The sequence below is a fragment of the Talpa europaea genome (genome assembly GCF_964194135.1).
Source record: "Talpa europaea genome assembly, chromosome: 10".
Classification (NCBI taxonomy): Eukaryota; Metazoa; Chordata; class Mammalia; order Eulipotyphla; family Talpidae; genus Talpa; species Talpa europaea.
The window spans coordinates 20,333,688-20,405,776 of record NC_140077.1 but is presented as its reverse complement, the minus strand read 5'-3'; the positions used below and the strand labels follow the sequence as shown (position 1 = coordinate 20,405,776).

General features: G+C 41.0%; 2 protein-coding genes across 4 annotated transcripts in view; both read left to right on the top strand.

Moving 5' to 3' along the window:
* Positions 1-20,398: 20,398 nt before the first annotated feature.
* On the top strand, positions 20,399-56,549 carry SLF2 (SMC5-SMC6 complex localization factor 2; the record flags this gene model as incomplete). 2 transcript variants are annotated; one of them, XM_084245780.1, is made up of 20 exons in its annotated part: positions 20,399-20,538; positions 23,099-23,142; positions 23,575-24,308; positions 25,959-26,016; positions 31,086-32,071; positions 33,044-33,114; positions 35,842-35,964; positions 36,904-37,071; positions 37,974-38,076; positions 41,478-41,553; positions 42,871-43,012; positions 45,149-45,251; positions 46,143-46,319; positions 47,420-47,517; positions 48,034-48,121; positions 49,662-49,793; positions 50,191-50,268; positions 51,746-51,832; positions 54,149-54,217; positions 56,514-56,549. In XM_084245780.1, the coding sequence occupies 20 exons, from the start codon at positions 20,399-20,401 to the stop codon at positions 56,547-56,549; spliced, it is 3,513 nt and encodes a 1,170-aa protein (XP_084101906.1). The 2 variants fall into 2 exon arrangements, with proteins under 2 accessions (XP_084101906.1, XP_084101905.1); XM_084245779.1 differs by having other exon boundaries at positions 31,083-32,071.
* Positions 56,550-67,650: 11,101 nt separating this feature from the next.
* The window catches only part of SEMA4G (semaphorin 4G), a gene marked incomplete at both ends in the record, with an annotated part of 8,066 nt that continues 3,627 nt past the window's right edge, over positions 67,651-72,089 (top strand). For both annotated transcript variants that reach the window (XM_084245199.1, XM_084245198.1), the window contains 10 exons: positions 67,651-67,774; positions 67,868-68,016; positions 68,287-68,349; positions 70,073-70,171; positions 70,270-70,363; positions 70,513-70,626; positions 70,799-70,968; positions 71,049-71,218; positions 71,502-71,646; positions 71,756-71,978. In XM_084245199.1, the coding sequence (XP_084101325.1) occupies positions 67,651-67,774; positions 67,868-68,016; positions 68,287-68,349; positions 70,073-70,171; positions 70,270-70,363; positions 70,513-70,626; positions 70,799-70,968; positions 71,049-71,218; positions 71,502-71,646; positions 71,756-71,978 (1,351 nt within the window). The remainder of the gene's footprint in view (positions 67,775-67,867; positions 68,017-68,286; positions 68,350-70,072; positions 70,172-70,269; positions 70,364-70,512; positions 70,627-70,798; positions 70,969-71,048; positions 71,219-71,501; positions 71,647-71,755; positions 71,979-72,089) is intronic.

The window sequence follows — 72,089 nt, the reverse complement described above, 5'->3', positions numbered from 1 at the left end:
CACCAGCTGTTTCCTGCAAATCCAGCTGAGACAGCTGCTGGCCCACCATGCTAAATTTCCAGGGGCCCTGGAACCCCTTGGCTCTCTTGGCCCAAATGTGGGCAAATCTCAGGCATCCAGACAAGGCTGAGATTGTTCAAAAAGCTCTTCACTAGGAAACTGGGGGGGGGAGCCAAAAAAGTAAATTACAAAAACAGAGAAACAGCTTATAGAGCACAGATTCCTTCTCCCAGAATGATTCAAGTCTAGTCCCAAGAAAGGTTGTTGCAAGAATAAGTGAATAAGGAAGGGGGGAAGGGAGGGAGGATGAAAAGCTGCAGCTTGTTGGACTCTCAGGCTGCCTTGCTCCTCACACTCCCTCAGTTCATTATGGCTGGAACTCAGATCAATCACACTTCAGCCAGAGACAGAGGCTAACACCATCGACAGACCTGGCTGGGCACTCAGTCGTTTTCAGAACCTGTCACCCAGGCCCCTTTCCTGTTCTGGCTTCCAGATCTGGGCTGTGCTGCATGTCTGCTCTGCCCTGTGGAAAGGGCTCCAGACCAGGCCCTGGACAAAAAGGACACTTCTCTGTCACCTTCTTCTCCCTTCCAGAGAGCCCAATGACTGCCACCTTGTCCCCAAGGCAGCTTCTACCTTTCCCCAAAGTTAAGATCTTGCTCTGGCAGGTGTTGAGCCTCTTGGGTTGCTGGCTGACTAGCAAGAAGGTGATGAAGCCGCTGTCCTGGGAGGCTTTCTCCTCGGGGCTCTGAGTGCTGGCAATTTCCTCAGTGGCCCTGTCCTTCCCCATTCAGATGCCCACCCAGTCTGAGTGAACTTCCTACATTCTATCACTGTAGTGCAGTTTAAAAACATGAAGATTTACCCACTGTAATAAGAGTTGGAAGCTGTTTCTCAGAGCACCTCCATAATTGGAGAGGCAAGTGCTGTACAAAGCCTCTGATTTCCATCTCTTGACATGGGCTCAGCAGAATTCTACTTCCACATGTCATTTCTTACAGGAAATTTCCAACTGGTTCACTCTTCAGCACCTCAGTATCCATCTCACCGCCTCCCATCTTAAATTGTCATATCATCATTCCCAGGTAGCTGGGAATCTATTCATCCAACCAAGGATTTTGGTACAAACCTATTAGTGGGATGACCTCAGTTATTTCACCTGAGCTGTTTTCTGTCTGTGAAATGGGGATGAGTGTTTTAGCGCCCTCACATGGCTGATGTGAGGAATTAGTACAATTACATGTAGCATATCGCCTGGGTAGAGTAAGGATGTTAAAATAGATTAAATATAGATATGTAGATACACTTGCTTTCCTATGATGGCTTCCATGATGCCATCATTTCCAGAAAGGTCTGCCTCCTCAGGGAGATGCTGATGCCTGCAGGAGTACCTAGTTCTCTCATTCTAAATTAATAAATTCACATTTTGGTTTTAGGCATCTGTCTTTGAGCCCAATTAATATGCTTCTATTACCAAGACAAGGATCTGGTTTTGGCTGCATATAAAATGAGTTTCCTGAATCCATAAGGCTGAGGGCCCGACCTGGGACCAGAAAATTCTCCAAGTTAATAGCTATTCCCTGACAAACCTCCCAGGAGACTGCTTGCCACCCTCAGGACAACTGGTCACCTTTCTATCTAACACCCCTGGGTTTGCTGCCTCTTTTCCCATTTGGAATTGTTTTACACTGAGCACAGAGGTTCACAGATAGTAGGGGTTCAGGACCGGCTTATTTTGTCAGCATGTGGGTGGGTGGAGTGGACGGTTGAGTGGGTCACCGGGAATGTGTGCCTCTTCTTGGGCGGGGAAGAAGCAGTGGTGGCCTAGCAACAGGGGAATCTGCCTAGCAACAGGGGCAGGAGGCGGGGCCTGATGGAATCCTGTAGAATGGCTGACAGAAAGGCAGACTGGGAAGGAAACCTTTCTGGGTCTTGTCAAGCTGGGGTCTCGAGCCAAGAAGAGAAAGCAGGCCCAAGGGGATCAGGAAAGAAGCGTGGGAGGCGGGGTGGAGTAGAGTCAGCGTATTTGGAAACTACAGACCCAAACTGGAAAAAGATTTGTGCCTTTCCCAACGTGCACTGGAGCAAAGAGGCACTCTCCCCACCCCACCCCACCCCAACTGTCACATGCCCCCAAGTGGACAAACTTGCAGAGCAGGCCACCTTTTTGACACTCCAGCTTGCAAGGGTACAACAGAAAAGCTCTTCCACGGGCTGTCAAATCTGGGATTTGTTCATTTTAGAAGACCACAGCCCCCACCCACAGAAAGGATCAGGACCTGCAGTCATTTAAAATCAATCCAGAGGCAGATTAAGCAACTTCCCAACCCAGTCTGTCTAGGGCAGCCAGGAAGGGCTCAGGCTGGTCTGGCTTGGGTCCCTTCTCTCTCCTCGGCTTTCTACCCATCACGAGATAAGAACGTGGACCTCCCCTCCTGTGAACTTTCAAGACCCTCCCCTGAAGAGAAGAAAATTTGTCATCAGCCTTTGACCTGATTAATAATTAAAACTGCTGAGTCTGAGCTGCCCCTAACAGCGAGGTGCTCCAAACCCCCAGCAAACTTTAACAAATAACTGGCCCGCTGAGGGGAGAGAGGAAGCTTTTTTCACTAGACAAACTGACAATTAGCTGCTATTCAAATCCCCCTCTAGTCTTAGCATCTTGGTTCTCCTTTGAAAGTGGCTCGGCATGGGGTAGAATTTTTGGCCTTGAGTTTAGAACTACTGTGCATAAAATCAAAGCAAGGAAGCCAGCAGTTGAGAGAATAGAGGCTATTTGGGGATTAGTGATTTCGGAGTTAGATTTCTAATAACTTGGTGAGTGGTGGGTTAGGAATGTCCTCCAGGAGCATCAGGCAGTCAACACCGTGGGACATGTCCTCACATTGAACTGGAAAGCAGTGAGTCACCACCCTGGAGGGCGGAAATACAAAATGGCATGAAATAACTGCAACTCAGCAGCGCTGCATGGTAATCTGCCTTTTGTAACCGCTGCAGGCTGCATCCAGTGCTTATGATCTTGGGGTTACATGTGAGACCCCAAGTTTGGCTCAAAGTTTTCTCCCTAAAGAGCCACAAATACAAGACCCCCCCCCCATTAAAGAACCATTTTGGAACAAAGGGAGGAGAGTGGGTAAGATGGAAGAAGGGAGAAGGAGGGGGCAGGCATTCAAACTGCTCATTTTCCCCTAGGAAGCATAAGGCCCAGCCACTACGGTGGGTGAGCAAAGCAAATTGGTAATGGGTGATCCAGATTGCATCGCAGAGTCTTGCCTGCTTTCCAGGCACTTACTGAACTTTATAACTCTTTTGGGGGTAAGGCACAAAAACCCAGGATTTCTTATTGACCAGTAGGGGAGTGGGAGCTAAAACTAACTGGCCCAGGTCTTCTGCTTTTCCACAATACTATTCTTGTATTCCAACAAGAGACTTTTTTTTTAATATATTTTTTACAGGGGGATGGGAGCTGGAAAGGCATGATGTGAACAACAGCTGCAGGCACTTTCAAGATTGCAATAAGCCAGCCTAGATAGCACTAGAAAACTCATATTTTCGGTGATGGAGAAGACAGAAGACAGAGGTAGGAAAATGGTTGCTTATTCTAGGCACCCTGAAGGGGAGTTCTGTAAGGATAAATTTCCGTTTGATTCTTTTTGCTTTAATTGGTGTGTAACTTACAAAAAATAAAGTGGATGGTTCATAATGTATAGTTTGGTGAATGCATAGATTCGGCACTAAGAAAATCAAAAGTAAAGCTTGACCACCACTCCAAAAGTTTCTCTGTGTCCCCTCATACTCAATATGCATCTCCCCCAAGTAGCAATATTCTATTCTATCTTTATGTAAGTTTACCAATTTTTGAACTTCATACAAAGGAGATCATAGAGTATGTACTCTTTTGTATCCACCTTCTTCTGCTTAACATATTATCTGTGAGAATTATCTGTATTTTATAGGTATCAGTAGTTCATTCTTTTTCACTGCTGTGTGGTATTCCACTATGTAAATATACCACAGTTTAGCTCTCATTCTACTGTAGGGACATTTGTGTTACTTCTGGTTTTTGTCTATTTTGCATAAAGTTACTTTAATGTTCTTATACATAACTTTTGGTGGATATTAGTAGTTCCTCCTGTTGGGTATGTACCCAAGAGTAGAACTGTTGGAACATTTATTTGTAAAAAAATTAACTGTAGTCAAAGACAGTAGAGACCATGTCTGTCTTCTTTACTACTATATCTCCAGAGATTGTCACAAAGAATATTGATAAACATGTCAGTTTTTCCAAAACTGAAGTACATATTTGATGCAATTCTAATTAGACAATAAGAAAGTTTTGATTTGGGAAGGAAACTGAGCAAAAAAAAATGGAGAAAAAAAGAAATGCTTTCAAATGGCAAATACAAATGTGTAACAGAAAAATAGAGAGTGAGATTTGTCTTACCAGATATCAGAATGTACTATAAACCCACTGTAATTAAATCAATTTGGTATTAGCATGGGAATAGATACATTTATCAGTGGAATAAAACAGAATACCCAGAAATAGACCAAGTGTATATATGAGAATTTACTATTTGACATAGTTGATATTTCAATTCCATGAATAAGGATGGATTATTTAATAAATGGTGTCGAGACAACTTCCATCTGGAAGAAAAAAAAAAACTGGACTCCTATTTTATACCACACACAAATATAAATTTCATATACACTAAAGTCAAATGTAAAAGATAATAACAACCTTGAAAATTTAGGAGGCTGCAGAATCAATACAAGGGCACGGAGGCAGAGTTTTGTGAAACAAAACTGGAATTCAGAAGCTATAAAAGAAAATACACATATATTTTACCATAACAATTTCAAAAATCCCTTCTATGGCCATAGATAAAATAAAGTCAATAGGCAAACAATAGATGGGGGGAACATTCATAATGTATAGGACAGATGGATAATTAAAATTGACAATAAACAAAAACACTTTATAAATGGACAAGAGGGAGGCAAATGACCCAATGAAAAGTAGGCAGAAACTTAGAAGGCACCTCACAAAGGGCATACTTAAATGGCCAACATGCACAGAGGGGAAAAGCTTTAAATTATTAGTATTCAAAGAGATGCAAATTAAAGTACAACCAGCCTGTTCTGCTCCCCACTCTGTCTCTGGTGAATCCTCTCACCCCCTGCACCTCTGGCCTATACCCCAGTTCTTGTATGCATAAATAAATAAATCTTATTTTTAAAGGGTTCCTTTATGCACTGTGTATGTATGTATAGAAGCAAATTTATTCTTAGTTCAAAAAAAGAAGAAAGATATACTGAGCCTCTGTACACACCCAGTTCTTTGCCAGACTCTTAGGAATAGAGAAACGTGTGAGATATGGTTTCATTCTAATTTCCAGCTGGAAATAGAAAGGAAACAGTCACAGGGCAATTTATTATCTCCCATTAGGTGTGAAATAAATACCATCATTGAAGGAGAGGTAAAATGAGGGCAGGGGGAAGAATACCCCACAAGGGAAGGCTTTTTTTTTAAACCCTCTTCTCCCAAGCTTGCTGCCAGACCTAGTGTCCTTCACTTTCTCTTGGTGGGACCTAGGGACTCCCCTGCTTTTGTCTCCTTAGATAAGTGCCTTTGCCAACTTCCTCAGCTCCCCCTTCCTCGCTGCCCCCAAGACAAACATTTTATTTTTAAGTTTTTACTCCTTTACTGTTTAGTCACCATGGAGACAGACATGGGACAATAAAGAACACAACTGGGGAGTGCACACAGTAAGGAATCATATAGGTGCTTCAAGATTTGGTTCCCCGGCTTGGCTCTTGAGACACTTCTAGTAAGGTCACTGCAAACCCTCACTGAGTGCCAGTCTGCCCTTCCTTCTCTCCCAGTGTCTGTCTCTCCCCTCTGGCAGAGACCTAGAAGCAAGACCTATTGTGACTTGCCATCAGCGTCACCAGCCATTAGCTACCTCGAAGGGGGCTGCGCTCCCAGGCCTCTCTTTGACTGGCTTTTGGTGTCTAACACAACAAAAAGGAGGCCAGACAGGTAATCTGTGTGTCTCCAAGTCTGGGATTAGCTAAAGCCCCAGTAAATCCCAGCTCCAGACCCTGATGAATTCTCTACCCAGAGAAGCCTCTCAGCCAGCCAAAGTCCCTCCTCACCCCGCAACCCCTAGCTCTGCAATCTCCTCACTATACTTGAACTGATCACGTCCACATTTTACCCTCACCCTGCTTGCCAGAGTATTTACATGAAGTTCTGAATCATGTGAGGAAATGGCCAGAAGACCTGTTTACAAAGGAAAAAGAGGTAGGTTTTACTAGAGGGTCTGCTGTCATACTAACCTCAGGGGCTCAGGCCACACTGCGAGAGCTAAAGCCAGAGTTTGGAATCTTAATAGTCAGATGAATGCCTACCAGGCCTAGCTGGACAAGGGGATGGGCAGAGGACAGAGGTGTCAGCAGAAGAACACGAAGAAATCCTAGGAAACTGCGGTGAATCAAGTATGAGGCTGGGTTTGAGGGGGGACATTTTGCCACCAGATTTGACCACAATATGTCAGTAGCAGAAAATGGAGCATAAGATCTCACACAGCACCTCACTGATACTCCAACAAGATCTAATGGTCCACAAACTATTGATACAATACCTTGATTTTGGTTTTTTAAAAAGATTTATTTATGCATATAAGAACTGGGGTACAGATTAGAAGTGCGGGGGGATGAGAGGATTCACCAGAGACAGAGTGGAGAGCAGCATAGGCAGATCTACTGAAATACACTGCTGAGCGGAGCAGGGGGCGAGTCAGGAGAGGTCTGTGCCATGTGGGTAGCTCCCTGGACGGGAATCGAACTAGTGCTGCAGTGGCTGCGGATATCTTCATAGGTTGCGCCCCAACCCCTTGCGCCACCAGGGAGGTCCTGATTTTGATTTTAATCTTTATTGTTTTCCTGATTAAAAAGGTAACAGCCATATAACAGGTAGAAACTAAAATTCTCTTCTTCAGAGATAACCACTTTTAAGTTGAGGTATATTTCTCCAGATTGCTTTCCGTGGATATATGAACTTTTAACATACATGCATGTTTATGTGAAGTTTTACAAAATTTGCATGATAAACTCATAGGTAGACTTAGAACTTCAACAACCTCAAGTTGGAGATCATAGTCTTGATTTTCCTTTAATGATCATTTCAGTACTTTTAAAATATATATCCAAAACTTTTTGATTGTTTTCTTAGGGATCTGACTTACAAAATGGGAAATCTCACACTACATACAATATCTGTTGTCTTGCAACGTGGTTTTCTCTTTCCCTATAAGATATGTCTTGTACATCTGTCAAGATCAGTATCTAAGGCTATTGTGGTTGGCAGAAGTGGGCTCCCCTCCAGAGAAAAATAGGATCCTTCAAATGCTGGTGCCTGTAGCCAAGTCAGGACATTGGAGAGATTTCGTGGCTTAATACATTTGCGTTATAGCCACTGACAAGGAATTTTCCTCCAGACTCAGAATTGAGTTCATAAGTGACTGAACTGCCTTTAAATCTTTGTGGAAAAAGAGATAAGATATGAATAAATAACTAAATTCACTCATTTATTCACAGCTAGTTCAACTCAGGAGCAGCACATGTTCTCACCGGATAAAGGTAAAAATGAGAAAATTCCTTAGCACATAAAGTTTTTCCTTTATGTTGTCACTGTTAGAGAATTTAGAATTGAACTATGTCATATATTATTATCTCACTATTACTTAAATATGGTATTTTGTTACTGACTTCTAATTCTGTTACATTCGGACAGAGAATTTGATTTGTATGCTAGCAGTTCTTCGGCATCTTGAATCCTCTTGTGACTTAGAATATAGTCATTATAAATATTCCATGTGTGTAGAAAAAGGAGGTATATTAAGATTGCAATTTTGTTCACTCTACTGGGGGGAGGAAGAAATCAAATCGTTGGAGTCCATATTTCTATTTGAAATTATCACTGAGGGGACAAGTGTCCAAATTTTCTAAATCCTGATATTTGCTGCTGAAACTCTCAAATGCTTTTACAAAAAAAGAATTGTTAAAAATATAACTGGTTTTGGGCTTTTAAGCAAAGATTATAAAGTTAAAAGAAATAATTCCCTGATACCGCCCCTAAGTCCCAATCCTGGGACTCGGGGGTGGGGGAGGGTACCATTAACAGTTCTTTGTATCTCCTTTCAGTCACCGTCTATGTCCATGGAGTATGTAATCCCATATACTCTGCCTAACCTTTAAAAGAAACAGCATATTGAAGTGGCACTTTACTGTGTGCCTACTATTAGGCACTTGGCTTTTTTTTCATATTTTTAAAATAGTCTTAAGGCTCTTTGTTCTTTCTTCACTTTACATATCTCTGTACCTTTTCATAGCAGCACATTTATAGCCTCTCCATTCTTTTTAAGTGGCTGGCTGGTATTCCACAGCCATGCTGTTCCATCAGTTATTCATCAGTCCCCTATGGATGAAGACTTAGCTTGGTTTGAATTTTCTGTCCCAAACAATACCGCTGTGAGCAACCTTCCTTCACACATGAGGTTGCTGCTCAGCCTCGGTTCTTTTTCAGGACCAACTGCTCGTTGAGTATCTCCCCCTAAAGCTCTCCTTGTTAAAGTATTTCAAGCTGCTTCCTCTCCTTGGAGGCTGCCACACCAGCCACCTACTTAAGCCTGGCTAAGAAGCTGCATGTAGTTCCCTAAGCTCCCCCTTCTGCTAGTGCTGCTCTTGAAGACCAGCAAACAGGCCTTTTTGGTTTAAGTGTTCTGTGCCATCACTCCACAAAGCAAGCAGGGACTAACAATAACAAACATAGGGTGGCACAAAGCTTAGGTAATTTTTCCTTTAGTAGTCCCCGGCTCTGTTTTCTGTCTACCTAAATAAATAGTAAATGGAATGCCTAATTTTCAAAGTTCACCGCCCCCATATCTGAACCCCTAAGAAGGAAAAGTCAAAACTGATTCTTTTTGTCATCGTGGTCCCTTTCCCCCAGTCCAAAAGTGTCTTCATATTTCAGAGATTGCTTTATGCCTCTGAGAGCCCTTAGACTGGGCTCCCGACCCAACGGGTCTGTGACCTGTCAGCTCTGGTCACCCAGGAACATTTGTTTCAACCAGAGTTTTTAATTATTATTCAACACTTGTAGGTAGGCTGCAATGTTCTGTATAATAAACAGCCCGAAAATATCAGAACTTTGAGTCCTAAAGTCAGCAAATCCTGGGTGAGTCACACATAACATCCTGGTACCTGTAACATAAAGCCAGCAGAATGCATAATTTCCCGAGCCCTGCAGAGATTGGGTGGTGGAGGCCTCACGAAAAGGGGGCAGATTTCATGAGAGAATTCAATCTCCAAGCCAGCTTTAGGGATGCGTGCCTCATGGGTCGGTACATCTGTGGACACCTGTTGTTTTGCCATTTGTTCTGCTGAATTGGAGACACCCAGAATCCCCCAGGCTGATCCCTCCACTTTCACACCTGTCCACATCTGAATTTTTCATTTGTGATCTAAACCAGCAGCACTCTCAGGGTCGCTAGAAAATCAGGCATGACTTTCTAGGCTGTGCTCTAGAAAATAAAAACAAACCCTATTTTCCTGCTCCCAACTACCCAGGAAAGTTTTTTCTGCTCTGGTCATAGAACACAAAGTGAGAATTTTATCTTTGGAAGAGCTTAGTAAGAAAGCAGTGTACTGAAGACCATCTGAAGCCCCAACATGGCAAACTATGGATTTTGGGGATATCTTGGAACTGATGATTTGGGTTTACCACATGTTGAGACCTCAGAGTGAAGCCTGCTTTAAGAGTGAAGAGGGGAAAGGCGGATTTGTGAGTGGCATGGAGAGGACTGGGGTGGAGGTAGCTTAGAGAGACTGAGTGTTTTTGTTTTTTTTTTTAATGCAAAGATGTTCTCAGATTCATTTAATGGAATGTGTGTTTCTGATGCCTCCGGTTAATCCTGGTGTGGTAGCTAAGTGGAGGAACTGGGGAAAGAAGGGAGCACACTGGGTATTACTGGTAACATTTCAGTTGGGGATGTTCAAGTATCTTCCTGGCTAGAACTGCGCCTATACCAAGTACATCCTGTTGCACTAGGTAGCTCCCTTTGAGGAATGGGCCTGTGTCAGGAAGTCAGAGGAAGTCAGGACTGGGCAGGAGACAGACTGGGGAAATTGACCCAGCTGTAGGAGTTAGCCCCCATGGAGGATGTAACACCCCCAAGGACATTCTATCCTGATTCTGAAAATAATAGCAAGACATCAAGAGCAGATGGACAAGACATATGGGCAGGTATGCCAAGTTCCCACCATGAACAAATAATATTAATAATGGATTAATAAATAGATCATCAGTGTTAATCTTTATTGAATACCTACTACTATATACTGGACACTATTATAATCACTCCATGTCTTAACTGATTTAATACAAGCCTGTGAGGCAGGCATTATTATTATTGTTATTATTATTATTATCATCATCATCATCATCACCTCTACTTTACAAATCAGGAATCTGAGGTACAGGGAAGCAAAGCAACTATCCCAAAGAAAAATAGAGCCGGGATTCAGGCAGACTTGCTTCAGAGCTCACACCCCTACCACTCTGCTGCTGCCTCTTGAAATGAACAGACAGAGCCCTGTCTCAGTGATGTTGTCAATGTAGAGAGAATACATATATACAATAGGTCATTACACTGCAGTGCCATAAATACCATAGTGGAGATATAATGTATATAAGGGTTGAACATGGGGCATCCAGGTCTCTTTAGGGAGTGTTTACTGGGAGCTGCCAATGGGTTGCATGGAAGCCCAAGCCCCATCACACGAGTGAGCCTATGAGCTCAAAGAAAGGCCAGTACCAATATTCTGAATAGCTGGATGTGAAATGCACAGGGAGGAGCACAGGATGGCCTTGCTGGGGTAGAGAGTGATAGGATCATGGCGTTCCCAGGATGACCTGCCAAAGAGTTTAGTTGTAGGTTGAGGGCTTTAAAATGTGTCTGGGGATTTTGTTGTTGTTGATGATGATGATGATGATGGTGTTTATGTTTCATTTTGTTTCCTGTCCATAATGAGTTCAGGAGTGACATGCTCAGATTTGCTTATTAGAAAGATAGTTCAGGCTGCAGTGTTGAAGATGGATTGAAGAAGTGCAAAGTGAAGGCAGAGACACCAATTTGGAAGCTTTGCAAAGGCTTGCAAGGGATGATAAGGACTTGTGTTAGAGTGCAGCAGGAGGGACAGAAAAGATTGTTCAAAGAATTTCTTTGAATTCTATGAACCAATTAGATAAATAAGTGAAATATAGAAATAGGCAATGAACAAAAGAAGAATCAAAATGCCCTCCCCCAAAATGTATGAAGAGCTATTCAACCTAACAAGTTTGGGATGCAAAAATAAATAAGAAACCATTTTCACCCTACAGATTAGCAAAGGTTAAAAAGGATGTTGATATCAAATAACGGAGCAGACATGAGGAAAACAGTGCTGTCATACATTGCTGGTGCAACTGTAAATTAATTCAGCCATTTATGGAAAGCAATTTGGCAGCAAACAATAAACTTGATGATGCAAATGCCCTGTGACCCAACAATTTCCCTTCTGATTATATGACCATTGAAATTCTTACACATGGGCACAAAGAAACATGTAGAGATGTCCATGACAGCAGTGATTGTACCGGGTAAAAAATAAGTGGCAGATGAACTGCTTATATAAATAAAATGTACATGTGTACATGTCTTTTAAAAACATATATAAAATAGTCTATTCTTTATGATTAAATATATATGCATGTAAAAAATGATGACTCTGAGGCATGGAAAACCACAATAGTGGGAAGAGGGGAATTAAACTTGGGATTTGGGTTAAAAAGATTTAACTATGCCTATAATGTTTTATTATAAAAACAAAAAGATGAGAAAAGAGCAGAAGTAACTGAATAAAATGTTAACAACTGTGAGTTCATAGTGGAGAAGATGTGTTCATAATATTATTCTTTCAATTTGTCTATATCTTTTACACTTCTAAAAATAATCAAATATTTGGGGATGCATGTATTCTTGGGGAGAAGAAAAGACATAATGATATTTGGGGTTTAAAAATCAATAGGACTTGGTAACTGATAACAGGTAGGAATTGTGGGTGGTGGAAGGGAGAGGTTAGACTTCCAGGTTCCTAACTTGGTAAGGAGAGAATATGTTACCTTTCACTGAGATGAGAAACACAGGCAGAAAGAGCATAAAATTTGGAGGTTAGGAAGGGAAAGCACTGAGTTATATATATATATATATTTGCCATTATCAACAAGTAATATTTATTTATTTATTTATTTATTTTTTAAATAATAAATTTTATTTTTATTTTCCCCATACAATTGCAGCCCCCCCATTCTGACCCCAATCCCCCCTCCCACCCCTGCCCCCCTAAAAGTGTCTCTGGTTCATAGTTTTTTGTTGATTTTGATTTTCACTTTCTTATAGTTATTCATTTTCCTGGTCCCTTATTTAAGTTTTCTAGATTCCTGCTATGGACCGAGTTTGAAAACCCAGCAACAAATGTTTGTGCGACCAAATCCCTCACTGGGCGGCAGAACATAATGGCTGCCACATTGCCCATGAAGAGCAGGCAGGAGCAGGGGTGTGGGTGGTGAGGGCCTATGGAAGGGAGAAAAGGGGAAATGAGCAGAAGCATAACTTTTTATCTAAAACCATTGCTTCTTTTATTTTACTATAGATTAATAGATGACAGACAGATAGATAGATAGCTATGTGTTTGTTTGAAAAAGTAACCTCTGTACCTGGGGAAAATATAAATTTTGCAAACAGGGGAAACCTCTCTCCAGAAGCAAGCACTGTATTGAGCTTCTTTACCTATAATCAAGTTGGACAATTAAAAGGACCAATGGCTGACATTGATTAAAAATATAAAATGAACCTGTCCTTTGATCCAACAAGCACCCCTTCACACACAATGGATCTTTGAGATAAACTTCTATCTTCACAAAGACTGGTGTTGTCATGTTATCAGTAGCCTAAGACTAAAAGGAAACTAATTCACCCAGCAATCATGGACAAGTTAAGTAAATTCATGCAGCAGAATACCAGGCTGCAGGCAGGAAGCCACTTCGAAAGCACAGCATCTTTCCAGAGAAAGTTTTGGCATATTCACCCAAATAACCCCTTTAATTTATGCAAACAGTATGTACTGCAGTAACTTCATTTTTTCTGCAACTTAGTTTTTTAACTTCATGTATCTTAGAGATAATACCATACCAGTTTATGTTGTTTACAAATGTCAAGAGTTCAGCCGGTCTACATCGTAATATTGCTGCTTGGCATCCTTTTTGTGTGTCCAAGCAAACTTCAGGGGCCTTGAAGGGGCTAGACCCTCCCTAGAGTACATGCCCTAGATAGCAGTGTGCAGAAACACAAGGAAATGTCAGTTCCTGATAAGACTCCCCCAACAGCCCTCATGATGAACCCTCTCCCACCTTTCAGGGCGTTCCCTGGCTCACCCTTCAATAAGACTGCCTCAGAGTTTATGAAAACCCATGGTCTTTTTTATTTGAATTGAGCAATCTGATATTATCCTGGGAAACCCAAAGTATTCCACTCACAGACCTTAATAAAGCATGTGCCAAGGATTCTGACACTAACTCTCTACCTGCACTCTGCCTCGACCTCTCTGTATACCCCTGCCAGGTGTGCCATGTACTTTCTCCAGGACCCATGTATTATAAACGTCTCTATTTCAATTTCCCTGGTTGATCCTGGGCCCACCATCTGATACCCCAGGGCTCTACTTGGCAAATGTTAATTTAACCAAATCAAAACAAGTAACAACAGTTAAACTTTGTGATTCTTATTATATGCAAGGTACTGTTTTAAGTGCTTTACTTGAAATAAAGTACTTTACTTTAAATAAAGTTATTTAAAACTCACAAGAAGTTATGAGGCCAGTACATCATTCCTTTTTACAGATGGTTAGATAACTTGCCCAAGGTCACAGATCTGCTAAGGCAGAGCTGGGATTTGAGCCCAGGGAGTACAACGGTGAACCTGAAGATTTAATCACAACACAGCAAGGTCTGTACATCTAATTCAGGCTTCCTAACTTCAGCCTAGTATCCTACTGGATGAACACACCATAATTTAACTAGTCCCCTGTTGGCACCATTAGTTAACTCCTTTTCCATCTTTTGCAACTGACAGTGCTGCAATAAATATTTTTATTTTTAAATTATTTTACAATCTTGACTGTCTTTTTAAAAAAAAGATGTTTTAGGGCCTCCCCGGTGGCGCAGCGGTTGAGCGCTGGGTTGCGAAACTACGCACGGCCTCTGCGGCGCCGGTTCGATCCCCGGCTGCTCCCCGGCCACCGGAGGAGGGTCCCACATGGCGCGCAGACCTCTCCTGCCGCCCGCTGCTCCCCTCAGCAGTGTACTTCGGTCCTTCTGCCTGCTCTGCTCCCCGCTCTGGCTCTGGTGAATTCCCTCACCCTCCCGCGCTTCTGACTGTACCCAGTGCATGTATAAACAAAAACAAACAAACCAGCAAACAAATAAATAAAGCATGCCTCTATTAAAAAAAAAAAAGATGTTTTATTTATGCATACAAGAGCTGGGGTGTAGGCCAGAGGTGTAGGGGGAGGGGTGAGAGGATTCACCATAGATAGAGTAGGGAGCAGAACAGGCAGACCTACTGAGATATACTGCTGAAGGGAGCAGTGGGTGAGACAGGAGAGGTAGGCTGCACTATGTGGGTCAACTTCCTGGCTGGGATTGGATCAAACTCCTGCTGCAGTGGCTGCTGATAGCTTCACAGTTCTGAGACTTAACCCCTTGCACCACCAGGGAGGCCCTGCAATAAATACTTTCATACACGCTATGCTAGCGCATTAGAAGAGAAGTGTTGGATCAAAAGACATGTGTATTTCAGATAGCAGGCCTTTTAAATGCTTACAGGTATTGATCATAAGTAAAGTAGGACAATTGCTCAAGGGAAAAAAAAAACCCTGAGTGGGACTCCTGCCTGTTCCTGTAACACTCCTCTGGGCACCATACGCACTTACTGTTACCCCCTCTTTTAACTCCAAGAGACATTTGCTTTAAGTGAGCAGGTCTGGTAGTACCAAAGGCACAAATAAAGGTTTGGGCACATAGCAAACCTCGAGGGCAACTCAAAGAGGAGGCTCTGGGCCTTTACTGCAGGTCTGTGACACGTCACCTCCCCTCCCGGTGTCTGACAGAGAGGAGAAAACACTGGGCCTGTGTTCACAGTGGAAATTGTGGCCTGGAGGGGCTGCCCCCACAGTCTCCCCTCTCTACCCACTAAGACAAAGTTCTAGGGTCATTAATCATCATGTGTGTATAAGAACCATTTCCTAATTTGTAGGAATGTGGTGAAAATTACATGATCGGGAAGCATCAAGTGCTTAGAACAGTACCTGACACATCGGAAAGCCCCATCGTGTTTGCCATCATCGCTGTCGGTGTTCAGAAAAATTTCTCTGATCCCAAGACTCTAAAAGTTAGGAAAATGGACCTTATTCCCAATAATAAAATGTGTGAGACCACTCTTTATACCTCTTGAAGTCAGAAGTCTAGAACGGTGTGTAAAATCTCTTGACTTTTATATGTTGCTCCATATCGTTAAAAAAAAAAGAAAGAAACGAGTTTTCAGGTGGTCACATTATCATGTCTAGCATAGAGAGTCCAGTATTTTGCTAATGTGAAGTTTAAAACTTAAGGCTAGTGCTGTTAGGGACTGACACCAAAGGAACAGGTCAGAGTCCAGTAAGTAAGACTGTGTGGGTCCTGTGTGTTGAATTCTGGGAAGAGCAGGACAAAGGTGTGTGATCAAATGTATTATCCCCAACAGACTCTCTCCAGTTCTATGGTGGAGGGGTCTTAGGTGAGGGGCAGGTAGGACAAAGGATAGATCTTTCTGCCCCTTTTGCATCATTCTTCCTTCTTTCCCTCTTCTCAGTTTCAGCCCCTAGATTACAGGACCTGACATGGCCACCTTAGCCTCTCCTCCCCAGCCAGAAGCTATTATATCAAGGGAAGGGTAAAAGCAAGTGTCTTCAGAGAGACAGTCAGCTCTTTCTACACATCTCCCCTACCCCTGGAGAGTATGACCTTAAAAAGTTATGAGGAGGGCCTCCCCGGTGGCGCAGCGGTTGAGCGCTGGGTTGCGAAGCTGCCTGCAACCTCTGCAGTGCCGGTTTGATCCCCGGCCATCAGCGAGAGTCCCACATGGCGCACAGACCTCTCCTGCTGCACCCGCTGCACCCCTCAGCAGTATATTTTGTCACTCTGTCTGGTCAGCTCCCTGCTCTGGCTCTGGTGAATTCTCTCTCTCACCCTCCTGCACTTTTGACTGTACCCAGTGCTTGTATAAATAAATAAATAAATAAATAAATAAATAAATAAATAAATAAATAAATAAATAAATAAATCTTTAAAAAAAAAAAAAAACAAGTTATGAGGAGAGCCCTGGTAAGTCTCCTCTCCAGCAGGAATGACCAAAGGAAGCCCATTCCTTTCCCTGCCCAGTAATGACTTGCCGCGCACAGGAGGGGCCACAGAAACATTTTATACATCATGGCCATGTAAAATATACATACAACTGAAGAAGTCCGTGTTCGGCAAAACAACACACACCCATACACAATACCCTCCACTCCATTTTTTTTCAGTGTGGTCTGTGACTCATGCTGACATCAATTTCAAAACCCTCTCATAGATTGTAAATGAGTGTTGAGCATCCTGGAACCAAGTTCCAGAATGGAGTCCCTAAAACCCATTATTTCCCCAAGAGTTTCTATATTTCAGATGTATGAGTAATAATCTATGTCTACCACCACTAAGTAAGACAACTCTAGAAGAAATTTGGGTTTCTATAAGTATTTTTAACTAGTTATTTATTATTTACTAATTCTTCATTAGTGTGTTTTGCAGTTAAAAAGTGGTAACTTTCCAAATGAAACTGATTTTCCTCTTAAGGAAATGACTTAAGGCTTTCTTCTAAAATAATTGTATTTGTTTAAAACTGATTAAAATATTAAGTAAAGGATAGTATAGGAAATATTCTAATATATCAAAAATCCTAATCATGTATGGTGCAACATAATGAAATAATGAGAAATTTTCCTTAACATCAGATCTGTTTTTACAGAGTTTTACTAATCACTCTCAGGAAGTTTAGATTACATACATTACATTATAATAGACTTTTCCCCAGCGGTCACTTAAAACCAAGCCACTGTTTTTTCCAAGCACTTGGGCAGTTTTGAGTTTGCAGCATTTGCAAAGTGATTTGTGCAGCTCTCGAGACACTAGAGCTCGCTTTCCCTTCTTTAGATCGTAATGTGGTCATTCTCTGTCAGGTTTTCAAGTTAATTATTTCCTATTTCTCCAAGTCTGTTCTTTATTCCCCTTCCCAGGCCACTTTCTACCTTTCCTGCCACACACTTTGTTGGCCCCTGGTAGACAGCTCTGCATCCAGCCCCTCTTTGTTCCCACCCAGCCTCAGCACACCCTCCAGCTGGGACCTTGGAGTTTATTCCGGAGGGTAGTAATCTCATAGCAAAAGTATGTCATTACTGTAGAATCAGAAGTTACAGTTCGACTTCCCTGCTTATCAGTAACATTCTTTATAACTTTTTGTTCTTTTATTCCCTGCCCCCTAAGGTACATTGTGAGCCAGTCTTCCCAATTGTGTTCTCTCTGCTTGGGAGCTCTGGCATCAGCTATACTTTCACTCCTCTCAAGATTCCCACCTTAGGCTTGACTCTCCCAGCAAACTTGATCTTTTATTCATGTAACATTGTTTCTGCTGCTGGGCTACTGCTTCCCATCAAGGTCAGAGTCCCCTCTCTTCCTGTCTTTCTCAACTCAGAGTCCTGAACTGAGCTGAGCTGCAACCCATAAAAGTTTTCTGCACAAAAAAACACTGCATTCTTGCTTCCTTGTCACCACTCATCCCCATGCCCAGAAAGCTTCTCAACCTAGCCTTCTATGGCCATCTGGCCTTAATTTCTCCAAATTATTTTCCTAATGTTCCCTGAAGTTTTGTCTTAGTTCTCTAATTCAGTCCTGTTGAATTTATTCATCACCTTCTCCCTCCAACCCTACCCTAGTTTTTCTCTCCCTGTTTATCTCCTCACATGAAAACACGTGAGCTCTTTAACATATTTCACCTAATGTTTAACTTCCCTGCATCTATTTCTGGCCCATTACAAATTAACATGTTAAAAATCTTTACATTAATTGTGCACGTGTGTGGTATTTATACACACATTCAATGTCAGAGAAGAGGTGTACGTGCAAAACAGACCATCCAACACCATTTAGGAGGAGGGAGGGTTTTAGAGGCTCCCGGTAGTTCTAGTTAGTATGTTGAGCATATTTCACCCTGCAACCCAAATCTGTATCATTTTCAAATGCAGCTTAAACAAAGAAGAGCCTTGATGCTTATTGGGGATTTAGATAACTACTTCTCTCTTAAGAAGAGATTTTTTAAATTGTGTTTTCATTATGACTCCATCTCCATTTATTGATCAAGGGATTTCTTGCCTCACTTAACTCCATAATCTGTTGCTCAGATTAAGAAAATGTGAAAACTATTGTTTGGTAGCATGAGTACAGACTTTAAAGTGATACTTTGGGGCTGGATGATTCAAATACTATAATCCATGAAAAGCAACTAATTGATCATGCAGAACATGTTTTTTATGCATTACTCTTTTTTATGGACTGAGCATGCAATGAAACGAATCAGATTAAATGCTTTGCAGATATGCTATTATAGAAGCAGGAACTTACTAGTCTAGAAACATCCAACAGAAAGCACTAATACAAGAGGTAAGAAGCAATGCATGTATGTATTATAGGTCTTTTATAAACAGAGAACTGTTCACTGCTGACTGTCTACCCGCCACTTTTGCCAGCTTGTTGATCACTTTATTCCTCATTAATTCTTCCTTCTTTGGGTTAAGGGGAAGGGAAAAGAGGTGACCTTCAGGCCAGCCTGGCATACTCAGCTATAGAAGCAGTTTAAACCTCCATACAATAAATGTTAAAGGTCTAAATTCTTTTTTGTTATTTAAAATTTAATTCTATTCAATTCATTGAACACATCTACCAAAGCTTGGCCACCCACAAACCTGGTATTTCGGTTAATAGTTCTAACAGTAGCGAACCTGTCTCTGGAATATCTTGTAGGAACTATGAATGTACTAAAGAACAGAGGGATTTATCCAGTACTTACTACATGAGAGACTCTGAACTGTGTTATTTACATTGTTTCTCTCTTTTATGGTTTGCAATTATCCAGAAAAGTGGCATACCCATTTTACAGATGTAGAAACTGAGGCGCAGATAGACTCTGACCAGTACCTCAGCTTGTAAGGAAAATCCTAGCTAACAGCTTCCAAAGCACAACCCCTTCGAAGGGAAAATTGGAGATTGCTTGTGATTTTTCACTAATTTATGCTGTCCACATTTGACAGGGGTAATTGAAAGCTCACCCTATGTTCCTTTCAAAAACCTCCAAGGAAGCTGGCTGCAGACACTTCATGGATAACTCATTTCAGCAGTTAAGAAACAAAATGCTTTTGTGGAATTAAAAGCCTTTATTTCAGTGGGTTTCCCCCGACCCGTCTTATAGAGAGAAAAATAATCCGCCGCAGCCCTAAAGAGCCCTCACAGAGGGGACAAGTCTTCAGACTGGGTCGTGCAGACTACCAAGGGAAGAGTGACAGCATTAGGGCACTTTGGCGATGCAGGGAACAGCTGGGGGTTTCTGAGGCACAGTTGTGTGACACAGGAAGCCCAAATGTTGGCCATTCTCACTGAAAGCAGCTGCCGGGCTCCGCTTTGCTTCTGCAAAGCTCGCCCTCGCCCTCGACCTGCCGGGTGTAGCCAGCTGCCGCAGGGCCTGCGGCTGCCCGCTCCTTCCCGCCCCCGCGCGCCCGCCAAGGCCGAGCCGCCCAGACACGGCAGCGAACAGCTCCCCCCACCCCGCGCGCACGTGACGGGGGCGGGGGGAGGGACAGTTCCCCTCGCCCCTCCCCCGCGAAGCCCCGCCTTCTCCTGAGAAGGCGGCTATTGCGCCACTACCGGAATGACCGCCACTCCGGCCAATCAGGACGCGAGTCTTCGAGCGCGCCCCGCCCCCTGTTGGTCCTCAGGTTCCTTCCCGCTCGCAGAGGAGTCACTTCCGAAGAGAGAGAACCGCCATGAAGATAGAAGGGGGTGCCGCCCACCTCTGCTCCGACAGCCGCCCCGAGTCCCAGCAGCAAGACGGCAACCACGCACCCATCTTCTCCAACCACAGCTCATGCCGCCGTCGCCAGCGGCGCCGACATGACAAGGCGCTGCATGCCCGCTAGGCCAGGTTTCCCCTCATCCCCAGCCCCGGGGTCGTCGCCCCCGCGCTGCCATCTGAGACCCGGTAGTACCGTCCCTGCTGCAGCGGGAAAGAGAACAGAGAGTCCTGGGGACAGGTACCGTGCAGAGGGCGTAAGAAGGGGCCGGGTCGCGGGGGCAAGGGTATGAGGGAGGACTGCGGACGGCCGCTCTTCCAGTTCCCGCCATCCTCCGCGAGCTCGGGCCTCGGCGTTCCGGGGCCTGGCAAACCCCCGCCCCGCCTCCGCGCGGGGGTTTCTGGGAGTTCGAGTTTCCTTTTCTGTAGTTGGGACGCCGCTCTCGGTCTAGTGATCCTGGATGGCTGCGGAGAAGCCGCCTTAGGTAGAACGTGATTTTTGTCATTTACGCTAGCTGAAGCTGGGCCCCGGCTGCTTAATGCATATTTAGGCCGTTTTCTGTACGTTGTCAGTTCTGTTGATCCTAGTGGTTTAATAGTATAGACCTTTCTGTATGGTGGGGGACATTATGTAAGCTGTGATAAGGACAACCCTTCCACGAATTACTTTCTAGTCCAGTATACATGACAATTCATTCTTAAAAGAACATGCGTATTTGAAATATATGTTTTCTTCTTCCGTAACTACGCCTCTCCAAGAGGCCAATTTTTTTTTTTTTTGTAAAAATTTTGTGGGAGCTGTGTAATGAGATGGGGAGTTTGATCAAATGACATCCTCTGACAATAAAACATGTTTACATTCTCTAAGCACTTGGTACTGTCTTTTATTTTAAGTGTAAAAGCTTGTAACCTAAGTTTAACAGTAAATTTGTTTTCTAATACTGTGATACAAGTCCACAATCCCTTATCTTAATTCTGAAAGCCAGAAAACTATGAAAACCAAAAGTTTGAATAAGTTTGGCACCACATCTTACTTAGCAGCCAAACCTGACTACGACTAACGGGTCCATATCTCATTAAATGAGAGTATAAGTTTGCTGTGTGTTTATGGGGTGTGGTGGCAGAACCCCAAAGGGGGCTTTGCATACTACCTGAAGTTACCTCCCTTCTAAAATCTAGTGAATTCAGAATTCTAAAATACAGTTGGTCCCAAAAGTTTCAGATAAGGGCTTGTGAGCTTATTTATAATTTACTAGTTATAAATAAGTAATGGATACCTCTGTGCATGTGAACTTAAGGAACAGTTCCATTTGAAAGTTACTTTCGTGGTTATTTTACGTATTTCTGGTATAATTTTACCCAAAACCATTTTTTTCTATGTTATTTGAGATATCCTGGATTTAACATTTCATGGAAGACTTAAAATGTTATGTGGTGTTACTGTAAAAACAATGTTCTTTTGTTTTAAGTTAATTAGCTGCTTCCCTATCCTTTCCCATCTCTCTTTCCTCAGCCAGTAACTGCAGATGTCCTTCTTATCTTGGCAGAACCACTAGCATTTCTTTCTTTAGTCTCTTGTGGAGCTAATAGTTATTTTATTAAAACAAATGCTCTTTAGCCTGTCACTTATATTCATATCATAGCCACTTAACTTCTCTGCCAACATCTCAGACAAACATTGTGGACTCTAAGTAAATCACTAAAGATGGGTTTCACTCATAGGTGACCAGGGAAGTGTTCACAATGTAGAAATTAAAACTTAAGAGGAATTGATGTTCAAGGTTTATCTAAGCATTCCAGCCTCATAGTGTCTAAATGTTTCAGATAATTTGTCATCTACAACTTACTCTTTCAGTAATATGAATACATTCTAGTAAAATTTGCCATATGCCATACTGTATGCTCTACATATAATATCCCTCTTTATGTAGCTGTCAGATAACTAAATACATGAACAAATCAGAATACAAATTCTGGTAATGTCCTATTTCACTTTGAGTTCATTTTTGGGTACTGAAATCTTTAAAGAGTACAATTTGGGTTTTTTTGTTGTTAATTATCTTTTCTCTGTTTTGTGTTTTTCTCAGGCAATGTGTTATCTTTGTAAATACCTTAAGAATTCTTGGGTGAAAAGACTAAAAAACTAGCTGTGAAGACTCATTCCAGTTTCTGCTGGTAGTTAGATTAATATCTTAGAGTAGTGTATGAAGTGGGTAATGTAAACGTAGTACTTCTGCCTCTTACCGAGGATACTCCTTTTCAACTCTCTCCCCAGACTATCTAAATCACTCATACATTTTACCTTTCCACCATCTACTTTTGTTATGAGTCTGCTCATCTTTTACTCAATTATTATCTCCATTATTCATTCAGCAAATATTTAGTAAGCTTAATAATTTGCACCTATCACAGGAGATCAAAATCTCCAGTGATAACAGGATGAGATCCTCATCTTCGAAATCTTTCATTCTACCATGTAGCACTGAGCTTTTCAGTCCTAAGAAACAGTCTACCAATTTCCTGAATTCACATTTCCATTTTACCATTTTAGTACTATAGCTAATATAAATCTCACTTTTTATTGTGCTTTTATAAATCTCCTACAGGAAGTAGTGCATTGTTTTCAATTTTTTATAATCAACTTAGCACAGTATTATTGCCATTGTAAGAACTGGGTTGATTAAACCAGATAGTGAAATCCAACTTATAGTCTATCAATCTAGTATTATCCACTTAATTGAACTATTGAAGTTTTAATATTTGCTTATGTGATTCCATATTAGTTATGCTTTTATTTTCAGGAAGCAGTCAGTTATAGATTTCTTCAAACCAGCTTCAAAACAAGGTATGTACACTTAATGTATTTCTTGTGGACTCTCGGGATAGGGAGGGAGCTTAATTGAACGTTTAAATCTTGGAATTTTTATTAAACATAGAGTTCAAAATTGAAAACATGAAAATGCAGAACTTACAAAGATAAGTTTGGACATCGTGAGGAAACTTTTCTGTTAAGCTTTCTTACGTTTAAAATACTCCAGTGAATGTTCATGATGCATATGAATTTGATTCTCAGATACAGTATTTTATTTCATGAAGAGCTTTATAAAGTAAGGCTCTTAATAAACCATGTCATAATTTCTCTCCCCAATAAAATGTATATCATCATCTAAGTACCCATTTGAGAATTTTTGTGATAGCATAGTATTTTAAATAATATAGAGTAACAATTTGCGTTATTTTTAATAACATGCAACTTGTGTTTTAATTGACTATTTAGATAGACATATGTTGGATTCGCCACAAAAATCAAACATCAAATATGGAGGAAGTGGATTGTCCATCTCTGGAACAGAGCAATTTGAAAGGAAACTATCTTCACCAAAAAAATCTAAACCCAAAAGGGTGCCGTCAGAAAAGAGCCCTATTTTAGAGGCTTTCATGAAAGGTGTGAAAGAACACCATAAAGATCATGGTGTACATGAGTCATGTCGGCCTTGCGTGTCACTAGCCACCAAATACCCAAAGGCAGGTACAAAAGTCTATGTTCCTTCATATTGCTTGCCAAAGGAAATGAAGGCATTAAAGAAGAAACATCGCTCTCCAGAGAGAAGGAAGTCACTGTTTATTCATGAAAATAGCAAGGAGAAGAATGATAGAGATCGCGGCAAGACCAATGCAGACTCCAAAAAGCAGGCCACAGTGACAGAACCTGACATCTTCAAGAACAGCTCCAGAAGTCTAAGCAGTAGGAGCAGCCTATCCAGGCACCACCCAGGAGAAAGCCCACTGGGAGCTAAGTTTCGGTCGTCATTAGCTTCTTACTGCAGAGAAAGAGAACTAAAGAAGCTGAGAAAGGAACAAATGGAACAAAGAGTCAACTCAGAAAATTCTTTCTCAGAAGCAAGCAATCTTTCCCTAAAGTCCTCTAGTATAGAAAGAAAATGTAAACCAGGGCAGGAACAGAGTAAACAGAATGACATCATACCTGGAAAAAGTAATCTTTCAAACCTGGTATGTACAATAATTACTGAATTAGTTTTTTTTTTTTTTTTTTAATAGAGGCATGCTTTATTTATTTATTTATTTGTTCGTTCGTTTTTTGTTTATACATGCACTGGGTACAGTCAGAAGCGCGGGAGGGCGAGAGAATTCACCAGAGCCAGAGCAGGGAGCAGAGCAGGCAGAAGGACCAAAGTACACTGCTGAGGGGAGCAGCGGGCGGCAGGAGGCGGCAGGAGAGGTCTGCGCGCCATGTGGGACCCTCCTCTGGTGGCCTGGGAGCAGCCGGGGATCGAACCGGCGCTGCAGAGGCTGCAGGCAGCTTCGCAACCCAGCGCTCAACCGCTGCGCCACCGGGGAGGCCCATTGCTACTTCTTTATCATACCTATACCCCACATCTAAAAATATATAATCTTTATTAACATCATGTTCATAGCTTATCAGGGGAATACTGATACATAGTTTTGTAGAAGCTAGTTTCATTAACTTTTCTCCAACTGTTCATCAGAAGGTATAAGACAGCATTTCTTGCCCTTAATTTTTTCACATCGTAACAAATATCTCTATTAGTAAAGTAAGCGTTCTTTTTTTAGGCAAGTAAAAATTTTTAAATTAGGCTGTGCAGATGGGAGATATTTGAAATATGGAAAATCTAAAACATCAGGAAATTATTTTAAAACAGTAGTTCTCAAAATGTGTTTCCTGGACCAGCAATATATCAGCATCACAAAGGAACTGGTTAGAAATGCAAGTTCTTGGTCCTCAACCCAGTTCCACTGAACCAGAAACTGGAAGTAGAGCCCAACCCCCTGCAGCTATCATGACTTCCAGATAATTCTGATGCACTTTTTTTATTTCTGATACACTTTCGAGATGCAATTTTGAGAATCACTGCTTTAGAGTATATACAAATCTTAGATAATTGGGTGTAGGTCTTAGAAAACTTAGAAGATAATGACGACTTATAAAATACATCTTAACTTGATCATATCTTAGAGTAGACCAAACTTAGGTAACATGAAAGCTGTCCTCCCCTAGATTGTCAAGTATATCTGTTTAAAGAGCTTCTTTATATACAGAACAAGTAAAGATCAGGTATCAAAAAAGTGCTGTATTGATAAGATGCTATGAACTTTTTAAACCAGCTCAACCAAAAATAAACCGAACTGACCTTCTGGAAGTGAATGGAGATTGTTGCAGTGAATATTGCTAGAAAATACATTTGTGAACTCTAGGGCTCATTTGCAAGGGATTTGGTGCCTTTGTCAGTAAAATTTACAAATGATCAATTTGGTCCATTTTTAATATGATTTCAGTGTTTGATGGTGCATCAGTACTTAAATGGAAATACCAAAAGAGTAATAAACTGTGTTCGTTTAGTTAGCAAATACTAGGCTTTCTTTTTTTCAACATAATAGTACAGTGTTTCTAATAGTTAATCTTGATTATTACCAATCTAAATTTGCATTATGAAAACTTGTATTTTCACAATCTTATACAAATACACTTCATTCTGATAAAACTTAAGATAAAAGTTTAAATTTACTTTCAAAATTAGGTGCTTTTCAAAATTCATTCTAGACATTTGTATTTAAATGTTATGAAGAAAAGTTCATATTCTTCACTCTCCCAACTTTTTTTTCCCTTCATTTTGCTAATAGGAAAACGGACATCTCTCAAGAAAAAGGGCCTCTTCTGATTCATGGGAACCTGTTTCAGGTAGAATCAAAATTGAATCTATGAATTTTTAAATAAAGTTGCATCTTAATGGCACAGGTTTTTAGAGCAAATTTTTTTAAATATACATTTTTCTTCCTAGAGATGAAATAAATGTCTCAGATTACTCAGCAGTTTGGTAAAATTATATTCAAAAGTAATATATCTTAAATTTAGTGTATTGTAACCTATGGTTTGTCTTGATTCTTCTCTGCCTTCTTTAGTAGTCTCTTAACATGTATCTTATATTGGTGTTTAGTGTTTTACTTCTGAATCCTTGGCTACATTAAGAAGCATAATCTTACGTTCTTGAAATTGTGAACTATCTGTGTACTTGGTATTATAGAGGCATTGTATAAGGTTGAAACTGTTATATAATCCAAAACAGTATTTCCTAAATATTTCACACTACAAAGATCCCTTTTAATATCAAATTTCAAGGATACCTACATGATACTAATTTTATACTTACAGAATCTTTTAGTTGAGAAAGTGCATAATAACAAACAGCTACTGCTAATACAATACTCTTAAAGTATCTTTATCTTTTTTTTTTTTAACTAGAAAATACAACAGTGTATTGCGGACACTTAGAACAAAAGGGCCCCAGAAATAACAGTGGTTAATAGTCTGATGTATTAGTTTTTGTTTACTATAAATACAAACTGAAAACCAGACCTTTCAAATTTTCACACTCAGTAAGATAAACCGAACATGATAATAGCCAACATTTGCTGAGTACCATGTCATATTGTGTGTTTTTAAATCATTTGATTCTCACCTTCTAGAAAGTAGTTACTTTTAGAAATGAAAAAAGGTACAGAGAGTTCACACTCATCCTTCTTAAAGTTTCATGTAAAACTTCTATATACACATATTTATATTTTATATACATTTTTTTTTAAGATTTATACACACAAGAGCTGGGGTGCAGGCCAGAGGTGGTGGGGGGGCGATGGTGAGAAGATTCACCAGAGACAGAGTGGGGAGCAGAATAGGTAGAGCCACTGAAATACATTGCTGAGGGGAGCAATGGGTCAGACAGGAGAGGCCGCTCCATGTGGGTTAGCTCCCTGGCTTGGGATGGAACTTGGGATTGAATTCGTGCTGCTGTGGCTGCAGATAGCTTCACTGTGCTAAGACTTAACCCCTTACCCCACCAGGGAGGCCCATATGTATATATTTTAGAAATACATTGCATTAAAACAAGTCCTCTTAAGAATTTATCTTCAGTTAAGGCTGAAACCAAATTTCACCGTCATAGAAGGGACTTTTAAGATACAGGAATAAATTTGAAGTTTCATGTTTTTTTTTTTTTTATTTAGTATCTTTTATTTTAGTGATCAAATTTTAGTGAATTTTGACATTATGATATAAGAATGGCCATGAGATTATGCCTGCACTATGTCACACATTTGTAATAATAAACAAGTGATCACTGTACACGGAGGTGAAGGGAAGAACAAAATATTTTTAGGCTAGTTCTGCCATTATAAGTTGCCACCAAACTATTTGGCTTTTTTTTTCCTTCTGATAATGACTGAGGAAAATTCTCTTCAGTTCCTTAGTTTGCAGATTTCATCAGGGTACCTGAAATAGTTTCATTTATATAATCCCACATATTGAAATTTTGCAATACTACTTGAAAAAGATGCTTTCTGTATATGTTCAGAGGCAGATTTAAGATGGCTGCCTTCATTTCGACCTTTGTTTCTAATATTTTTGCAATTATTTCATAATCAATAATTAATGCTATTATACACTAGCAAACATTTATATTTCAATTGACTTTCAAAAGAATATAAAGAACATAACGAGACTTTTCTTTCTAGGTAATATTAAGTATGCTTGTTTATCTGAGAATACGTATTAATCAAAATGTTATATATTATTCATATTCCTGCTATTACACTTACCAATTGTGATGGTGGTATACATATTCATTACCATGTACAGAGATATCAGAAATGTTGTTAGAGTATGCATTTGGCTCTTTGGACTTTCAGAGGCCTGTCCTTTGACTCTTTTGACTCTTTAATATGTCGCTAGTTTATTCTGTAATTTTATTAATAACCAGACTCATATCAAATAACATTGGATTTTTCCCTGTTTTATTTTTACAAACTCAATCCCTGTCTTATCTGAGTATATAAGTTAAGAGATACTTGAAATAAAAGAAATATTAGTCTGCAAGTTGTGAAAGGAGTGCACAAAGAATCACGACAATTTTTTAGGTAATTTACTGCCCTAGAGAGCTTGCAAAAAGATGAGCCTACTTGTAATAGCAATTCAGTACCTTCTCATTCTAGATGGTAAAAGCTGATTTAGAGAGCTCATTTTCCCTAAACTTTTCCACAATTTTTCTCTCCTCCTCGATAAATCTTCCATTTCTGAATAAAGCAGGGATTTCTCTTCATTAGTAGCTATATATAAATTGACTTCTCTAGGATAAAGTGGGCAGAACGCAAACTAGCAGCTCTGATTGTCTTCTTTGTTAGCCCAAACTTAAGGTTATCAGTATAAAAGTTTACCACAAGTCTTCTTAATTATTTGATTTCTTGAACAATTATAAAGGAGCTTTTTTATAAGACATTAAATCCCAGAAAACTGAGTGGGCATGGAATGATTTCTTCAGGCAATAGACTGTAGAAGAATGGAGACAGGAGTTTTTTAAATTAATTCAGTTTTCATTTTTATATGTTGAGTTTTCCAGATTCTGTATTGATCAGGTTGTCCAAATAATTACTTAACTCTTGAGTTTGGTTTTTGTTGTTTTTAAAGTTTGTTTTTTTCTTTAAGATTTATTTTTATTTATTTATACAAGCACTGGGTACAGTCAGAAGGGAGGGTGAGAGAATTCACCAGAGTCAGAGCGGGGAGCAGAGCAGGCAGAAGGACCGAAGTACACTGCTGAGGGGAGCAGCAGGCGGCAGGAGAGGTCTGCGCGCCATGTGGGACCCTCCTCCTGCGGCTGGGGAGCAGCCGGGAATTGAACCGGCGCTGCAGAGGCTGTGGGCAGCTTCGGCAACCCAGCTCTCAACTGCTGTGCCACCGGGGAGGCCCTGTTGTTTTTAATGTAATCAAACTGTTGAGGAGTTCAGAACCTCTGTCCATGTGTAGAAATAAACTTGATTTTGAAAATACTGATTTTATATATAAGGATTGAATTTTTAATGACTAACGAATTTTGAGAGTGAGTTAATGAAATACCACATTTTTAAAATATTTTAAAATATTTTACTGTATTTTTAAATACAGTAAGTTTTTTTGGTTTTTTTTTTTAAGATTTATTTATTTATACAAGCGCTGGGGTACAGGCTAGAGGCACGGGAGGGTGAAAGAATCCACCAGACAGAGCAGGGAGCAGAATAGGCAGAAGGACCTAAATACACTGCTGAGGGGAGCAGCAGGCGAGGCAGGAGAGGTCTGCTGTGCCGTGGGTATCTCCCTGGCTGGCCGGGAATCGAACTGGCGCCTCAGAGACTGCGGACAGCCTCACAGTGCTGAGCTCAACCCGCTGCACCACCAGGGAGGCCCACAGTAAGTTTTTTAAAACTGATTAGCTTAGATATGTGTTGTTATTAAAGTACTTCTGAATAGAGCTCCTAACATACAGCTTGTTTTATTTTCTTATGACTGCCATGACAAAGTACCAAAACTTGGTGCCTTTTAAGAACAGAAATTTTAGGGGCCTCCCTGGTGATACAGGGGTTAAAGTCAGTGCTATCAAGCTATCACCAGCCACTGCAGCATGAGTTTGATCCCCAGCCAGGGAGCTAACCCACATGACGAGGCAGACCTCTCTTGTCTTGCCCACTGCTCCCCTCAGCAGTGTATTTCAGTATATCTGCCTGTTCTGCCCCCTACTCTGTCTCTGATGAATCCTCTCACCCATCCCACTCCCTGCAACACTAGCCTACACCCCAGTTCTTGTATACATAAATAAAAAAAAAAACTTTAATAAATTTTAAAGAAAAGGGCCTCCGTGGTGGCGCAGGTGTTTGAGCACCGCACTGTAAAGCTGTCCGCAGCCTCTGCAGCACAGGTTCAATCCCTGCTGGCCGGTGAGAATCCCAAACGGCGAAGCAGACCTCTCCTGCCTTGCCTGCTGCTCCCCTCAGCAAGCAGTGTATTTCATCAGTCTGCCTGTTCTGTTCCCCCGTCTGTCTCTGGTGAATCCTCTCACCCTCCCACGCATCTGGCCTGTATACTGGTTCTTGTATAAATAAATAAATCTTTTTTAAAAAAAAAAATTTTTAAAGAACAGATATTTAATGTGTCAACAGTTCTGGAAGCTAGAAATCCCAAATTAATAGGGCCTTCTGTGACAGCTCTAGGGGAGAATCCTTCCTTGCCTCTTCTAGCTTCTGGTGTTTGCCTAAAATCCTAGGCATTCTTTGACCAGTCATATCGTTTCTTCTTCTTGTGTGTCTTCACATCATCCTTAAGTGCATGTCTGTCTCCATGTCTAGCTTTTCCTTTTTACATAAGGACGCCAGTCATATTACATTGGGGTCTACTCTAGTGACATCATTATAACTTACCCCCATAAAGACACTATTTCTAATTAAGATCACATTCTGAGTTTCTGGAAGTTAAGACTTAACACAGCTAAAAGACTAGAGAGAGAAATGGGATGTAATAATTAAATACTAGGAAGGAAGACAGGTAGATTTTTTTAATTGAGAAGTTAACATTTCTGGAACCAGACCTCCTTGATCCAAAAAAAAGAGTGCATATACACTTTGAAGGAAAGTGCCTTGGGAATCTTTTGTTTAATAACAAATATATAGTTTTTTATATTTTAGAGAGGGATACCTTTAATTATACTTAGTAAGCTTTTTAAAGTTTTGGAATGAAATGAGCATTTGTCATTAGCATTAAATTTCTTAAACATCAGTATTTATCACTTATTAAGTAAATGATGGCATTAACTATTGTTCCACATGTGGTGAACAATCTCAGCCTGAACTTCTAGAATTTAAACATTTTTGTCAGTGTTCTAGACACTGAATAAACTTTATTAAGAATATATGCCCTTCACTAATCTGGCAAAAATTAAATTTTAGCAGGCTCTAAGCAGAATAAATTCCCTGACAAAAGAAAAAGGAACTCTGTGGACTCAGATCTGAAAAGCACAAGAGAATCTATAATGCCAAAAGCAAGAGAGTCCTTCCTTGAAAAGCGTCCTGATGGGCCACATCAGAAAGAGAAATTTATAAAACATATTGCACTGAAGACCCCTGGTGATGTATTGCGCTTGGAAGACATATCCAAGGAACCAAGTGAAGAAGCTGATCGCTCCTCTGCGGGGTTGGCACCTTCAAGTTCTGGCCACCATTCTTCCAGGAATAGTGACCAAACCCGTGTGGAAAGTACCAAAGAGACTAAGATGCAGAAACCCCACATATCTTTACCTCAGGAAAAATCTGCAGTTAAAAAAGCTAGCAGCCTACAGAAAAATAAAATTGCTAGCTCTGTGGCAGCAAAGGAGACAAAACTTCTACCTTTACTTTCCCATGTACCAAGTGCTGGTTCCTCTCGGGTACCGTTAAATGCTAAAAGTTGCACTCTTCCAGTTCCTAAAAAAGATAAAGAACGTTCCTCATCTAAAGAATATTCTGGGTATTCTTCAGAGTCCTCCAAACACAAGGAGCACAAAGCAAAGACTAATAAGGCTGATTCTGACGTGTCTTCAGGGAAAATTTCTGGGGGATCTTTGCATTCAGAATATGGCACTCCTACAAAGTCTCCCCCAGCTGCTTTGGAAGCTGTGCCATGTATACCAAGTCCAACAGCACCTTCAGATAAAGCCCCTTCAGATAAAGAGAGTTCAGGAAATTCCAATGCAGGTAGCAATGCACTGAAAAGAAAACTAAGGGGTGATTTTGATAGTGATGAAGAAAGTTTAGGTTACAACCTAGACAGTGATGAGGAAGAGGAAACATTAAAATCACTGGATGAAATAATGGCTTTGAACTTCAATCATACTCCTGCAACTACAGGAAAGCCTCCTGCTCTTTCCAGAGGGCTTAGATCTCAGTCATCAGATTATAGAGTAAGTAGTTCTGTGACATTTATCTTTACTTGAAGAGGGAAAGTTGAATTGATTAGTGAAAAAGAGATAGATTGCTAGAACTTATTTTAAAATCTAGTATTTATTATGACACATTAATTGAACTAAAACTGATGTAGTAGTTCTTTCATTAATGGGTTTCCCATATCTTTAGCTTTATTCTGTAAATCAGTGGTCTCCAAGCTTTTTTGATCACACACATTTTTGTAAAAAATTTTGAGCATGTACCCCAATTTATATGTATACTTACAGGTTATATACATGTACCACCATACTACTGTGTACTTTCTAAAGCATATGCAAAAATAGAATTTAAAGAAGGAAGACAAAAGTATTTTCCTATAAAAGTTATGTAGAAGTTACTATAGACTAAGTTCTACTGGAGTTTCTATGGAAGTTCCATATAAATAGAAGTTCTATTATTTTCTTCCTGCACCCCAATGGATCACCTTGCACACCCCCTGCTTTGGAGACCACTGCTGTAAATGAAGGTAGAGTGTAGAAATGTTGTTAATTGTGGTGTGCAATTTTATTTATAAAGTACTTCATTCTATCTTGGGAATAAGCTGAATTAAATTCTCATGTGTCTGTAAAATTTGGTGGGGAAGGTGTTAATGTTCCATGGTAACACCTAAAAATCAGTGGTTTGATTCTACTAAAATAGAATTTAAAAATAAAGACAGGATACCCATGGAGCCTTTGGGTGTTTCTAGTCAGTTCCTAAGGCTAACAGGGTTTTATAAGTAGTCCCTTTCCTAATAGATGGTAAAATCAAATTGCCTGCAGTACAAAAAACTAGACTTAAAGCATGACGGTGAAAATTCTTTTAAGAAAGGTATCCTGCCCCTGGTTATTGAAATAGAAAATCTTTAGTATTCTGAAATATTTAAAAACATCCCAATTCTTATACTAAGATGTGTTATAAGGTATTTCTAAATTTTCTTTTTGTTTTAGGAAACTGTTCATAGTGGAACTTACACAAATTCTTTAGAACGTCTAGTGAAGGAGATGGAAGACACACAAAGGTTAGTAGCACCATGACCTTGCTGGATTTTATGTACTGCTTATTAGTGTGACTTTTAATTTGCTTAAGAAATCATGAGAAATTAGCATGCATTTTGTGCTATACCATTACAGCAGTTTTGCTGCTGGCTATTAGAAGGAAGGTGTTCTTGTTCAGTGGCTGAACAGAAGACCAAGGATTTTGTGGTATACTCCATTAACTAATAATAATTCCTTTCTGCTTACATAGTTTCAAACTGATAGCTGAAATTCTTGATGAAAAACATGAGTAGAATTTTTTTGGGGGGGGTAATCTTTTTGTTTTGATAATATATATAAAACATAAAATTTACCATTTTAATCATTTGAAGTATAGTTCACTGGCATTAAGTACATTCATATTGTGCAGCCATCGCCACCATCTATCTCTAGAACTTTTTCATCTTCCCTAATTGAAATTCTGTGTTCATTAAACAATAACTCTCCACTCTCTTCTTCCCCTCAGCCTCATTCTATCTTCTGTGTCTATCAGATTCACTATTCTAGATACCTAATATAAATGGGAATGTAAAATATTTGTCCATTTATGACTGACTGGCTTGTTTTCCTCATATCTTCAAGGCTTATCCATGTGGTAGCATGTGTCAGAATTTCCTGTTTAACACTAAATAATACTCTTTTGTACATATATGCCACTGTTTGATTATCCACTCATCCACTGATGGACATTTCAGTTACTTTAATTTTTTGGGCTCTTGTAAATATTGCTGTTTGAACAGGGTTGTGCAAATATCTCTTCACGTCCGACTTGCAGTTCTTTTGGATATAAAACCAGAAGTGGGATTGCTAGATCATGTGGTATTTCTATATATAATGTTTTTAGGAACTACATATTGTTTTCTACAGCAGCTGAACCATTTTATATTCCTGCCAGCAGTACACATGGGTTCTGGTTTCTCCACGTCCTTACCAATACCTGATATTTTCTGACTTTTTGATACTAGCCATCCTGATGCGTATGAAATGGTATCTCATAATGAGTTTGCATTGTGTTTCCCGAATGACTAATGATGTTGAACATCTTCTCATGCCTCTATTGGCCATTTATATGGCTTCTATGAAGAATGTCTATTCAGATTCTTTGTCAATTTTTTTAATCTGGTGGAGTTTTTATGCAAACAGAAGAACAGTCAAGTTTTGAAACCAGTATTAGAAGAGATGGTATTTCTACATCAAGTTAATTCTTTTGAGGAGGAAATTTGGAATTACCATTTAAACCCCCCACATACACACTCAGAAATAAAAATGTTTAAGGATCATAATGACCTAATGAAATTTATGTGACAAGCTACAGACTGCTTTTGCTATGGAGAGAAGAAAAATATATTCTTTATTAGTTCAAGGAGCATCCTTGAAACTAGAGAGCTTCACTAAAACTAAGCTGGCCTAAAGTTGGTATATATGTATATGTATCACAAACTTGATACACTGTATAGCTAACCATAGGAATTGCAGAGAGTTAGTATGCCAAGTGTTCCCCCTTTCAGAATTTCATTAGAGAATTTGTCTCATAAAATTCTTTATAAAAATTTCATGAGTTCATGTGATCTGTGATGTGAAATCTAAAGTCACTTAAATTGGGCCTCTCCGGTGGCGCAGAGGTTGAACGCTGGGTTGCGAAGCTGCCCGCGGCCTCTGCGGCACCGGTTCGATCCCCGGCTGCTCCCCGGCCACCGGAGGAGGGTCCCACATGGCGCGCAGACCTCTCCTGCCGCCCACTGCTCCCCCTCAGCAGTGTACTTCGGTCTTTCTGCCTGCTCTGCTCCCCGCTCTGGCTCTGGTGAATTCTCTCGCCCTCCCGCGCTTCTGACTGTACCCAGTGCATGTATAAACAAAACAAACAAACCAGCAAACAAATAAGTAAAGCATGCCTCTATAAAAAAAATAAAATAAAATAAAGTCACTTAAATTGAATGCTGCATACATCAAAGGCAGAGATGATACTTCGATCTGATGATTGACATTTTACTGTGGTGATAGAGTAATACATTTAGTGGTGGTTTACTGTTTATTGTACTCATCTATTGTGCAACTGCACCTAAAAATAAAACCTTGATTTTAAAAACTTAATCTTGGCAAGAAGCATTAGCAAGAACTATGTCTAGACTCTGACTTTGAATACCAGCTTCTTGCTTTGTGAACTTGAGCTAGTTAGTTTTTCGTAATGTCTGTTTCTTCATGTATAAAATGGTCATAATAAATTAGCACATGGATTGTGAGGGTTAAAAGTTAATATATGAAGTCCTAGTATTTTGCCTATCACATAAGTGGTCAGTGTTAGGTTGGTGATGATGAGTTTTGCTGCTAGAGAACCTAGTTAACATCAGGTTGTTCTGCTGAAATCAAGTGAGCATTAAAGATTAGAAGATATAATCAAATTCATGATGTTTATTATTTGCCATTTCCTCCCTTTCTCTAAATGATTTGGACATCATTATTAAAATCCTAGTTAATAAGTATTTAAGTCCCTTATACAATGGGACACTGTAAATCTCCTGTGTTGTAGTAAAAATGTATTTACATCATATGATGATTTTGAAGACATGAGTTGATCAATAGTGTGACAAATTTTGTCATAAAACAAGGTACTTAAGAGTTTTTCTTGGTGTTGATTTTAGATACAAATTAAAGATTTTTTTTTTGGTGGGGAGCAATTATGCCATTCATTGCAGCATTCTTTCAATTCTCAGGTTGGATGAACTGCAGAAGCAACTACAGGAGGACATAAGGCAGGGTCGAGGCATTAAATCCCCAATCAGAATTGGAGATCAAGACAGTACAGATGATGAAGATGGCCTTTTAGAAGAACATAGGTACAGTATTTTTTACAGTGTATAGATACCAGAATATGGTTTGTTTGTGGTTTTTTTTTTTAATTTTTTTAAGATTTATTTATTTATACAAGAACCGGGGCACAGGCCACATGCACGGGAGGGTGAGAGGAGTCACCAGAGACAGAGCGGGGAACAGAACAGGCAGACTGACGAAATACACTGCTGAGGGGAGCAGCAGGCGCAACAGGAGAGGTCTGCCGTGCCATGTGAGACCCTCGCCGGCCAGCCAGAAATCAAACCAGCACTGCAGAGGCTGTGGACAGCTTCACAGCACTGCACTCAACCACCTGTGCCACCAGGGGAGGCCAAGGTTTTTATTTTTATAAAATAAATGAGCCATTGATGGTTATTTACGTAGTGAATAGGTATATAGTGAATACAGAGATATTGCAGATTCAGTTCCAGACTATTGCAATAAAGTGAGTCCCATGAATTTTTTGGTTTCTCAGTGAATATAAAAGTTATATTTATACTGTGCCTTTGTCTATTAAGTGTGCAAAAGCATTATGTTTTAAAAAAGCAATATATATACCTTAATAGTGATATAGAGACATAAAGTGAGTACACACTCTTGGAAAACAGTGCCAGTAGACTGCTTGTTGTAGGGTTGCCACAAGTCTTCAGTTTGTTTTAGGAAAAATGGCTCAAAGTGAGGTATACCTATTATCTGTGATGGGTTTCTATGGGAGATTTGAAAGGGGTGTTACAGCCAAGTTACGTCTATTCTCTTATTCTTCCTTTCACACAGACATACTTACTGACTTTGACCTTTACTGGCAAAATGTGAGACATGTAGAAGTTCATGCTAGTCTTCTGAAATGGACATTCTTTAAAAAAGTTTTCCTTGCACCCAACCTTTAATATAAGAGTGTATGTAGTATAACTCTTTGATATTCAATAACTTCTTTTTTTTTTAAGGGAATTTCTGAAGAAATTTTCAGTTACAATTGATGCTATTCCTGATCATCATCCAGGTGAAGAAATATTTAATTTCCTCAATTCTGGAAAAATTTTCACTCAGTATTCCTTGGACTTAAGAGATTCTGGCTTTATTGGACAAAGTGCTGTAGAAAAGCTTATTCTTAAGTAAGTAGAGAAATAGATTTTTTCCTCTTCCTTTATGAAAATTAAAAACTGTCTAATTGAGGTTAATTTCTAGTATGATGTAACCATTTTCCTAATCCTATTTGTTACAATTGTTCTTTGAGTTTTCTTAATTATAGGAAGCAAAATAAGATAGTTGTTTAATGCCTTTATTGATTGGTTAGGATTAAGATCAGTATCTATTAACAGCAACTATCAAAATAACTGGGGCTTAAACAGGAAGTATATTTTTTTGCTCATGTGAAAGGAGTTCACAGGTAGGAAGTCCAGGGCTGGTATTTCACCACATAATCTTTCTTCACATCCTTAGTACCTTACCTCCCTCAAATACTACTAGACCTCTAGCCTTTACATTTGAATTCCCAGAAATTCCACACATTTCTATTTTCAGTTGATTGGGTAGAACTTAGTCAATATGGCCATACCTAACTATAAGAAAGGCTACAAAGTGATTTTTTATTTTAGGGAACCAGTGTGACAAGCTAAAATAAGCATTCCATTATCAAGAGGAAAGGCAAGAATAGATGTAGGGATGGACAACTATTTCTCTCAGTAATGATCTCAGGTTCAGAGATACCACATTAATTCCAGTGCTGAGTTATATGGAAGTACATCCCCCAGCTGGCCAAAGACGCCATTGGATCCCTAACACTGCCAGCTAAGATTTGTTCACCAGATAAGTTTGGAGCCATATCAACAGATTAGATCAACATTGGGCCTTCATAAATTTATTTTATGAGTAACCCATTTACATTGGGATAGTGTTGACTGCCATGGGCTGAGAGTGGTTTGCTTGCTCATTTCCCTGATTATATTAGATGTGGTATGCTGGTGGAAGTTTCTTCCATGAAGGTAGCAGTCATTATGGTTTTTTATATTTCCAGATCAGGAAAAACAGATCAGATTTTCTTGACAACGCAAGGCTTCCTCACCTCTGCTTATCACTATGTCCAGTGTCCTGTGCCTGTGTTAAAATGGCTATTTCGGGTAAGAAATGTTTGGTAGTATAGTAGCCTCCTACTGTATTTCTCAGTCAAAAATAAGCTTTTGAAATATAATCTTACTTTCACATTAGTAGAGAAAAAATTGATCTAGCACATCAGTGTTTTCACTGGGTTAGAATGAAGCAAAAAGAGTCAGTGTCAAGGGATTATAAAGGAGGGCCTCCCTGGTGGCGCAAGGGGTTAAGCACAGCACTATGAAGCATTCCACAGCCTCTGCAGCACGAGTTCAATCCCTAACTAGCCAGGGAGAAATCCACATGGTGAAGCAGACCTCTCCTGTCTCGCCCGCTGCTCCCCTCAGCAGTGTATTTCACTCAGTCTGCCTGTTCTGTTCCCCAGTCTGTCTCTGGTGAATCCTCTCACCCCCCACATCTCTGGCCTTTACCCCAGCTCTTGTATGCATAAATAAAATAAATCTTTAAAAAGAGAGATTATAAAGAAAATGCTAATACAGATAGTTTGCAGGATAGTCAGTTATGTTTGTTGTACCTCAATATTTCATCACACTGGTAAATTATTATTATAGTTTTAGATCTTATGCTTACATTCCTGAGGGGTTTTTTTGTTGTTGTTTTTTAATCTTTCCCCCCGTTTTAATGGTGGTGCCTGCATACATTTTTAGGATTTGACTTGTATGTTAATATTTCCCACTCATATTAAATTTAAGATTTAAATTTTGAGGGATGGAAATCCAACTGAATGTTTTCCTCACCTGTTCATCTTAAACTCACTTAAATACCTCAATTTTTATATTATTTAAATAGTAACTTTATAGTATCAGTGATATCAGAGGTAAGGTGAAAAGTGGGAAAAAATGGAGTTTTTTTTTTCCTGGGTTTTAAGGTAGCATTTCAAGGAGTCTGACATTTGGCAAGACCTAGATATTCCAGTACAGCATGGCATTCATTTTTTCATATAGTTGGTATTTTGGGGTGCTTAACTGTGCTAGGCACTGGAGAAAACTATGAAGCACACATTTTATTGTGTGCACATTTATAGATATGTCAGATGATAAATGTATGAAAAAAAGTAGGCTGAGGTAGAAATAGAGAATATCAGGATAGGAAGAAAGTTTGCGTGTGTGTTGTAGTAGTAGTAGTAGTAGTAGTAGTAGTAGTAGTAGTAGTAGTAGTAGTAGTAGTAGTAGGCCTTTCTTAGTCTGCGAGGGTCTGAGTAAAAACCCAAAGAAAGTGATGGAGTAAACTCGCTCTCACTATGTGGGAGAAGAACACTATAAACAGAAAGAATAGTAGGTGGTGCAGAGAAGCATTTACTTCCAGTGATTACGAGCTTACTACTTATATTCCAGTGTTGTGTTTTGTTTTGTTTTTTTTTAAACAGTCCTGGTTAAATAAAACTTTTCTTCCCTGTAGTTTTTATGTAGTGGTACTAATTATCTTTCTGTAGCTCCCCAGAATAAGCTGCTTCTAATAGTCCTTCAGTTATTTTAAAATAACTGTTACGACCCTCACTCTCTCTATACTTAAATATTCTCCAGTCACTAAATTTTCAGTCCCTTTACTGATCATTTTTCTGAATGAACTTTAACTTGTCAGTATCATTCCTAAAGTGTTTCCTCCATCTCCCTAACAAGTAAACATGTGCTCCAGATAAATTATTTGTCTCTTACCAATAGCTTCCAGTGACACTCTTAGCCATCTACCCCACCTATATATGTTTTTATACATATATACATATTTCTATTTGTTTGAAGTCAAAATTTCATTTATTGTCACAACAGAGCTTCATTAGTCTATAATTATGGGATATATATTTTCTTAAACTTGCAAAACTTTGCATGTATCCGTGTTAATATTCATTTTGATAATTGGTAAAGGCCCATTGTTGTAGCCTTTAAAATCTTAATGATGTTATTATACACGCATGTCTTTTTTTTTTAAAAAAAAAGATTTATTTATTTGTGCATACAAGAACTGGGGTACAGGCCAGAGGTGCAGGGGAGGAAGGTGAGAGGATTCACCAGAGACAGAGTGGGGAACAGAACTGGCAGACTGACTGAAGTACACCGCTGAGGGGAGCAGCAGGTGAGACAGGAGAGGTCTGCTGTGCCATGTGGCTAGCTCCCTGGCTGGCCAGGGAACGAACTCTTGCTGCAGAGGCTGCAGATAGCTTCACAGTGCTGTGCTTAACCCCTTGGGACCCCAGGAAGGCAATAGGTTGATTTTTAAATTACATGGGCCACATACCTGGTTGAAACCGGGGTTTGGGCTAGTTCCACTTAAATTTTTAAATTTAAATTTTGATTATGATTTAATAATCATAATCCATGTTTCCAAAACAAAAGAGAAGATAAAAGTAGAAATACAATATGCTTTGAATGGATCTTTTTTTTCTGTAAAAATTAAAAAATAAAATTAATAGTTCACTTCATCCAAGTTTCAAGATTAAAAATACAGAACACTTCACGAATTTGTGTGTCTTCCTTGCGCAGGGGCCATGCTAATCTTCTCTGTATCGTTCCAATTTTAGTATATGTGCTGCCGAAGTAAGCACAAGAAATGGCTTTTAATTAGCTTTATTGTGGTGATGATTTTGCAATATATACAAATATCAAATCATTGTTATACACCTAAAACTTATAGTTTTGTTTCCCCAAAAATTGTCTTGTAAAATTACATACCTCTGCATATGAAATTTTTTTTTAAGATTTATTTTTTATTTATACAATAGCTGGGGTATAGGCCAGAGACGTGGGAGGGTAAGAGGATTCACCAAAGACAGAGTGGGGAGCAGATCAGGCAGACAGACTGAAAGCACTATGGAGCAGCAGGCGCGACAGGAGAGGTCTGCCATGCTATGTGGGAATCGCCTCTGCAGAGGCTGCGGAGAGCTTCATAGAATGTGCTGCCCTCAGCCCGCTGTGCCACTGGGGAGGCCCCTGCATATGAATTCTTATATGTAAAAAGATTGACTTGATTAAAGTATAAGGACAATATTTTTCATCAAATTACTTTTTAACTTTTGCCAGATTATACTCATACTGAGCATATTACCTTTTTCCCAGTACTCTTACGAAGACTAGGTATTAACATTCCTGGATCTCTATCAGTCTTAAAATTAATGATAGCTTGTCATTTTTCTTTGTATTTCTCTGATTATTAGTGATATTGAGCATCTTTTAAAAAGTATATCAGCGTATAGCATATTTTTGTATTTACAAATTTTTTTGCCAGTTTGTGGTTTGGTTTTTTTCCTGTTATAGGATCAGCATAGTAGCATTTTTTCTTTATGGTTTGGAGTTCATGGCATGATATAAACTAGCAAGGCATTTTTTTCATAATTTCAACGGTTGTATTTATCTAATCTTAAAAGTTATATCAAAAGGGCCTTGACTTGATCCTGTCATTCATCTACTTTTAACAGATGATGTCGGTTCATACAGATTGCATTGTGTCTGTGCAGATTTTAAGTACTTTGATGGAAATAACAATTAGAAATGGTGAGTATATAAATTTACTGTGATTTGCAGTGTATATTATTTACTGCTTTGTACATGATCTTTCATACTGCTAAAAATTAGGGTATTTGGAAATATAAGATCAAAAATTATTTTTAATAATCTAAAGTCTTTAATAATTAAATGAAAATCCAACCAAAAATGTTTCTGCATTGTTCTAGTTGTGTTGAGGATGGGGGTGTAAGATTTTGCCACATGATAGCCCTTACTTAATATTTACCAACTCATGATTTACTTTGCTGGGTAAAATGGAAAAGTTGCAAGTTTATTTAGCTAATTAATTTTAACTTACTGGTGAGCAGCAATGTTGTATTGATTATGCACTGAGGAGATTGAATTCATCCATGCAAAAGTGTGACAGTTGTTTTCTCCCCTTGGAGATATCTTGTGATGCTACAAGCATGGGGGCTGTGTAAGGGGGGGGGGTTGTTCTCCTTTTGGCAGTGGTATAGGTATAGAGGGTTAAGTGCAAACTGCAGCAGCTAGAGTTATGACAAAATAGGCATTTAGAGAGTTTCTTCCTATCTTTGACCAAGTATTAGCTGAAAGTAGTTGTAACCAAGGGAGATACTATACTGCCAGAAAATTCTCAAGGAAAGGCACCGCGAGCAGCAGTTACAGCTGTTGGGTGAGGCTCTAAAGGAAAGGACAGAGAGATTTTAACCAGTTAATGTGAAAGTTGAAGATAAAGTTCTCCCAGATAAAGTTCTCTTCTTTGAAGGCTCTAAAGGAGTTCTAGAAAATAAGGATTTTTCCTATTTAAAGATGGTGAAATCCTTGGAAAGTATGTAGACTCAAATAAGCCACTATTAAAATGGCATCATGCAAAGCTGCCCATTCTGCTGCAGTTCTAAAGTTTCTCATGTAAATAATTCCATGACTCATTGATAAACTAATGATTTGCAAACTAATGAAGGGGATTGGGGTAAGCATTGTGATTTACCTGATTAACTTGTTTGGGGATTAGGAATGAAGATGGTAAAATCCATTTTAGCAGCATTTGGTATTTTACCAGTATCTGGTTATTTCCAGTCTTTTCAAAATGTGTTCCCCCTGAGTTACACTTACACCCTTTTATCCATCACTCTCAACTATTTTGTTCATAAAAGTCATTTTTCTCCACCTTCATTTGAAAGACCTCTAATTCTTAAATGATCATTCTAAATAACTATATTAACTGTCACTACTAGTTGTCATTTCTGTGAAGTCATTGTAATCATGTTTCACACAGACTATCACTTTGCAACTGTGAGTTTGCAACTGAGAATTTGGAATAAAATACTTTCTTCTGTTAACTAGATACCTTCAGTGATTCACCAGTTTGGCCCTGGATTCCATCATTGTCTGATATAGCAGCTGTGTTTTTCAATATGGGAATTGATTTCGGATCTTTATTTCCTCTGGAGAATCTTCAGCCAGACTTTAATGAAGATAATCTAGTGTAAGTTGTTTTTTGTTTTCATAATTAACTCTATAAGCATTCTTTACAATGATTTACATATAATAGTTATATTCATTTGATAAATTCCATATCCATTCTTGATTTTGTTAATCTCATTAGAAATGAATCTTGAGTTAAATACATTCTTTTTTGTTATCATTAAATATATTGTTAACATGTCTCAATCTAAAAGCCATCATTTTGTTTAACAGGGAATTAACAGTAACATTCCTATAATTTTTTTAATAAGGTAACAGTGGTTTGCATCATTGTTTGTGTCTTAGAAGTATAGGATTTCCCCCTTCAGGTGTTACCATACCACACCCACCACCAAAACATATAGTGCACCACATAGTCCACTGTGCTGCCACCCCTCCTCCATAAAAGTTTTAATGACTTTCATTGTTTTTACTATTATAATAGCAATATTATCTAACAATAATTTTATAGCAAAGCATTTTACTTAACAGAGAAAAAATAAGAGGTAAAAATTGGAAATGAGTTGGTTGAGAGGTTCACTATTCGCAATAAAAGTGATTTAATGTATGCATACAAGCTTAAGAGTCAACCGAAAAGCTATAACAAACAAGAGAATTTGGTATAGATGCTGGGGTATAAAATTAATAATGAGAAATTATGAAGCTTCAGATATATGAACTGTAGCTAAACAAGTCACTAGAAAAAAAGACTTCATTTACAACATTAAAGAAATAGTAAACAATGGTATATTAATAATAACCATCACAACTACTAACACTTAAATAGTGCTTTCTGTGTGCCAGGCACAATTCTGAGGGCTGAATGAATATCTCAAACTTCATTTAATAGCCACTATACCTATTAGTTTATTCATTCCCATTGTACAGGTGAATCAGGCATGGAAAAGTTAAGTAACTTACTGAAGTAGTATAGCTAGAGAGGGACATAGGACTATCAATCAGCTATTTCAAAAATAAGAAAGTTCTTCACATCATTATGAAAATATCTCCATGATATATCAAGTGAAAAAAGAAGGGCACACGACAGGGTATAGAATATGGTACCATTTGTATTAAAGGTAGGGAGGGAGACATACAGCAGTCCCCCCTTATCTGTGGTTCTGTCTACAGTTTTAGGTACCCACTGGCATCTTGAAACATTGCCTGCAGATGAGGGAAGACTGCTGTGTATTGATAATTATTTGTGTATACATGAAATGCTATGAAAGGAAGGACTAAAACTTGTAGTAATTGTGGGAAGTGGAAAGGAAGGTTAAAAGGTCAAACTGGGAAAACAGTTCTTCACAGTATTCTGTGCCTTAATACCTTTTAATTTTTTATAATCATATGAATGTGTTATTTGTTGAGAAATTAAACAAGAAAACATTTTTTAAAAGATTTATTTATTTATTTATTTATTTGTACAAGAACCCGGGTACAGGCCAGATGTGCGGGAGGGTGAGAGGATTCACCAGAGACAGAGCAGGGAACAGAACATGCAGACTGACGAAATGTACTGCTAAGGGGAGCAGCGGGTGCAACAGGAGAGGTCTGCCACACCATGTGGTACCCTCACCGGCCGGCAGGGATTGAACCGGTGCTGCAGAGGCTGCTAACAGCTCCACAGCACTGCACTCAACTGCCTGCACCACCAGGGGAGGCCTGAAAATATTATTTTTTTTAAAGGCCACGTGCATGTGTCTTATCCATGAACCTTCCCTGATTAGCCCAACCAAAATTGAAAGGTCTAGAATTGTTCTGTTAAATTGCTATGGCAGTTTCTTTAGGCCACTCACAAGGCTTGTACTCAGAGCCACCTTCTGCATTGCTCTCTAACACCAAGAGCAGCAAGGATAGTGCCTTATAAAAGGTAACTTTTTAAGGGAGAACTAGTGCATAGAGATAAAGATCACATTAGTATTTGACAGGTAGGAGGTGCTGGATTGACTTGAATCTGGTATGAGAGAACTTTTGGGGGCTTGGATGGTGGTTACCCTAATTACATTTATCAAAATTTAAAATGGGTACATTGCTTTTATTGTATGTTCTATGTAAATTATACCTCAGTAGGACTTAACTTTTAAAAGCACAGTATTTCTTAATTATTTCTTAATTACAATGTCCCTAGTTTCACATTGCTTTATTTATTTTCCTATAGTTCAGAAATACAGATGGCATTGGGGGGGAAAGGAAGTGAAGATTCATCTTATAAGCCAATTTTTTCAACTCTTCCTGAAACCAATATTTTAAATGTGGTTAAGGTAGGAAAAAAACTTTGTCTTTTTTTTTTTTAAAAAAAAAAGATTTATTTTTACTTATTTATGCATACAAGAACTGGGATGTAGGCCCGAGGTGCAGGGGGTGAGGAGATTCACCAGAGACAGAGTAGGGAGCAGAACAGGTAGATCTACTGAAATACATTGCTTAGGGGAGCAGTGGGCAAGATAGACGTCTACTGCTCCATGTGGGTTAGCATCCTGGCCGGGAATCGAACTTGTGCTGCAGTGGCTGCCAACAGCTTGATAGCACTGAGACTTTAACTCCTGTGCCACCAGGGAGGCTCCAAAACTTTGTCTTTAACACCAAGCTGGAATCAATTCGTTTTGTTGTTAATAGTTTAAAAGCAAAAACGTTAATGGCTTACCAGTGATCTCTAGTCTGAAATTTTATAGCAATTTTTGCATTATGGATTTTTTTACTGTTTTTATTTTTGTTTTAATATTAGGAGTGAGGGGGAACTTACATGAAATCAGATTTATGTAATCAAAATAGTTCTAGGAATACCTTTACTAAGAAGCCTTTTGAAACCAATAAATTTTTAGAATTAGAATGTATGAAGAAAAAAGTCTTATATTATAATTTAGTGATTATGAATAATTGTTCAAGGAAAACTTTAAAAGTATTTTTAGTGGCTGAATCACATCAATGATACTAAACTCTTAACTCTTAAAATTGAAATTAATTGAGACCAAAATATTTATCATATCATCTAGTTCAGCTATTAACTTGAGTATTTCTTGTCTTTTTTCTGGATAGCTGTTTTATTTTCTATATAGTTCTCTTTTGCCTTTTTATCCAAAACTTTTTATAATTTAAACTCTTCAAGTAAAATATCATTTCTTATATTGTTTGTCTCTGTATTTGTATCATAGTTTCTAGGCTTGTGTACATCTATTCATCCAGAAGGTTACCAGGATCGTGAAATAATGTTACTAATTTTAATGTTGTTTAAAATGAGTTTGGAGAAGCAACTGAAACAGATTCCTCTGGTGGATTTTCAGAGCCTCCTTATAAACCTGATGAAAAATATCAGAGATTGGAACACAAAGGTAACAGTGCTTAAAACTTTAAATTTGGCTTTTTTTTAAATAGCATCACCATTTAACTTTCACACTGCATGCAGTATTCAGTTAAGAGCCTTAGCAGATGAAAAAAACTGAGGAGTGGACTATCTTTGCTTGAATTGTATTCAAATATTTAATTTGCTAAAACTGCAGCTCCTCATTCAACAAAAAATGTGCTTATTGGGGACCTTCTGTGGACCTTCTATATAGGTACTAGAAATACAGCTGTAAAAACGACAATGCCCTGGTCTTCATGGCACATTTTCCTAGTCAGCAGGTTAGATAATAAGTAGACATAGATTATAATAGCCTGTCAAGCTGTAATGAGTACTACAAACTAAAATAAAATGGGACATGGATTTAGGGAGTAGCAAGACAGGGATGCTGTGCTTTTTTCAGATGAGGGAGTCTGAAGAGGAAGTGATCTTTGAGCAGGCTGCTGGCTAATGAAATAATAGAGGGACTAATACATATAGAGAGAGTAGTACATACAACAGGAATTTCAGTTAAACTTATACAACCATTTTTTTTGTTAAGTTATAAAATTAGATTTTTCAATTTTTTTTGGTGGAAATTTTCAAACATGTACACAAGTACATGAGAAAAAAATATAATGAACCTCTCCGTATCTATCACCCAGCTCAACATTAACAAAACAATCAATTTTGTTTAGTACCCTCATCCCATACTTGCTTCTACTCAGGTATTATCTTAAAGCAGTTCTTTTAGACTTTAAGTACTACATTAATTGAGGATCCCTAAAATGCAAGCGATCTCAGATCAGGAACACATATTGTGGAACTCTTATGTATACACTTTTAGAAACTGATAGAATATTTACATCATTTTTTTTTTTTTCAAAATGGACTGTTTAAGTACAGAAGCCAAGTGAAATTCTGATGATTATATCTGTTCAGTCTTGTCTAGAACTTAAGGCTTAATGTGAGTACTGAGTTCTAGCCTCTATGGTATTTCTGAAAATGAGTGCTCTGATGGTTCCATTAGGTCAAGAGGGGATGTGCATGATTTGTTGGGTGTTTAATTCCATTGACCTGTTTGAAAATCTTGGCTCTTTCTTTGTTTAGGTACCTGAACTCTGTCTGGCTATAAATGAACTTTCCAGTCATCCCCACAATCTTCTGTGGTTGGTACAGCTGGTCCCTAACTGGACATCACGTGGAAGGTATTGAAAAGTGAGAATTAGACATTAAGAAAATTTTATAATGTTTACATTAAGAAATTCTCTTGCATCCGTTAGTTCCTTTCATTTCATATTCAACTGTGAGGAAAGGCATTTACAGTCTGATACTAACACTTAACCTAGATCATTTTGTAATATTCTTGAGTTTTGGTTTTAGTTTATCTGATAATATAGACGACACATGCCATAAAAATGAATTAGTCTTTTTTTGCCTTAGAAAAAGAAATTCAGCGATAGTTTTTTCTTTCAGTAAATCAGGAGCAAAGATGAAAGCTCTTAATGATTTGCCTGAGCTTCAGGAAACTCTAACTTCATGTACAATTATTTTACATGAATTTTTACTATTCTATTTAAAGCTTATATGTTCTTGAACAACCTGTAGAAACGTTAGCTGTGTTTCCAATTAGAAAGAAGAAAAAAACCTCCTTTTTAGCTCATTTTCTTCTCAAGCTGTATTGATGAAAATACGTTCTAAATACTTTTAAATTCTAATTCCAGGCAACTGAGACAGTGCCTCAGCCTAGTGATTATTTCAAAGCTTTTGGATGAGAAACGTGAAGATATCCCTAATGCTAATAATCTGCAGGTATAAATAACACTTTTGTTTCCTTTTAATAAATCGTAGAGATAGTGAGGTATAGGAAAAATTGATGGATCCTACATCAGAAGTCCTGAGGTTAGATGTCAGTTCTCAGGCTACTGTTCATGTAATATTTAGTATGATACTTAACTAATGAGGTCCAGTTTCTTGATACGTAAAATGAAGATGGTATTATACTTCTCCCATACATGGTGGTTGTGAACAATTAGACAATGTGTGAAAACTACAGGGAAAATTATAATATGCCTTATTAATATGACATTTTTCATTGAATTAGTTTATCAAGGTTAGCAATTTTATCACAAGATTAAAATTTTCAGAACTACTGCCTATTAACTATCTTAGGTCTGTTTTATTATTAGTCTTTAAATTATGGAGTTTAGGTGTGTTTGCCCTCCAGAATTTGCTTAGAAGTGACTATATCTTGTATATGAGTATATATGAGCATGTCCTATGGAAGTTCCACTCTGAGACATCCTCAAGGCTATTACAAATTAATAGCACTAATAATGGGACTATAGATTTCAAATCTGTAACAACATAGAATCTAATTTAAATGTAGTGTTATTATTTGAATTGTAGTTTAATATTGAAAACTACTAGGGGGTCTCCCCAGTGGCACAGTGGGTTGAGCGCAGTGCTGTGAAACTGTCCGCAGCCTCTGCAGTGCTGGTTCGATTCCCGGCCGGCCAGGGAGATTCCCACATGGCACACTAGACCTCTCCTGTCTCACCTGCTGCTCCCCTCAGCAGTGTGTTTCAGTCTTGCCTGTTCTGCTCCCTGATCATCTCTGGTGAATTCTCTCACCCTCCCACCCCTCTGGCTTGTACCCCAGTGCTTGTATAAATAAATAAATCTTAAAAAAAAAAAAAAAAAACTACTAGCTCTGAGGGATACAAAAACAAATCCAGTGGACTCTGCCACAAATATAGTGGTTGAAATAAACCAACCATTGTGGTATGGTATGGTAAGAACAGTGATGAAAGCATGCACAGATTACTGTGGAACAGGGAGATTGGAGGGGACAGCTAGTTTCTGCATTAGTGTTGAGGTGGATCTGATTCCAGACATATGGGGACTATGCCTGAGCTACCAGGATAATTAGCAGATAACTCCCAATCCTGTCAGTGATATTTACTGCCATCGAAAGAGAACTCTTTTCAGAATTCAGTGACTCCTATTCACAAGATTTAGCATTTGCTGATTTTCAGAGAATTTTTTTTCCCCAAATAATTTTAAAGAGAAAGCATTCCTTTTGATCTCTGCTGTCAAGTTACTTAGTTTCCTCCTTAAGCTTTTATTTTTTATTCTCAGTTACAAGTTCTGTTTTTAATTTAAAATCCCTTTCTAAGCAATTGAGGACTTGTAACTTAAAGGAGAAATGGATATCACTGAACTATTATAAAGAAAGCTAAAGGGGCACAATTAGAATAGGCAAAAAGAACAGGATACACTGAAAGAAAGCTAGCATAAGAAACAGAAACTATATTGCTTAATACTGTTCACTGTCCCCTCTTTTGGGTAGATATCAGTCCTACATCGCTATCTTGTGCAAATGAAGCCTTCTGATTTGTTAAAGAAAATGGTCTTGAAGAAAAGAGCCGAACAACCAAATGGCACTATTGATGACAGTCTTCATTTGGAACTTGAAAAGCAGGTATCCAGCACTAGATAATTGACAGCATAACTGATGTCTGCTTCCTAACCATAGACTGATGATAACATAGGCATTTTGGATTCTAGCAAACATGATCATAAAATGAATGTTTTTTTTTTTTATTATTGTCATGAAATTCCTCAGTAAACTTGAGAATTTAAGTAAAAAAATGAATATTGGGAATTTAATATTGGGAGTTTTTTTGTTTTAGTTTTTGTTTTTTTAAGCTATGACAGAAAGTGGTAAAAGGAATACACTTGAGTTAGAAATCAGATAATCTAGGCTTGACTTTTTCCTGTTTAGCACCTCTTTCTGGGCAACTTTCCTAATGTCTAAACTTGGATGACATCTATGCTAACTAATTCATTGGTGTTCATTTTATTCATTTCTCTAACAGGCATATTACCTGACCTACATTCTTCTTCATTTAGTTGGTGAAGTTAGTTGTTCTCATTCTTTTTCTTCTGGACAACGGGTAGGTAGAAAGTTTTTAGTGTTTTTGTTCTTAATAAGTGTCTTTATTGATGGAATTTTATATAGGAGAAAAGTTAACTCTAGATTTGCTATAGAAATCCTGTTGTACACTGGAAAGAGGGAGGAATAACCTATGCAAGTAATAATTCTTGACAAGAATTATTTGCCCACAGATGTTAGTTCTTTTTATTAACCATCATAACTTGGCAGCAGTATAAAGCATTAATTACCAAATGGGCTCCACTTTTTTTTTCTTTAGAAATACTTGCCTTAAAATTAAACTGGTGATAACTCAGACTACTTCAGAAATGCGTTTCTGAATTATTTTCCCATGTTAAGAATTTCATTTTTAGTTTCTCTGTTCTCCCTATACCATGAATACCCATATTCCTGGGAAAAGTTCTTGTTTAATTCCACAGGTTTCACACCTTAGCTAATCCAACCCATTTTAAAACTGAGTATTTCCTTTTCCTTAAGCATGATGAAAAAGGGACTCAAGATGGCTTTGTGTGTTTTTGCTATGTTTGCTCTCCTGATTGGAGGCCAGTATAGTTAATCTCTCTGTAATGTTGTTATGGCCTTTGTAGTTTTCAAAGAAAATTTAATGACTAAAAGCAAATTGATTATTATTTATAAATTCTTAATTATTATAGAACCATATATTATAGAACCATGCCTTTCTGTAAATTTCTCCATAATTTATGCATATACTAACATCATTATTTTAAGAAAATGGTGTCTTAATATTCATATTGTTTCAATCTTGTCTTTTTTTCACTGTAAGATAGTAGCACTTCTATAAAGTGTTATAGTATTTAAAAATCATAATGAACATTACGTATTTTGTGATTATACACAGGGCTAGCATGAACATACTTATTCATGTATCTCTATTACATATGCAAGCAGTTCTGTGGGGCAGAATTCCTCAGAGTTGAGTTCTGTGATAAAAGGTTATATATTTTTCAATAGCTGTTGTCACATTTCCCTTCCCAAAAGTACCCATGTGCATTCTTATCTTAGCATATTCAACCTTTACATATGAGAGTGACTGTTTTGGATTACACAGTTCTAGAACTTAATTTTTCAAGGAATTACTATTAAAACTTGTTTATAGAGAAAAAAAATCTGTCAACCATTATTTGAATATGCCATTAGAGAATGCATTAAGGGAAAGACTATGAATTTCTGGGCATTACATCACACAAACTGAGCTCTAGGATTACTTTTCAGTAATGTGCCTTAATCCATAGCAAAACAACTTTTTTTGTATGTTTATTTCTCACATTCACTGACAGTAAACCTTAACAGTCTTATTGTGGCAGTTAATACTTTCAATGATATGATTGCTATTATATGTTTAACATCAGAAATTGCTAATTGGAGAATGATAGATTGTTAGTCCTAACTGCGTAGTCTCCTTTTGTTAATTTGTAATGCTTCAGAGTTGTTTCAGGTCTTACATTTGTTTTGCACAGAAACACTTCGTGCTTCTCTGTGGGGCTTTGGAAAAACATATTAAGTGTGATATTAGGGAAGATGCAAGATTGTTTTACAGAACTAAGGTGGGTGTGCGTTTCTCTTACATATTGTTGTTTTTTTGTTTTCATTTAATCTTGACCTTGATGTTATAAGAGATGCATATGGGCCTGTCTTAGGAGACAAAAAGAACATGTAAGGTTAGAAATATGACTTTCTCCTTTAATAACAGAAACCAGCTTCTACTAAATTAATTCTGTTAATAGCTAGATTGAAACTGAAGGAAAAATCTCAAAACATATATTTTTCATTTTACTTCTTTTTTTAATTCTAAAATGCCTGATAACCTAAGGAAAAGAGTTATTCTAGTACTAATAAAACTTCTTAGTTTCTTCACAGTATATAAAATAAGACTTTAATGCCTAAGCTAGCTTTAAGGATTGAAGCATTGTTTAAATAAATATATAAATTTTTATTTTTTTATTTTTTTATTTTTAGCTTTATTTATTTATTTATTTATATATAAGCACTGGGTACAGTCAGAAGCGTGGGAGGGTGAGAGAATTCACCAGAGCCAGAGCGGGGAGCAGAGCAGGCAGAAGGACCAAAGTACACTGCTGAGGGGAGCAGCGTGCGGCAGGAGAGGTCCGCGTGCCATGCAGGACCCTCCTCCGGTGGCCGGGGAGCAGCCCGGGATCGAACCGGCGCCGCAGAGGCCACGGGCAGCCTCGCAACCCAGAGCTCAACCGCTGCGCCACCGGGGAGGCCCTAAATATATAAATTTTTAAACAATGGTTATAAAATTTGATGACAGTTGAAAACTAGTTTTGTTCATGAGAAAAAAAATAGATTAGCTGTTATTCTTTGAATATTCCATTGGAGAATATCAAATCTGTAGGTCCTACATTATCCAATCTAAGCTCTAAGGTAAAAAGGATTCAGTAGTAACCTTGTTAGGCTTTTTCCTTAAAGATTTAATATATTAAGTAGTTTTAAATAGGTGAATGTATGAGTACGGAGTTAGGAAAGCAACTTTAGTATTACTAATGAACAGTTTTTCCTAAAGTGTAAAATTAATCAAAACTTGCTTTTTCTTCTAAAGTTTTTTTTAATTCCCAAATCATTTTAGCGTTTGTAAGCTGATTCTTCTTGCCATTTGTGTTTGGATGGTCATTGAATGTGAAGTTTCAGCTTGTGTAACTCTATATCTTATGTATATTATCTATAAAGGTTGGTCATTTGAGCAATACTTGCTCAGGTTTAGTATCTTTATTTACTTTAGTAGATTTAAGTACAAAAATGAGCATCTAATGAAGTTGTATCAGATTGCAGATTTTCAAATACATGTAGGGGATAGCTCTTTGCCTTAGAGTTTCATAGTTTCAGAAGCACATTCTTTTGAACATTGGCTAGAGTCACTGGCCCGTGGAACTTGGTGGTAGTGGCTACTGCTGACAGACATGATAAAAGGGGACCACACAAGGTTTTTGTTTCTTAAAGCCAAGGGCCGTCATAGATTGGTGCCAGGGCTCCTCTTACTTAGAGTGGAGAGTGACACAGAGGCCTATTAAAATTGCTTTATGAAACGGTCCTGCTGAAATAGATGAATTGTGTACCTTTCCAAAAACGTCTAGTAGAAAAGGTGATGATTGTTTTGGAGAAACTGAATCTGCTAAACTCTAAATGGAGAAAAAAGTGAGCCTTGAAATTTAATTTATAAATTTAAAAGCAGCTATAAATTTCCTGACTTGTTTAAAACATTTCTGAAGTAATTATGGACAAGAAGTAATTGGGAATCTCTAGAGTGACAGGAAAGTTTGAGTTTTGCACAATCACTTGCTAAACCACCAAATGTAGAAATACACCAGGAATTTAAAAGAAATAGTAGTACTTTGCTAAAATCTAGAGGTGCATTACAGTGAATTTTGGATCTTTTGAGTAATATGGAAAGGAACAAATAACAGCCATTTTGTGTCACTTTCAAATCTTGATTCTGTCAAACAGAAGCTGAGAAAGCAGGAAGCCACCCAAAACCTTGGACCCTATAAAAAAGACCACCCCTTCAGCTTCTTAATCTGGATATTCAAAAGTCAGCAGGTTGAAAATGTGTCTTGATGGCAGGGACTATGTTTTCCTGGATTATTTCTAGTAACTAATGGGAAAATAGAATCCAGTGTTTTAGATTATGGTAAAGGATAAAAGTCTTATTAACCATTGTCATTTGAAAGCACCTCTAAAAGATGAGTGGTTTATTTTCTTTCTTGATAAAAATCAAATTGAGTTGGGTTGTTGGATGTGGACTTGTCACAGCTATCAGGTGTTTTATATCAAGCATTAAACTGCTGTTAGCTGAGGCTGTTTTGATCTGATCCTTTCCCCCACCCCCCCCCTTTATCTTTAAGGTAAAAGACTTGGTTGCCAGGATACATGGAAAATGGCAGGAAATAATCCAGAACTGTCGGCCTACTCAGGTGTCATTTTTAACAGTTTTATTTATTTATTAACATAATATATGGTTTGTGTCTGTTCTTCAGTTTTTGTTTGCTTTATATTCATTGATTTGTTTCCAGAAGTAGCTGAACCCATTTAATATGTTATATTGTATCTAGGTTATTTTATCAGGAGTCTTTTTCTTAACAACTTTCTTGAGATAAAATTCACATGCCATAAGTTTCACCCACTTAAAATACATACTGTTTTTTAGTAAATGCATAGCATTGTGCAACTATCACCACTATCTAACTTTAGAACATTTTTGTCATCCCAAAAAGAAATCTCACACCCATGAGCAGTCAACTATTCCCTGACCACCTGCACTCCCATCTTTATTCCTCCCACAACTTACGCAACCCCAAATCTGTTTTCTGTCTATATAGATTTGCCTTTTCTGTACATTTCATATAAATGAAATCATATACTGTATGTGGTCTTTTATGACTGGCTTCTTTCACATGTTAAGTGAATTCGTGTGGTAGCATGTATGTCCTTTCAATTGCCAGATTGTATGGATATATCACATTAATCTAACCACTTAGTAGATGGATATATTTCCTGACCACTTCCTGGCTATTATGAACAACACTTCCGTGAACAGTTTTTTATACGAATATATGTTTTCAAATGAAAACATCTTGCACATACACTTGTTAGTGGAATTGCTAAGTCATATGGTAATTCTGTGTTAAGTGTTTTGAGGAATTGCCAGACTATTTTCCAAAGTGACTGCACAGTCTTCATTCCCACCAGAATGAATGAGATGTCTAATTTCTCAACATTCTCCCCATGTTAATACCTATCCTTTTGACTACCGACACAGTAGGAGGTTAGAAGTAGAATCTCATTGTGGTTTTAATTTGCATCTGACTAATGATATCGAACATCTTATTTCATGCTTATTGGCCATCCATAAAACTTCTTTGGGGAAATGTCTGTCTGTTTGGATCCTTTGCCCATATTTCCATTGGTTTATCTTTTTATTATTGAGTGATAAGAATTGATCATCTGTTCTAAATATAAATCTCTTATTAGATATATAATTTGCAAATATTTTCTCCCATTTTTTTGTATTTTCATTATCTTGGTATCATTTGTAGAACAAAAATTTTTAATGTGATGAAGTCCTATTTATCTGTTCTTTACTATCCTTTTTTCACTTCTGCTTTTGGTGTCATATCTAAAGAGCCTTTCTTTGCTTAATAGAGGCGTTGTTAGTAAGTTTGTCATCCTGCTTGTTTACAGGCTGATTGGGATTGTCTAAAATGATACTTCCAATTTTAATGTGTATAGTTATCAGCTAAAAACTTGTTGAAATGCAGATTCTGATTTAATGGGTCTGGAGTGGTATACCTGAGACAGTCTGCTTTCCTCATAGGGTCTCAGATTTTTTTTTTTTTTTTTTTTTTTTTTATAGAGGCATGCTTTATTTATTTGTTTGCTGGTTTGTTTGTTTGTTTTGTCTATACATGCACTGGGTACAGTCAGAAGCGCGGGAGGGTGAGAGAATTCACCAGAGCCAGAGCGGGGAGCAGAGCAGGCAGAAGGACCGAAGTACACTGCTGAGGGGAGCAGCGGGCGGCAGGAGAGGTCTGCACGCCATGTGGGACCCTCCTCTGGTGGCCGGGGAGCAGCCGGGGATCGAACCGGCGCCGCAGAGGCCGCGCGCAGTTTCGCAACCCAGCGCTCAACCGCTGCGCCATCGGGGAGGCCCGGGTCTCAGATTTTGATGCCCCAGGGTCTCAGATTTCAGTAGAGAAACTCTAAAAGTGGTTTATATTTTATAGCAAAGTAGTAAGACACTGAGGGTCAGTTAGGAAAAGCAATCTCACTATAACATTTTTACTCTCATGCAATCGGTGTCCTTCATAAGATATGCATTCCCTTTTAGAGATGGCTTTGAGACTTCTTAGATTTAAGGTAGTGTTTTATTATTGTTGTTATAGTCTGTCTCAATATATTTTTTTAGATTGGCCGTCTTTGTTGATGTGACATTAAAACAGAAAATAATTTAATATCAAAACCAGATAAACATTTAATCTTAAATATGACCTAACATCTGTATGTATTGATGAAAAAACATTTTGTTCTTATACTTTTTTCATTGCCAGACCACAAAATGTGAAACTTGAAACTGATTACCATAAACTTTCAGAGAAATATGCAACAGAAATTTTATTTCTTCCATTGTCAAAGATGATTAGTAGTTTTATAAAGATTAATTCATAATCTTACTGATTTTCCTTTGTCCCTTTTTCCCCTCCGCTTTTATAGGGGCAGCTTCATGACTTCTGGGTACCAGATTCTTAACAGGAATTTCAGCAGCACAAACATGAACTGAGAGAAATTCAGCAAGAGCCTTCCCTGGAAGAGGATTACCAAAATCCAATGGAATGCTAAGAAAATGTTCAGCAAATGTACCACATGAATATCTAGTATAATGCTGGTAATGAAGAAACTGCCATTTCTGCAGCAGATATGAAACACGATCTACTTAATTAAGGCAACTGGCTTTTTAAAAGAGCAGAATTCCATGAGAAGGGAGGGGTAGAAGCATAGTTGCATGTCTAACATGCGCCTGTTAATTCCTCTTGTTAAATTTTAAGCTAATTATCTTTTAGGGGGAAGTATTTGTGACACTTGGATAATCACAGGAACTGTATAAGAAAGGATTTGGTCCAACTGGAGGAATTGGTCGTGGAAACCAAGACCAAGTTCCAGTGGGTTTAATTTTCCTTTTTGGCTATTTTAGGACACAAAGGGAAAGTTTAGACTGTATTTAGTAACAAAAAAGATAAATCTCCTTTAATTTCTAAAAACCACAGGGAGGTTTTAATCCATGAGCTTTCCTTCACTATTCAAGATTATAAATCTCTTAGGTTTTTAATACACATTTAAACAGTTGAGAAACAAAAGTTTGGTATATTGTCAGATTTCCATAAAAGGGAAAGGTTAAACTATAAAATAGTGGCTCTGTTTTTGTGCCAAAACATTCTAATGTGCAGTTTGTTTTGGATTTCTTTTAAAAATACAGTTAAATCTTGAAATCTCAGCTAAATCTTAGAAGTCTCACCCTTGCTAGCCATAATACAAAAGTTTATATTGTAAAAATTTTAAAATCTGGATAAGTTTCCAAAAACCTTACTCTCATGAGTACAAAATCTTGGCAGAGACATGGATGGTGATTATTCTTTGGGACACTGTGTGTGTGTGTGTTTGTGTGTGTGTCTGTGTGTGTGTCTGTGTGTGTGTGTCTGTGTGCACATATGCATACTGTGTACACATGCACATGCACACATTTATATTTTAAGTTGTTGCACTTGAAAACCACAGCTGCTCTAAATTCTTAAACACTGGAAAGCCATCCTTTGGTTTAAATGGTGGAAGGTTAGTAGAAGTGCACATGCTGGTCTTAACCCAAGGGTTCTTTTGAAGCCTGTGGTGGTAATAGACTCTTACTAGCCAACTGAAAAATTCTTTTTGTTTCCTGAGTGTCCCTTTTAAGGAGGGTTTGTTTCTTGAACGAGAATGCCAACTTTTTATTTCAACATTGACTTGGATGACACTGCTCTGCTGAGCACCCTTAATGTCTCCAGTGTGCGGGGAAAGATGATGGAAGGAAAGGGAATTGACTTGTTTTTTATGATTTGAGAGGACAGAAAATAGATTTTGAAAATACACTTTCTACCTCTAAATTGAGGCTTAGAAGTAAAAAGCATTCTATCTCAAAGTTATCCTTAAAAGAATATCAGTAACTTTTGAGCCCATGTCAAGCATTAAACAGATAAGAGACTTCATAGGGAAGACTTCAATAAATCCAGTTCCCAAGAACCCCATCTGGATAAGGCTCCAAGAGCCAGACCAACAAAAGTTTTAATCTGTGTTGAGTTTACTGGTAAGAATATTATCTTGATACTACCTCTCAAGGGAATTGTTAGAAATGCCACTTATGGTTAATGAGATAGATACAAAGAGTTATATTTGACAGAAGCTTGAAACTCTGGCATCTATCTGCCCAACAATGGGGGCTTTCATTCTCTGTAATTTAATACTTTGTAGATACATTATTTGTGTGTAATTTTATAAGTGTTCATATTTTTCTCATTTTGCATTGTGTAAAGTGTACAAAATCTCAAAGTATAAAATACTGCTTATATTGCTTGTAATTACAGTGTGTAAATATTTTCTAATCGTGTACATTGACGGGGGGACAAGTGGGTTATTCAGGTTTTTTTTTTAAGTGACCCTTTTGTATTGCAGTTTCAATAGATAACTGCCCATCAAATTTCAAGCCACTTTGATACATTTTTATTTAGCAGTTCCAATAAGAAAAATCTCTATTTTTGTCATTCTCCATTAGAGAAATACTTCATCTGTCCCTTTAAGATAAATGGCCAAACATCAGTTTGGACCCTTATGTTTATGACTCTGGTAGATGTCTTCAGCCTCCAGGTCATATTCCAGTCAGTATTTGCATTTGGATTCTCATAAAAAAATTTGTGACTCTTTCAGCACAAGTAGCCCATGATTTTTCTCCCAAATCAAGTATTATCCTTCTCCCTCGAGTCCCCATGCTTTGTCTCCCTCCTGCTGATGTTGCCCAGTGAATGGGATGGTAGTGGGGGAGAAAATGTTCATTGCACAGAGAATGTCAGGCCATTTTTGGGACTTGGCAAACAAAGCTTGCACTGAGTGGTGGTGTGTTTGGCAGTATTACCGTGCCAAAAATCACCTTGTCTCATTTCCTGATGTGTATGTCAAACTTATTACCCTTATTGCAAGCTGAATTAAGGTACTTGTGTTTATGCTTTGTGTGTAACTGTTTGCCTTTTCTAAACTGCTTTTCTTGTTATCCTATATAATTCTATTAGTTATATCATGTTAAGTGAAGAGGCTCTTCATGCACAAAATGCATCTATGTAGCAGCAAAGTAACAGCATTTGTACATTTTCTGTCTATCTACTGATGGCAGTGGTGCCTTTGTCACCTTTTGAAAGATTGGCTTTTTGTTTTTATTTTAAATTGTAAGAGTTTGCTTTTTGACTTCACAAAAATCTCCCCAGATGTAAAAGATAGAAAATGGCGTGGTGTCATCCAGGCTCACCTAGAGCATTTTCATTTTTATTTCTGTCAAAACAACTGTAGTTGGTGGGGAGTGGCCAGTAATAATGTGTGAAGTCTTTATACCAAGAACAACTTTTAAATTTAAAAAAATAAAATTTTAAGAGGTGACCCATTAGCAAATGACTGAGTTGGAGATTTAGGGGAGGACTGTCCTGGGTTGTCTCTAAAGAGGCAAGATTAGGGTACAGGTAGCTGGCGTGTAGAGCAGTTAGCATGACCCGTGGTTGTTACTTCTTACTCATTAACAATGTCGGTGCGCCTCATTATTTGTGCTTTGTTTCCCCGGGCAGTCCTGTCAGCCAGTTAATCCACCAGCTTTTAGGCGGTTTACAAGTAAACGCAGATTTTCTTTTTCTTTTTCTTTATTTTTAAGATTTTATACTACATCTTGTTTAAAGTCCTATGAATGTATGTGTGTGATTAAAACAGCTTTTTCTCAGTTTGAACATGTGTTTGGTAATATTTGTTTGGGAATGGGAATGGCTAAGTGTCTGGAATGTCCTGTTTTTTCCCCTACCCAACTCCTAGGTTTTTTTTTTTTTTTTAAGATTTATTTATTTATGCATATAAGAACTGGGGTACAGGCCAGAGATGCAGGGGGTGAGAGCATTCACCAGAGACAGAATGGGGAACAGAACAGGCAGATTGACTGAAATACACTGCTGAGGGGAGCAATGGGCGAGACAGGAGAGATCTGCTGTGCCATGTGGGTATCTCCCTGTCTGGGGATCGAACTTGTGCTGCAGAGGCTGTGGATAGCTTCATAGGTTGCATCTTAACCCCTTGCGCTGCCAGGGAGGCCTGACCCCTAGTGTTTAAACTGATTTCTTCCTTCCTTTTGCTTTGGAGTCTCCTGTTACCTTGATGTCTCCTGTTTCTGGAATACATACAGCCATAGTTGTGCACAGTTGACTTTTACATAATCCAGTTAACACTTTGCTATATACTTTGCAGTGCAGAATTCAGTAATCTCATTCACTATGCTTAGTCAGCTGTTGAGTACCTGCTACATGCTAGGCACTCTTTAGAATTCAGTGCTCTAGTAGTGAACGACATAAAACAGCTCTTATGAATCCAACCTTCTGGTAACCAAGTTTAAAAAATACCTCCTGTTACTGGCCAGAGGACTGGAAAAGAACACATTTGATCTGGCGCACTTGGTCTAGAGTCCAGAACCAAAAAGATGAAGCCATCCAGTGCAGATGGAGGACTCATGCCCACTTCAGCCTGCCAAGTGGATAAAGCTCTGGATATGCCAGCTGGAGGATTCGTAGGTTGATACCTCCTCACAAGAGAAGCTGTTCTAATGAGCTCATAGTAGGCATGGTTGCCAGAGGTCTCAGGTTCTAGAACCATGCCAGTATTTCTGCCTTCCGACAGGCTGGTTAGAGGAGACTCCTTGTGGAGCATTTTTCCCCTGACAGTAGGGTGGAGTAGGAGAGTGAGCGGCCAGACAAAAGCAGACATATTGCCTTAAGTTCTCACTGGGAGGCAGATAGCACAGCCTTGTGCAAAGTAAGGGCCTTGACCTTGCCCATAGCCCTGACCTCAGATAGAAGGTTCATCATTCGAGCCGTTTGATCTTTGGCAAGTTACTTAACTTTTCTGAGCTGTAATTTCATCTGGTAAAAGGGATAATAATGGTGTCTACCTCAGAATGTGTGGGGACTAAAGGAGCTAATGTACGAAAAGTGCTTAGCAAAGTGCCTGGTGTATAGCAAGACCTTGATGAATACCATCTGTTATTATTTAGCTGCAACTTGAGTGTCTTCTAAGATAACAATTAAAATTAATATTCAGGCATTTGGGGGTTTACATCTTAGCAAACCAGATCTCTTTATAGTGTATGTGTACTATATCCCTTCTGACAGTTCTGGAGGCATCTCTGTCCAACTCTTTACTGGTAAAAAAATTCAGTTGGTGACTTTATTATAGCCCCGCATGCTAACGCTGAGAAGGGGGTGGTGGGTGGTGATTTTCCCACATTTGTGGACATGTCCTGACACTCCCTTTTCCTTGCTAACCGTCCCCAGGCTGGAGTCAAGAGAGGGCAAACCAGAAGGCCCAGCTTTGGGTCTGACTCCAAGACGACTGGCTGGGAGGAAATCTTGACAGGCAAAACAGGCTTCTGAGGCACAGTGGAACAGTGAGACTACAGCATTGTTGCACTGGTGACCATCCTTTGAAGAAGCATCTCAGCTGTGTATGTGGCCAAAATAAAGATCACACCACCTAAAGGGAGAGTGCTGGGCAAACCAGAGGTGGAGATGGCAAAGCAGGAACAGCAATGCTGCCACAGTGAACAGGAAGCAGAACAACTTGACTAGGCCACAGTTCTCTTGCCTCAGGGAACCTGTGATCAAGTTTCAGCAGTTCATACCTCCCCCCTTCATCTAGGATCCCTGCTACAGTGAGTAACTGCTGTGTGCAAAGCTGGAGCCCAATGCTGGTGTGTAGGTGGCAGAGGACAAGTGGCACAGCCCTCACCCACTTTCTTACAGCTGAGATGGGGAAAACAGCTTAGCAAAAACAAAACCCGTGTTTGTGAAGTGCACCGGAAGGTTTTCAAACAGGATCCTTACCACCCCACTGTGAAGCAGCCAGGGTAGTGACGTTAAAGATGAGTTAACAGCCAGCTCAAAAACTGACCTGCCTTGTCCCAGGACCCAAACTCACAGGTTAGGATTATCTTCTCTTTTGAATTCAAGTCTCCTGCTGTCAATGTGCCCCTCATTTATGTTTTATCAGTTGGAGCTGCAGAGATGAGTATTGTCCATCCAAGAGACTTTCTAGAGAAAGTCCCATTAATTGCCTTCACATGTGATCTTTCATTAACTTCAGAGATACGTAGGTGGGCAGAGAGCAGCATGAAATGGATTGTGATCTGAATCTATATTATCAGACTTACTGAAGTAACTACCCAACTAGTTTAGCCAGTGCCACACTAGTACTCAGCCTTGTGACTTATACATCTTGTTCTTTTGAAAATACTTGAGGTTTTGAGTCTGCCATTAGAACACCTTAGAGGAAGAAGGCTTTCCTCGCAGAATGTAGGTCAATGGAATGCTAAACCTACCGCCTAATCACGGCATGAGTTATCTGAAGTCACCCTGAGTTCTATGCCCCTCAGCCCACTGGAGTGATTTACTTTCCCTCCTGTCAGGTTCTGTGGGCCAGTCTCCCTGACCTCCCCACTCTGCTACCCCCAGGCCTCCCATAAGAACTGTAGATTTCTCTTTCTGAGCCGTTTCATTCCTGCTCTTCGCAGCTCTGACTCCCTACTCAATCCATCTATGCTTCGAGGCTTTTCTTCTGCGGTCTTTTCCAACTCCCTGACTTTTCTATTCCCCACTAGGAAGCCTCCCATCTCACCAACTCAAACTCCTTGACCTCTTTTATGCCCCTTCCCGTCTGCCTACTCCCCAGCTCACATCTGTGCACAAACTTGCACATTTCTGCCTTTGTTCTGATAATTTCCCGTCCAGCTTGCCCTGCTTCCCTCTTAGGATTTTCCAAGGCCAACTGTCCTCTCGTACACACAAGATTGGCTTTCAAGCAAGTTAGTTAACCTATTAGAACCTATTTTCCCATCTATAAAATGGGGTTATTAACCCATAAGGATGGGACGAGGGTACAGGACATTCTTTGTAGAAGTGTAAGTACACTTTAATGTAAGTATTTCTCCCCAGCTTCCTTCCTCTCCACATACACACAAATCCTATTTGCGGAATGCTGGGGAGGTGGAAGTGTGATGTGGGCCCTGCTGTCTAGCGATCTGCAGTCACACACAAGAGCCTAAACTACTAGATTGTATGCAATGAAGTGCCAAGATGAGCTTTGGGGAATTCAGAGAAGAGGAACTAGGCGTCTTTCCCAAGGTGGCTTCAGTTAATAATGACAGAGGCACTTGAATCCTGTTCGCCCTCTCTCAAGCCAGTGCTCATCCACCTGTTACCCCAGACTCCTGTCCTCAGGGCTCAGTCAGACGCAGTGGCCCTCTGTGGGCCATCAATCTTGTCATGGATGAGGGAGTGAGTACCAGGTAGCTCATGTCTAGAGCTAGGGTTTGATCCAAACCCTAGAGGGTCCTTAATATTAGTTATGGGAAGGAGGCATGGCCTGAATCAAAAGAAACTGCAGGGCCACAGATTACCTGGAAGGACCATTCCAGTTGAATGAAAGGAGTTGGGGAGTTGATTCTGAGGGGGGCTTACCCAGGTTGCACTTAGGGTGGGATATTTGATTTGCCTTGAATTTCACAGAAGATCTGGAGTAAGAGTGATGTTCAAGATGAACTGAAAAAGAAGGCAGGTGTCAGTGGCCCAGTCCCTGAAGAAAAGAACCCGGATTACCTCTATGATTTCACTGAGTGCACAGGTGAAATTATCCAGAAAATAGCATTTCCTCTGTGCACTTCTGGACAAGCTGTTACTTCTTCACTCTAAGCCCTCCCCTCCCCCACATCCCTCCCAGCACCCCCCTCCACACACACATACAACCACTCAGACCTTAAGATGAAGGACAGATCAGGGAGGGCTCCTTGAATTTAGAGCTGCCCAAAGCTTGGTCTCTACCTACCTGTGCCCCTTTGCACTGTAGGTAAAAAGGGGTAACAGGAGTACAGTAAGAGTCCTGGTAGAAGGACAGTCCAGAGGGCCCTCCGAGTCAGAGCTCCCAGAGAACATCGCCCCAAGTGCCCAGTAGGGTCCCAGGGCTAGAGCGGAAGGAAGGTGGGCTGTAAATCCAAGGAGGGCGCGCTGCGTCGTGAGGCCACCACCAGGGGGCGCTACCGGGACGCAGCCTTTGTAGGCAGAGGTAGGGTGCGGGCAGGCGGGAGCCCCCAGGCTGGGTAAGAGGCTTGGCCTCAACCGGCTCCATTGTGTCGAGCGCGGGCGCGAAAGGAGAGAACTGAGCCCTTCCCCGCACCCCACCTTGTCGGCCCCGCCTCCCTGGTCCCGCCTTTCAGGCCCCTGCCCCACCCCCGGCTCCGCCTCCACACCCGCCCCGCCTCTGGCGGCGGCCCCTCTCCCCGCAGCTGGTGCTGTGCGGCCGCGGAGCCGCGCGTCACCGTCTCCATGGCCGGGGATCCGAGCGCAAAGGTGAGAGGGGAGGGCGGCGGGCCAGGGCTGAGGGGGGCGGGGGCCAGGCCAGGTCTCCCCCACTTCCATTCCCCGCTCCCAGCGGGGCCAGGCCTTTCTCACCGCCAAGTCCCGCGGTCCCGCATAAAGGCGCTAGAGGGGCGCGGGCCAGGCCTCGGCTGCGCTCGGCGCGGACCCGCCACCGCTGAGTCGGACACCAGCGCGGGGGCGGGGGCCCGCGTGGCGAACAGTGTTCTCCGGGATCTGGGTCACATCTCCCAGCGTCCAGCGGGATCGAAGGAGATCTTGTCCTCGAGCGACAGCAGTAGACACTGAGGTTAGACCAGCCAGAGGAGAGGACCACAGGCTGCCCAGGCTGGTGGAGGGGCGGGGGCAGGCCCGTGGGCCAGGAGAGGCCGCCATCCTGCCGGCCAGAGGGAGATGCCGCCGACACTAGGTCGGCAGACAGGTGGGATGAAGGTCGTGAGCCTGCCGATCCTGCATTCGGGGTCTGCCCTCCACAGTTCCCGCCGCCCTAGGATCTAATAGCGGGTAAGTGGCCAGAGTTTAGGGGGCTGGCCCTGGGGAAGAACCCAAACTGTGAACTGGGGGTAGAGAGTGGGGTGTGGACTGGAGACCTTTAAGCCTTTTCACCACTGGGGGGAAAGGGGTGGCAGCCCCGCCCCTCCACTTAGCCTCACCCTCCCTCCCAACAGGTTACATGGGGGCTGAGAGCATCTACCCTACTTCCCTATCTAGAGCTGCAATATACGTGGAAGTAGAGGAGTGCTGAGTTACCCCTCCTGTTCCGTCTTTCCTTTGCAAAAGCCAAGGGCCGCCTCCTGGTAGGGTTAGGTCCTCCCTACCTTGCAGAGCAGCCTTGACCCATGTACCCATCCCATTTGAGCGTCCAAGGTCAGAAGCTTCCCCCATAACTACACACATACACACACAGTCGGAATCTGGCCTTAGAATTGGGACTCTTGGGAAGGGAGGCAGGGTTCTGCTCTGCATCTCACCCCCAGTGGACACTGGCCATCTCCAAGCTGCAGTGAGAACTGGACCCCTGGAAGTGTGTTGTAGGTACGCTTACCTGTGCATAGAGGTGTGTGTGAGGACTGTGTGCACATGCGCGTACTTGTCCCTTCTGTGATGATGGTCCCTGAACCACTGTATGAGTGGCTTTGTGTGCACATCTATGTGTGTGTGTCAGACCCTCCAGTGAGTGAATAGTGGGATGATCTTTTTCACTCTCCTTGTCAGCCTGGGAGGCAGGTGACCTGCTGAATGAATGGGCCTGGGAATACAACCTCATGTGTGACTATCTATGAACATGTGTGGCAGGTCCTTTATGCGAGCATGTATGTACACAAACCTTCCTGTGTGTGTTCATGACTGATGAGTATGTGTGTTCACAGCCTTCCTGTGAACATGTATGTGTGCACCTGTGTGCATGCACGTTACCCCCTCTGGTCATGTGACTTGTGTAAGCCTGTGTAAGCATGCCGTGCTCCACACTCTGAGTGGTTCCTCTCACCTGGGTGTGTTCCACCTGCCCAATCCTAGGAACTGAACCTCCTACCCATAGGGCTTCCCCACCCTTGCACTAAGCAAATAGGAGGCCCCAAAGGTAAACAGGTGTAGCTCACAGTGAAGACTGGGACATCAGCAGTTTGCCTGAGGCACCTCCTGCCCCAGCTCCCTAAGCAGGAGCTGTTGTCCTCTCTGGGGTCTAGGGACCCTCCTTCCACTATTCTGTTCTCCCCCTCTGGATCCTGCTCACTAGGGTGCTGACCTTTACCTCTTAAATAAATGTTCCAAACTCCTATTCTCCCTCTGGCCAGTTCCTGGTTCCTCCCCTCCCATCAAGGCCACATAGTTAATATTTTACTTGGAAGGGGGTGGGGGGCAGTGGCCCCTTTGGCCCTGTTTGTGTGAATCTGATAGGGCCAGGTGGGTCAGGCTTCCCGCACATCTAGCCCAGCCCAGGAGGCCTTCACAGCCCCATCAAGAGATCAGACTGATACAGGAACCAGGCAAGGTCTGCCTCCTCCCCCGCTCCCCATCCCGTTGGCTTCAGAGAGGATCAGGTGAGGGAACAGTCTCCAAGATGGGCCAGGAGCGGTGGCCAGGAGCTCAGGTCCTATCATCCACCTTTCCCCTGTTGCTCATGTCTGAGTTTGCTGGCCCTGTGCACTGCAGCCTCCTGCACTGGCATTACACCTGTGTAATCAGGGGGCCAGGTACCCCCTCCCATGCCTATGAGTGCCTCTTTGCAGGTGTGGATGCCCAGCCAGAGGGTGTAGTACAGACTCGAATGGGCAGGGAAGAGATGTGCACCCCCTCAGAGAAGAATGCTGAGGAGGAGACGTGTCTAATTAAAGAGAAATTCCAGAGGGAGCTCTCAGGCCAGGGAAAAGAAAAAACAAAGGGAAAGCAGGACAAAGTAAACAAAGGCCCATTAACCATCTCTACGCAGGCCCTCCTGCATAAGGCACCCCCAGGGCCTGCATAAGGCACCCCCGCAGGCCACGGGGACAGCTGTTTGCCTGAGTTGAGTGAAGCTGAACTCCACCAAGGTAGATGCCTCCTTAAGTTTCTGATGTGGGCACAGGAGGGCAGTTACCTGGAGTTTGGGTTGGAGGGAGTCTAGGGTCTGGTAAGGAGAGTGAGTTCCACACAACTGCCAGCCTCATAGCAGAGAGATGAGCAGAGAGACTCTGAGTCCGACCTGATGTGGGGGTTCTGGGAGTGCTGGAACTTGTCCGCTCAGTGCCCCATGAGTCGGGGGTTTATGCTGTCCACCTTCCACCCACGCACAGATCAAAAACTTTCTGGTATTTTTTTCCTTCAGAAAACGGACCTCAGAAAACCAGGACTAGCCCTGCGATCGGAGCAGGGTGACCCTCTCAGTCACCTACAACCCTCCAATGACCCCACGACTCCCTTGCACCATGGAGTTTGTTTTTGATGTGGAAAGGCAGTGTATGATCCATCCCCCTCTCTGACCTCCTACCTGGGATTCCATGGCCACACAACCCTGTGATTCCAGTTCCCCCCGATTCCAGGACCCACCTTGGCCGCATGACACATACTCTTCCGAGTGACCTCCCTGGACCTTGATCCCTGTGACTGTTCTTTCCATTGTCCCCTTGACTCTGGCCCTGGCTCCCCTTGGGGGTCTTGCTGGTCTGGTCCTCCCCAGGAAGATGTGGGGGAGGCTCTGGCCCCTTCTGCTGAGCTTCCTCACAGCTACTGCAGTCCCTGGACCCTCGCTGCGAAGACCTTCCAGAGAACTAGATGCCACCCCTCGGATGACCATCTCCTATGAAGGTTAGACCCCACCACCTTGAAAGGCTGCAGGAACCAGGGCTAGGGCTGGGGAGGCAGCCCTAGAACTGGGCTCATAGCTTCAGCTCTCCCCAGAGCTTTCCGGGACCCGGCACTTCAAGGGCCGAGCCCAGAACTACTCAACGCTGCTGCTGGAGGAGGCTTCAGCAAGGCTGCTAGTGGGAGCCCGAGGCGCCCTGTTCTCTCTCAATGCCAACGACATAGGAGATGGGGCTCATAAAGAGGTCAGTTTCTGCTACCTGGACCACCCAGAGTCTATCCAGTTTTGTCCAACTCCCTGGGACCTCAACTTCCTGGAAACCCTGCTGGCCTTCCACAGCCCCCTGATTGGACAGTGCTGCCCTTCCCAATCCAGGTCTCCTTGCATCTGAAGCTCCTCCTGAAACGTACCTGTCCCCGATCCCTGGGGTCCTGTCACTTGGGTCCAGCAGGTAATGGGGAAAAACAAGGGTATTGGGGTCAGTGCATCAACCCATTCCCTTTCTCCCTACCAGATCCTTTGGGAGGCCTCTCCAGAGATGCAAAGTAAATGTCTTCAAAAAGGGAAAAACAACCAGGTATGTGGTCTTCCCTGGCCCCGCTCCTTTCTTCCTCCCCAGTATTGATGTCAGGACTGGTGGAGACACAGCAGAGAGGTCCAGGTCAGCCGGTCAGTTGCAGCAACCACAATAAACATTATAAATGTCGCTGGAGTGGCAGGCACTACACACAGCGCTTCTTATCCAAACATCTGGTGACTTATTATCTTGGCCTGCAATGGCATCTTATTCTCCTCTGGGCTCCCAAATAATAATCATGATAACAAGAAGTCATCTCTAGTAAATGCTGACTTAGCTAATATCTTACCTAATTCTAAAATAATCCTATGAAATACTAAAAGGCAAGAGGCGAAACCTTACAAAGGAAAAAAGGGGGTGGCCTCTTAGGACATGTGATGTGTAGAGAAGGCTGGTGCAGCTGGCATGAGACCAGAGGAGGGGCAGAGCCCTGGCTCGCAGGGCTGGGGCACATGGACTCTGCTCAGTGGGCCACCTCAGGGATTTTAAATACAGCAATGACATGATCTGGTTGCGGTTTTTTGTTTTTGTTTTTTTTTTTTTAAGATTTATTTATTTATTTATTTATTTATTTATACAAGAACCAGGTACAGGCCAGATGTGCGGGAGGGTGAGAGGATTCACCAGAGACGAGCGGGGAACAGAACAGGCAGACTGATGAAATACACTCCTGAGGGGAGCAGCGGGCGCGACAGGAGAGGTCTGCCCCACCATGCAGGACTCTCGCAGGCTGGCTGGGATCGAACCTGCGCTGCAGAGGCGGCGGACAGGTTCACAGCGCAATGCTCAACCGCCTGCACCACCAGGGGAGGCCCAGGTTGCATTTTTTAGATATGCCTTTTGAAAGTGGGTTGCAAGAGTGTGCATATTGGTAGACGATCTCTAGAAGGAAACCCCAGACAATGGCAAAACAGCCATCCCCTTTGAAGGCATGGGAATTAAAGGAAGATTCTATTTACAACACATCCTTTGTACCTTCTGGATTTTATACTGTATGAATTAAGTACTTTTGAGGGTTAAGAGTGCTGCCAGAGGTGATGGTGGTAATTTGGATGATGAAGGAGGTGGAGGAGAAGTAGAACAAGTCAAGAGACATTTAGGACATTTAGGACAAAGACAGTTCCTCATGGAGAGGGACTGTTGGAGTGGGTAGCAGCAAGGATGAATCCTGGCTTCTGGGCTGAGTAATAGGATGGATGGATGAAGTGAGTTGGGAAAGACTGGAGGGACAGGTTCAGGAGGGAAGATGCAGGTTCGGAGGAAGGGCGAGCTTGCTTTCTGACAAGGTGAGTGTGATAGCTCTGCGGGTTTATTAGGTGGAGGGAGCTGGAGCCTGGGGACAGATCTGGTATTGTCACCCCAGGGGAGGTACAGGAGCTCTCCGACTGGAGGACACTGCTGAGAAGATCTGAGAGAAGCACCTCAGGGGCTTGTTGCTCCTGAACTAGGGTGCAGAGGGCTGTTGGAGATGCAGGAGAGGCCGGCAGAGTATGTCAGGTTATCCGAGAGGAAGAGGAGAAAAGAAGGGTTGTGTTGCGGGGAGCCCAGAGGACAGGGAGTTCCAGGGAATAGTCTGTTCTGAGCAATGAGAGGGCCCACTGGCGTCTTCGAGGTCTCTGTCCTGTGGATGGGGCCAAGAGCTAGACCACAGAACTGGACTAACGGAGAGGCCTTTAAGTAGGCTGAGGCTCACAGCCCTCCCCCACCCCCACCCATCCCACAGACCGAGTGCTTCAACCACGTGCGATTCCTGCAGCGGCTCAACGCCACCCACCTCTACGCATGCGGGACTCACGCCTTCCAGCCCCTCTGTGCAGCCATTGTGAGTGTGCCTTGCCCGGCCCTGATCACTGGTCCCTGACTCCAGGCTGTTCTCATCTTGGGTCACAATCCCTGACTTGGGCCCCTCACTCCCCCCAGGATTCTGAGGCCTTCACCTTGCCAACCAGCTTTGAGGAGGGGAAGGAGAAGTGTCCATATGACCCAGCCCGAGGCTTCACGGGCCTCATCATCGGTGAGTGTGCCCCTCTCCCCGCACCAGCCCTTCACCCATAATCACACTGCTGGTGGGCCAGGGATCTCATCGCTAGGACTGGCCACCCATGTGTTATGTGCCTTATTGTATGTGACATGTCCCTCGTGCCTGACCTGGCCCTGCTCCAGATGGAGGCCTGTACACAGCCACACGGTATGAATTCCGGAGCATTCCTGACATCCGCCGGAGTCGGCACCCACACTCCCTGAGAACCGAGGAGGCACCGATGCACTGGCTCAACGGTTAGGAGGATGGGGGCAGGGGACTGTTTCTTCCTCTCGACGCCCTAGGCGGTAGCCATCCCACCCCCGAGTGCCCTGTGAGCCTCTATTCCTGGGTGTGGAACAAGGGGTCCGAGGCAAGGGGCAGGATCCCAGCCTGCTTCAGAAGCCACTTGAACTGCCTGACCCGCAGATGCTGAGTTTGTGTTCTCCGTCCTGGTGCGGGAGAGCAAGGCCAGCACAGTGGGTGACGATGACAAGGTTTACTACTTCTTCACTGAGCGCGCTGCCGAGGAGGGCTCGGGCAGCTTTCCCCAGAGCCGCAACAGCCACCGTGTCGCCCGCGTGGCCCGTGTGTGCAAGGTGAGTGGGTCTGAGTATGGGGCGAGCACCCAGAGGCTGATCTGCTGACTCCACCCTGACCCCATGTCCCTGCCTCCCAGGGAGACCTGGGGGGGAAGAAGATCCTGCAGAAGAAGTGGACCTCCTTCTTAAAGGCACGTCTCTACTGCCACATTCCTCTATATGAGACTCTGCGTGACGTTTGCAGCCTGGACACTGACACCTCGGCCCGCACACATTTCTATGCTGCCTTCACGCTGACCACACAGTGGTCAGTGCAGGGACAGGGGGGAGGCAAGGCACTGGGGACAGCGTAGGGGTTGGCGCAGAGCTCAGTGAGGGCGAGACCCACTGTTGGGAGGGCCGGCTGCAGAGAGAGAATTTCAGGCATGTCTAGCAAGTAGGGCCAGAGGTTGTAGAGGCTACTGACCCTCAGGAGAGGCCCCTTGTGCCTGGAGCTGGGAATGGCCAGGATTCTAGTGGGCTCTAGCCCGGGCAGGGGCACAGGGTACACTCAGCGTGACTCATCCCCCTCCCCTGTGTCCCACCCTCAGGAAAACACTGGAGGCCTCAGCCATCTGCCGCTATGACCTGGCTGAGGTGCAGACTGTCTTCACAGGCCCCTACATGGAATACCAGGATGGTGCCCGGCGCTGGGGCCGCTATGAGGGTGGGGTGCCAGAGCCCCGGCCCGGCTCGGTAAGTGCCCAGGCCTGGGGAGCAAACGGTGCTGAATAGCCAGAATGCAAGTGGGGCAGGAGGACGGGCAGGTGAGGTCCTAAGGTTCATCTCACCATCCCCACCCCAGTGCATCACAGATTCGCTGCGCAGCCGAGGCTACAATTCATCCCAGGACTTACCATCCCTGGTCCTGGACTTTGTGAAGTTGCACCCACTGATGGCCCGGCCAGTGCTGCCCACGCGTGGACGGCCCCTGCTGCTCAAGCGCAGCGTGCGTTACACGCACCTCACGGGGACACCTGTCACCACACCTGCTGGACTCACCTATGATCTGCTCTTTCTGGGCACAGGTGCTTCTGACCCCTGACTCAAGCCCTCTGGTGACTGCTGATCTGAGTCCTTGACCTTTGTTGACCGCTCACACCCTGGATACCCCCATAACAAAACTGTAGTGACCACTG